At 42.5% G+C, this 72,089-nt stretch overlaps 1 protein-coding gene across 1 annotated transcript; it reads left to right on the forward strand.

The window, feature by feature from the left end:
• The first annotated feature begins 6,351 nt into the window (after positions 1–6,351).
• LOC124799168 (piggyBac transposable element-derived protein 4-like) lies at positions 6,352–33,948 on the forward strand. Its single transcript, XM_047262706.1, has 2 exons — positions 6,352–7,200; positions 33,829–33,948. Exons 1-2 carry the CDS (start codon positions 6,352–6,354, stop codon positions 33,946–33,948), a joined length of 969 nt encoding a protein of 322 aa, XP_047118662.1.
• The last annotated feature ends 38,141 nt before the right edge of the window (positions 33,949–72,089 follow it).

A 72,089-nucleotide genomic window follows, 5' to 3' on the forward strand; every position in this document is an offset into this window, starting at 1 on the left:
ACGCCGTTTTTTTTTTTTAACTTCCACTGACACAGAAGCCACAACGACATTATGGTCGCTAATACCTTCTTGATTAACTTCCTCAAAAAGACGAGGTCTGTTTGTCGGCGAGATATCTTATACGTTCCCATCTGGAGTTGGTTTTCTAACCAATTGCTCAAGGTTGTATGTTGAGAGCGCTCCTAGAATAACTTCATTCGAGTCTTTGCTTCTGCCTCCTGTGATAAATGTGTAATTTTCCCAGTTAATGGATGCCAGATTAAAGTCTCCACCTATAACTAATGGATAATTAGGATATTTATTTGCTATGTACTCAAGACTTCCCCTGTTCACTCAGCTCGTATCGTTCAGAAGACATCTTCCCTGGCCAACATAGTCATCCGATCTCAAGATTATTGTGTCTTTAGGGTCGGAGAGAAGGATGCGTGATATTTACCGGAACTTGCTACTATTTTGCTTTAATTATTTTATACGATTCCGTAGGAAACCACACAGGACCCCTGTAAATTTTAAAATTTTCTTGTCGAATTGAATGTTCAAACAAATTTCGGGCTTGCAGCCTGTCGTCGTTTAATTAATTGCTTACTATTGCCGTAAGTCATCTACTGTCATCTTCAGCTGAGCCTTCAAAGACTGATGATGACTTTCCCCATATAGCGCGCTACGAGTATCCCGAGCTTATGTCAAAATTCAAGTTGACAGACGGATGACACATCACGGCAGCAGCACCCTGGCTGGTGAAACTGCGGAACTTAGCTGTCCTCTGTGTTACCGCTCGCCGCTTCCAGATGTTTCGTCGCCAACAACAGGAGACTTTTTCCGAGGTAACGTGGCTACTGTAGTAGCCGTTTTCGTGCGGGTGCAAGCTGTCGTCAGCACAACAGTGGGCAAAGAGGTTGCAAGAAGATCGATAATAGGCGCTGAATCAAAAGCGCCTATCAGGGGAAAGGCCAAAGACAGACTCGCAAGGAACATGCCGCCAAAGCCCTCTCGACTGGCAGTATTTAGATCGCCGCCACACACCAGAGGGCCCAGTCAGTTGCAGTTACAGTTGCAGTCCCAGTCAATCGCAGTCACAGAGTCAGTCACTATTCTAGTGGGCGTCTGTCAGTTTAGATTACAGGCTGCGAAAGTGTAGTGTTTATAGTGGGACTTGTACTTCACCAGCAGTGAGGCTAACATGGACTATTACGGAAGAGCTTGTACCATAATACATGAATTAGCTTCTTGTTTTGTGAATAAAGAACCCTGTTAATACATTTGTGCGGTTGTGTTGTACAAAGAGAATACCGTCCATCAAACAACATATCTCCCTTGCTTCCCCTGGTAGAAGACACTACAGTGGAAACGACGACACATAACTCTTACCTCGGCAGTTGTCTCCCACAGTTTGGGACGAAACAGCAGGAAGCAGTTTTATACGTCACCCATGGCTTCTCAGCCCGGAACTTTTAACTGAAGCTATAGAGGTGCACTTTTAGATAAGTTATAGTAGACAATGCAACAATTTTTCTGACATGCACAAATCATTTTTAACATCCACATCTTCTGAATTATGGCACCAACTTCTTTCTGTTGTAATGGAAATATATATGATTTACGATGCTGTTTGAAAGAGCCAATGGCTTTGTCACACTGGTAACACTAGTTGCATTCAGATCACTGAAGGGTTGTCAGTCATTGCTAGCAATTGGATGGGTAACCATCCGGGTCTGACCAGCGCTATTAGCAAGCGGAGTGCACTCAGTTCTTGTGAGACCAGTTGAAGAGCCACTTGATCGACAAGTAGTGGCTACGGTAATGAAAGCTGACAACGGCCTGGATAGCGGTATGCTAACCACATACCCCTCCATGTATGCATCCAGTGACGTCTATCAACTGAGGATGATACGGATGTCAGTCAGTATCAGTGGCCCTTACAAAGCCTGTTTGGACGGAGTTTAATTTTAGTTGGAATTCGTCCACCTCTCAAGTGTGGAACAAGGAAACTTTGCCTTGACCTATTGTCCCGCCGTAAGCGGATGACTTCCTACACTAAAGAGCCAAGGAAGTCGATACACTTGCCAAATATCGAGTAGAGCTCCCGCGCACATGCAGAAGTGCCGCAACACAACTTGGCATGGACTCGACAAATGTCTAAAGTAGTGCTGGAGAGATTTTGCACCACGTATCCTGTAGAGCTGTCCTAAAATCCGTAAGACTACGATGGGGTGGAGATCTATTCTGAACAGCACGTTGAAAGGCATCCCAGATATGCTCAATAATGTTCATGCCTGTTGCGTTTGGTGGCCAGAGGAAGTGTTTAAACACAGAAGGGTGTTCCTGGAGCCACTCTGTAGTACTTCTGGACGCGTGGGGTGTCGAATTGTTCTCCTGGAATTGCCCAAGTCCGTAGGAATGCACAATGGACGTGAATGGATGCAGGTGATCAGACAAGATGCGTACGTATGTGTCACCTGTCAGAATCGTATCTAGACGTATCAGGGCTCCCATATCATTCTAACTGGAAACGACCCACACCATTACAGAGCCTCCACGAGCTTGAACAGTCCCCTGCTGACATGCAGATTCTATGCATTCGTGATGTTGTCTCAATAACCGTACACGTCCATCCGCTCGATACAATTTCAAACGAGAATCGTCCAATCAGGCAACATGTTCCAGTCATCAACAGTCTAATGTCGGTGTCGACGGGCCCAGGCGAGGCGTAAAGCTTTGTGTCGTGCAGTCATGAAGGGTACATGAGTGGGCCTTAAACTCCGAAATCCCGTATCGATGATGTTTCGTTATATGGTTCGCACACTGACACTTGCTGATGGCCCAGCATTGAAATCTGCATCAATCTGCGGATGAACTGCCATTCTACCGCGTTGAACGATTCTCTTCAGTCGCCGTTGGTGCCGCTCTTAAAGGACCTTTTTCCAGCCGCAGCGATGTCGGAGATTCGGTGTTTCACCGGATTCCTAATATTCAAGGTACACTCGCGAAACGGTCGTACGGGAAAGTCCCAATTTCATCGCTACCTCGGAGATGCTGCGTTCCATAGCTCGCGCGCTGACTATAACACCATGCTCAAACTCACTTAAATCTTCATAACCTGACATTTTAGTAGCAGCAACCGATCTAACAACTGCGCCCGACTCATGTTGTCTTATACAGGCGTTGCCGACAGCAGCGCCGTGTTCTGCCCTTTTACACATCTCTGTATTTGAATACGCATACCTATACTAGTTTCTTTGGCGCTTCAGCGTGTAAACGCCAGCACTACTGCACCAACGATGTGCAAGCACGCACCTCGAGTACGATTCGTATGTTTATCTTGACACCTATCATTCTGTGCTCTGCTGTTGTAAAGCACAGACAACTTCCTCGTGAAGCTATTGTAAATTTCACGATGCACAAGAGGGTCGAAAAAATGCGTGTGACCTAAGCAGTTATTACAGCGGCGCGTTTTATTGTGAAGGGTATCCTGGTTGTGTCAAGCCCTCAACATCTCTGTTTGCAAACACACATAAAAAAAAATCAAGGGAGTGGAAGTGTGGGGAACAAAATTTGCCGATCAAAGAGCAACTGACGAGAGAAGTGAAAATGACATTTTAGCAGCGTTGACACGCTATTCACTTGTCGCTAGATGCAAAGCGATTGCACGAGTTGAATCAGCAGAAGGAGTGTTCGGCGAATTTCAGGCTTCCCACTTTTCGTTCCATCAACGGCTTCATGGTATTTCTTTTCGAACACGATGATAGTTTTGGATAAAGTAATTTTGCGTTTTGGGCCCCGCCATTGTAACTACCATGAGAGCTAAATTGCTGAAGTTTAGACCACTGCAGTTCTCTTAAGGTCTGTTCACTGCATAGTAGTTACGGTGACACTTCCCAAGACCCAACATTATTTTATTGAACATGTCACCGGCCATGAAAGCCTACGAACTTACAGCGGTGACAGTTCTCCGAAAGGTGTCTACGTGCACTGGAAAGTTACGCGTTGTTCCTGTACAATATTTTGATAACAGATGAAGAATCGTTTTCAAACCATGTGCAAGCCAGTCTTCACAGGAACAGGTCATTTGTAAAGCCATTATGAGTCAGAGTTGTGGACAGACAACGACCTACACAAGTATAGTCTAGCGGTTCTAGGCGCTCAGTCCGGAACCGCGCGACCGCTACGGTCGCAGGTTCGAATCCTACCTCGGGCGTGGATGTGTGTGATGTCCTTAGGTTAGTTAGGTTTAAGTAGTTCTAAGTTCTAGGGGACTTGTGACCACAGGTGTTGAGTCCCATAGTGCTCAGAGCCATTTTTGAACAAGTATAGCCAGTAGTGTCAGTGTCGTCGTAACTGCCGTCTACTTCACGTATGCTGTGCAGAGAGCTCCTTTAATTTAAGTATTAACTGTATTTTTCTTATTTGTCACTTCTTCTTCCGTGTGTTTTTGCTTTTAGAAAGTTTTAATTGCCGAGTGCTAGAATAGTGTTCCATAGATTTCGTGTTTGTTTTGAATACAGTCCAGAGACAGGTAGTGCTATTTTGTTTTCTACAAGAAGTCTCTAGTAACCACAGTTTAGTCAACTATCAGCCGCCTTTAGTGAATTACCAGTCTAGTTAAAAGTTGATTAACTCTCTACAGTAAATTGATTTCTTAGGATGGATAGGAAATGTGACTGCTGTGTACGGACGCAGAAGGAGCTGGACACTGTTCGCGAACAGCTGAGCGTGTTGATGGCCGCGGTCAGCTGTCTTCAGGCTGCTGCCTCGGAGTGTAGCGGCAGTGGGGAGTCTGGTGCATCGCATGGTACACCCCAGGCGTTAAATGCTTCATCCACTGTCCCTGCTGTCGAGACATCTTCGCGGGTACCGGGCGCGGTTGGGCCACCCTCTCCCCAAGGGGAGTGGCGGGTTCAGCGGCGTTCGCGGCGCACGAGGCGGAGGGTCAATGTGGAGATTGGCCGTGTGGCATCGCCCGCTCTGCCTGTGAGTGGAAATGTGGCCGCTCCTTCAGCAAGGTCCGGGCAGGCGCACGGGGGAGGGGTTTATTAGCGATTGGGAGCTCCAACGTAAGGCGGATGACGGAAGCCCTTAGGGAAATAGCGGAAAGGTCGGGGAAGAAGGCCAGTGTTCACTCTGTCTTCTTGCCGGGGGATCTCATCCGAGATGTGGAGGAGGCCCTGCCGGCGGCGATAGAGAGCACTGGGTGCACCCGACTGCAAATTGTTGCTCATGTCGGCACCAATGACTCCTGCCGTCTGGGTTCAGAGGTCATCCTAAGTCCATACAAGCGGTTGGCGGAGTTGGTGAAGGCGGAAAGCCTCGCCCGCGGGATGGAATCTGAGCTAACTATTTGTAGTATCGTTCCTAGAACCGATCGCGGTCCTCTTGTATGCAGCCGAGTGGTAGGCTTAAACCAGAGGCTCCGAGGATTCTGCCCGAGATCTGGGGTGCAAATTTCTCGACCTCCGCCATCGGGTGGAGAAATGTAGGGTCCCCATGAATAAGTCAGGAGTACACTACACGCAGTAAGCGGCTACAAGGGTAGCGGAGAACGTGTAAAGTGCACATGTGGATTTTTTAGGTTAGAGAATTCTCTCCCTAGGCCCGACAAGACGCCTCCTGAGACGCGGTAAGGTAGGAGTAGGCAGAATGCAACAGGGAATACCAATATTAATGTGCTAATAGTAAACTGCAGGAGCGTCTATAGAAAGGTCCCAGAACTGCTCTCATTGATAAACGGTCACAATGCCCACATAGTACTAGGGACAGAAAGTTGGCTGAAACCAGAGACAGGCTGGATATTGAAGGGGGAGGCGTGTTAACTCTTTGGAGCACGGTGGTATACATAGTATACCACCTTTTGAAAATTTTCTTGGCTCTTTGCACAGTGGTTTAACTGCACGACCACCACTCTAATATGCTCACCTAGTTCTCTACTTATCAGACAGATGGCACTCACTGCCTATAAGGAATCAGTTCCCGCCAAGAATTGCATAGATTACAACTGTGAAAGCTGCGTGCTGAGTTGTGCATGGTTTTTGCGTGTGAATAGTGGTTTATAACGAATTTCTTGTTGCGCCTGTGTTTTTTCCATATCTTGGACGTCACAGCTACGGTATGAACCCATGTATACATTCATATGCACAATCTTCCGTTATTTATATACAATTTATTTTGGTGGTATATTATTTGTACCACCGTGCATGTAGCAGTATTCTATTGCATTTCGTTTCCTAGTATAAAATTCGAAATCCTCCGCTACAAAGTTTAGTTTTTAATTGTGTTGTGACTTATTTTAGCTCTTTCTCCATTTTGTTTTGCTTACGTATTCTTTACTTGGATTCAGGCTGTTGTTTGAAAATGAAAATGTCAAGAAGAGGCTTACGAGATGAAGAAATCGAACGATTATTGTGTGAAATTCCATCAGACGAGGATTCCACTGTTGACACCACAGATGACGAATCTGATTATGAAGCAAGCATTGTTGCGGAGGCTATTGTGTCGTCTGAAGGCGAAGTTTCAGAGAGCGAGGAAGAAAGTGAGTCCACTCCGCCAAAACGCGCTGCTGACACAGCGCCAACTTGGGGACAACAATTCAATGCTACCTCAGGAATGCAGTTCGACAGTGAATCAGGACCAAGTGCTTTTATTAGGGACATTGATGATCCAGAACCTATCGATATATTCGAAAAAATATTTCCAAAAGAGCTAGTTCAGCTAATCGTTTTCCAAACAAATTTATATGCGACGCAATCTGGCAAGTCTTTCACTCCAACAACTGACAATGAAATACGAACTTTCCTGGGAATCAACATTTTGATGGGTATAAAGCGTATGCCAGCATACAGAGACTACTGGTCTAGTGCCCCAGAACTTCATGATCGTTATATTGCATCTCTGATGGCAGTAAATCGGTTTGGATGGTTACTGAGGAACATTCATCTGAATGATAACACATTGCATCCAGAAAAAGGACACCCAGGTTATGACAAACTGTACAAGCTGCGACCAGTGATCAAGATACTATCTGAATCTTTTTCCAAGTGTTACCAACCCAGCAAACACCTAGCAATTGATGAGTCAATGATCAAATTCAAAGGCCGCAACAGTATGAAACAATACATGAGAGATAAACCCATAAAGCGTGGTTACAAAGTGTGGATGCTGTGTGACAAGACCTCTTACAACTTGAAATTTGATATTTACACCGGAAAAGTAGGTGACACAGTGCAAACAGGCCTTGGGGAGCATGTAGTGCTGAGTTTGTCCTCTGAACTCGTAAATAAAGGCCATTATCTTTATTTCGACAACTATTTCAATAGCTATAACTTGTTGGCTGGTTTACAGCAGAGAAACATATATGCCTGTGGGACAGTTCAACCAACAAGGAAACATTTACCCAAATTAAAAACAGACAAAGAATTAAGCAGAGGTGAATTTGACTGGAGGGTCAGCAACTGTGGCATCCTCTACTTGAAGTGGAAAGATAAGAGAGCTGTTCATCTCCTTTCAAATTTTCACAGTCCTGAAGTTACTACAGTGACTCGCCGTGAAAGAGATGGTTCACGCATAGAGCTACCTTGTCCTCAAGCAGTGATGGATTACAATGCACACATGAACAATGTCGACAAGTTCGACCAACTGAAAAAATCATATGAAATAAGCCGGAGAAGTAAAAAGTGGTGGCACCGAATATTCTTTCACCTGCTTGATGTCAGTATCGTCAACAGCTATATAATTTGGAAGGAACTAGGCGATAGAGAAAAAATGACTGCCAAAGTCTTCAGGATGAGTATCCTGCAAAGCTTAGTAACCCAGAAAACACCATTGAGGCCATCTAGACTTCATGAGAGTCAAGTCCACGTAAAGAAAAACAAGCCATATGTTTCCTCACGCCAGCGTCTCGACAATTCATCCCACCAGCCAGAGCGTACTACCGCCAGACGTTGTGCGAAATGCAGTACAAAAAAGAAGCAAGTGCGCACTTTCTGGATGTGCGCTGAATGCAAAGTGCCTTTGTGCCTTAGCAAAACAAAAAGGTGCTTTCAAGATTTTCACAAAAAGGAATAAGAAACATATTTTATTTGTAAGGTTTGTAATTTGATTTTGTATTGTAAATGACCAATTGCCAGAAATAAAATTATTTTACATTAATTATACTAATTATTACTGCTTAGAGTAGACTTTAAAGGTGAGTTACAAGCACAAACCAAGATATCTCAAAAACTTTAGGTACGGCCCTAAGTGGCATGGTGGTATATTATATATACCACCATCTAAAACCAAAATCAATACAATAAAAAATTTTAATTCATGTTTTCCTTTATTAGCAACCCCACCAGACATAGAAAATGCATGTTTTATTAAAAAATTAATTAAACATAAAATCTGTGCATCAAAGAGTTAACAGCGATAAGAAGAGCAATAAGGAAATTGACGGAGATCCGAAATGTGAAATAATTTAGGTGAAGGTCATGGTTAAAGCAGGCTCAGAAATGGTAATTGTATGTCTCTATAGGCCCCCTGGCTCAGCAGCTGTTGTGCCTGAGCACCTGAAGGATAATTTGGAAAATATTTCGAGTAGATTTCCCCACCATGTTACAGTTCTGGGTGGAGATTTACATTTGCCGGATATAGACTGGGAGATTCAAACGTTCATAACGGGTGACAGGGACAAAGAATCCAGTGAAATTTTTTTAAGTGCTCTATCTGAAAACTACCTTGAGCAGTTAAACAGAGAATCGACTCGTGGCGATAACATATTAGACCTTCTGGTGACAAACAGACGCGAACTATTTGAAACAGTTAACGCAGAACAGGGAATCAGCGATCTTAAAGCGGTTACTGCATCGATGATTTCAGCCGTAAATACAAATATTAAAAAAGGTAGGAAGATTTCTCTATTTAGCAAAAGTGACAAAAAGTACCTGACGGCTCAACACAAAAGTTTTGTCTCAAGTACAGATAGTGTTGAGGGTCAGTGGACAAAGTTCAAAGCCTTCGTACAATATGCGTTAGATGAGTATGTGCAAAGCAAGATCGTAAGAGATGGAAAAGAGCCACCGTGGCACAACAACAGAGTTAGAAAACTGCTGCGGAAGCAAAGGGAACTTCACAGCAAACATAAACATAGCCACAGCCTTGCATACAAACAAAAATTACACGAAATGTAATGTGAGGAGGGCTATGCGAGAGGCATTCATCGATTCCAAACTAAAGTTCTATGTACTGACTTGGCAGAAAATCCTAAGATATTTTAGTCTTATGTAAAGCGGTTGGTGGATCAAAACAAAATGTCCAGACACTCTGTGACCAAAATTGTACTGAAACAGAGGATGACAGACTAAAGGCCGAAATACAAAATGTCTTTTTCCAAAGCTGTTTCACGGAGGAAGACTGCATTCTAGTTCCTTCTCTAGATTGTCGCACAGATGACAAAATGGTAGATATCGAAACAGACGACAGAGGGATAGAGAAACAATTAAAATCGCTCAAAAGAGGAAAGGCCGCTGGACCTGATGGGATACCAGTTCGATTTTACACAGAGTAGGCAAAGGAACTTGCCCTCCTTCTTGCAGCGTGGTACCGTAGGTCTCTAGAAGAGCGTGGCGTTCCAAAGGATTGGAAAAGGGCACAGGTCATCCCCGTTTTCAAGAAGGGACGTCGAATAGACCGATATCTCTAACGCCGATCATTTGTAGAATTTTGGAACACGTATAATGTTCGAGTATAATGACTTTTCTGGAGACTAGAAATCTGCTCTGTAGGAATCAGCATGGGTTTCGAAAAAGACGATCGTGTGAAACCTAGCTCGCGCTATTCGTCCACGAGACTCAGAGGGCCATAGACACGGGTTCCCAGGTAGATTCCGTGTTTCTTGACATCCGCAAGGCATTCGATACAGTTCCCCACGGTCGTTTAATGAACAAAGTAAGAGCATATGGACTATCAGACCAATTGTGTGATTGGGTTGAAGAGTTCCTAGATAACAGAACGCAGCATGTCATTCTCAATGGAGAGAAGTCTTCGGCAGTAAGAGTGATTTCAGGTGAGTCGCAGGGGAGTGTCGTAGGACCGTTGCTATTCACAATATACATATATGACCTTGAGGATGACACCGGAAGTTCACCGAGGCTTTTTTGCGGATGATGCTGTGGTATATCGAGAGGTTGTAACAATGGAAAATTGTACTGAAATGCAGGAGGATCTGCAGCGAATTGACGCATGGTGCAGGGAATGACAATAGAATCTCAATGTAGGCAAGTGTGATGTGCTACGAATACATAGAAAGAAAGATCCCTTATCATTTAGCTACAATATAGCAGGTCAACAACTGGAAGAAGTTAATTCGATAAATCATCTCGGAGTACGCATTAGGAGTGATTTAAAATGGAATGATCATATAAAGTTGATCGTCGGTAAAGCATATGCCAGACTGAAATTCATTGGAAGAATCCTAAGGAAAGTCAGTCCGAAAACAAAGGAAGTAGGTTACAGTACGCTTGTTCGCCCACTGCTTGAACACTGCTCAGCAGTGTGGAATCCGTACCAGATTGGGTTGATAGAAGAGATAGAGAAGATCCAACGGAGAGCAGCGCGCTTCGTTACAGGATCATTTAGTAATCGCGAAAGTGTTACGGAGATGATAGATAAACTCCAGTGGAAGACTCTGCAGGAGACACCCTCAGTTGCTCGACACGGGCTTTTGTTGAAGTTTCGAGAACATACCTTCACCGAGGAGTCAAGCAGTATATTGCTCCCTCCTACGTATATCTCGCGAAGAGACCATGAGGATAAAATCAGAGAGTTAGAGCCCACACAGAGCCATACCGACAATCCTTCTTTCCACGAACAATACGAGACCGGAATAGAAGGGAGAACCGATAGAGGTACTCAAGGTACCCTCCGCCACACACCGTCAGGTGGCTTGCGGAGTATGGATGTAGATGTAGATGTAAATATAGCATTTTTGGGACCTGCTTTACTCGTGGTATTCTTAATAGCGTCAAGAATCTACGGGTACAGTTGAAAAACCGGCCTCAGTTATTGGAAGACAGTTCACTTAACATAAGGTATCTGTGTAATACCAAACATTACGAATGTTCCGTCCATTCAACACAGATATTTACTGAATTTCTTAACATATAATTTGGTGATCTGCCGTTTGGGTACCACAAAGTGACCTGAATGCTCAGCATGCTCAGCAGGCTCAACATCTCCGGACATTGACGAGAATATTAATCATTACCGCAGAAAAATCAAGCTGTGACCATTATACTTCTATACACAGTCAGCCTTCGGCACGACTCCCATTTCCCAATCATGGATGGATTGGAGGAGAACTTCGCTGTAGGAATATGAGTTTTGCCTCTTCAGAAGACGTTTCACAGCGAAACTCATCTCGATGTCATTCTGGAAACACGTGCTACGCAATGGTGTCTTCAATCGAGAACAGAGGGTAAGAGCACTGGATGCCATGTCATTAGAATACGAAGTGTGAGATAAAATATGATAGCACAGAAAAAGCGTGTATTACTATATCTTGTGCTGGATGAGTTCCCAATGGACAGCTCCCTGCAGTGCTGTTTCTTGACCGGTGCCCGTAACAACCTCTTCAGGAGATTTCGGTTGTATGCTCATCATATGCTGGAGCACTGTTGTCGTACTGTCTCCCCAGTGTAACATGCATTGTAGCTGCACTGTTCTTCAAAGTGAGAAACGAAATATTGAAAGATACTCAAATTTATCAGTTTGGCTCGTCTTGCTTCCTACTACGATGCTGTGGCACAGGCATTTCATATCTGCTAGGACTGGAGGCACATAATATCGTGCTCAAAACTATCTGCTCTGTCTGATCTGCTTGCAGCCCACGTGAATACCTACCTTGCAGGTTCACTAATGTCTTCTCGGTATAGTCGTTTGGCTATGTAAAGTGGTTACCGCAAATGACCACTGGCGAATACTACATATTTGGCATTCAATCCAGATAATAATTAATACCACGATATTTTAGATCCCAGGGAACTCGTTATTAGAGGTGAAAAAGTCCTTAACGTTTGTATACTAAAATTTATTACAATAAATGGCTTCCTAGAAATGATTTTTATGAATATACAATTTGATTGTCTAGTGTATGGCACTCAATTATTTGATTGCGTTTCTGTTTGGGTCTCTCACTGCCAGCTCTACATACTTTCGTGGTAGTCCTGAAATGACACAGATCATATCCGAGGTCAAAAGTGCGTAACACCTTACTAATGCCTGAAGTTTTGGGCAGGCTCGTATTACCAGTACTACTTGTTTCTTTAGTGTAGACTTTCGTCATAAGATTATCACGATAAATTTTAATTCATGTCTACTAGAACAGTCTATTTTGCCTGGCGCTTAGCTCTTTTGTAGCGTTTTATTGAACATAACAGAAAAACGTAAGAGAACCTAATCATAAACAACATATTCTCTCGCATTAACTAAATTAACTAATGTACATGACGATGGCCGTCTATTCTCCCGGAATCCTTAATCGTGGCCCTCAGAACCCTCTTACCAACATTATACTGGTAAGTTTAAAAAAAATTGAAATTCGTAGTGTTTCGAGATGCATTTTAGGATCAAACTCTACGAATACAGTTGTAATTAATGTAGACCAGTCTGCAGATGCCTTGCATTAGACGCAACGCGTCTCGTGAATTAATAAAGGAATTAAATTAATTTTGAACCAAGACTTTCGTCTTCACATTGTGCATGCTGACTGCTGTACCAACACGCCATGAAGTCGAAATCCCTTAACAATTAATGTGACTTGATGCAGTAATTTTTTATTGACATTCGTAAAATTGCATATTATGACTTAATAAAATAACAATACTACTACTACTACTACTACTAATAATAATAATAATAATAAATGGTGATTATAAAACTAATAATAAACACAGTATTTCCTTGTACATATTAACGCTGTCATCTGCTGCTACTACATCTACTACTACTAATACTAGAAACTCCAGTTTAATCCCTCCCCTTGCACCGAACTTTCATTGTTCGCTGTAAACTGCAAAGTATTTCGAAACAAATGAATCTACTTCACCAGATTATTTCTTGGCATGAATAATGATGTACATTTGTGAAAAATTTACAAAGCTCTAAAAAGGTGTTATTTCCGAAAGAATTGCATGGTTATAGTGGGGTATAAGCTTTACATTCATGCATGTCATTTAGGCCAATATTTTACGTTTTGGATCAATGTTTTCGTTTACTTTCCAGAAATTTTCAATGAGTCATCCTCAGGACTCCCAAGAAACATCGAAACGGTAGTCAAATTCGTCCAATACGTTTGCGAACTTGCACAGGATTGCTGTAGTCCCTGATAATGGTATGAGGTAGTACCATGGGATAAGTTGAGCTTTGAGGACCAATGATGCAGTGCGAGATATGTATGCCTCTTACTGTCGATCTATCGATATGATAGGTCATTGTTAAGAAATAGTAGGAGGAGGAGATAAGTGTTTAATGGCCTGTAGACGACGAGTTCATCACAGACGGGGCACAAGCTCGGATTAGGGAATGATGGGGAAGAAAATACGCCGTGTCTTTTGTCAAAGGAACCATCCCGGCAAAATCACGGAAATCTAAATTGGGGTGGCTGGATCCGTGTTTGAAACCACGTCCTTCAGACTGCGAGTCCGTTGTGCTAAACACTGCCCCACTCCTCTCTGTTTAAGAAATTATGTTGGATGCAGAATCTACTGCAGCGATGTTCCGTCCAGTTGAAAAATAAAGTTCTTGGAATGTTTTCACCGTTGCGTAACGAGACAGTAAGAAAGTTAGCTATCTACATCTGGAAGATCCTTACTGACAACCGCATGAACTAGCAACTTACAAATGGTGCCAAAATAAATTTTCAGTTTCGGTGCTTTATTTAAAATTCAGCCCAAGTGTTTATCTTCACTCATGTGGAAATTGCCGGCCGCGTAGGCCGAGCGGTTCTAGGCGCTTCAGTCAGGAACCGCGCGACTGCTACGGTCCCAGGTTCGAATCCTGCCTCGGGCATGGATGTCTGTGATGTCCTTAGGTTAGTTAGGTTTAAGTAGTTCTGAGTTCTAGGGGACTGATGACCTCAGATGTTAAGACCCATTTGAATCGTGTAGAAATTACGGTCTTCGGAAACTGAACTAATCTATTGGAACCATCCAACATGTGAACTGTATTTATCACCTCAGCAACACCTGCAGCTACATTAATAATTATTAGACATTCATAGCACACTGTCGTTGCCCCCGAATTCAAGGTATTGTCAGTGTCGTCAGCGTTATGTCCTTATCACAACAGAGTTGGTGGTGATGACGATGCGTGAGAACAGAGAGGAGGTGCACTCTTTTGGCGACGACAACATGCGATGCACATACCTGCACAAATGGTATTGCTTAATGCTTTTACATTCATCGTATTCCATGGATCCCCTCGAGGACGACTAACTACCTGGATGTGGAACTAGTCAATATGTACTGTAACTAAATACAAGGGTGGTCTCGGAAATTAATCTTTATCTCTGCTAGATTCAGAGTGCATCTCAGAGTCTTGAACTGCCACCATAACCGTTTGGAAGCAGTGCTTGCTTAGAAAACCGGTAGTTTAGCTAGTAGCTCTTACCCGATCGACCCGAGTCAACTTCAAACTTCAGCAGCTCATGCCCGACGTAAGCGCCAGCCGGAGTCTTTGTACAGACTCATGCGCTACGCCGGGACAAGAGCCTCCAGCTGGCCGACGTACAACGCTCGCTGCCCAGCTCTCAGGGAACGTATAGCACGTTCACGAGGTAGGGCTAGCTGCCGGTTTACTGCATTCACAGCGAAGTTGTGGAAGGACGTGCGCCGAGCGGGATTAGCCGAGCAGTCTAATGCGTTGCAGTCATGGACTGTGCGGCTGGTCCCGGCGGAGGTTCGAGTCCTTCCTCGGGCATGGGTGTGTGTGTATGTTTGTCCTTAGGATAATTTAGGTTAAGTACTGTGTAAGCTTAGGGACTGATGACCTTAGCAGTTAAGTTCCATAAGATTTCACACACATTTGAACATTTTTTGGAAGGACGTGCGATACTGAATTACCAAGGAATGATGAGGAGAGTTTAAAGTTCCCTAAAGCGGTAGACACTGCAGTCGGCAATAGGGAGTTCAGATGAGGAAGAATGGATGTCTTTTTAAAAGTGGGCAGGCACAGAAGTTGGACAAACAAATGCGGTTACAAGAGAGGTCTTTTCAAATAAAGATGGGATAGCGGTGGGATAGCAGAAGAAATGCTTCAACTGATTGACGAAGCAAGGAAGTACAATAATGCCCAGGAATAGAAAGAAGTATTTAGGAATGAAGTCAAGTGGAGATATTCAGGGATATTATAATTAACTTTCGCTGCGTGAGAGGGTCCCCCTCCCCTCCCCCCCCACCCCCCCTTCGCACCTCCTGTGTAAAACGAGTGATCGTAGGACAATGAAACTTTATGGAAACATTTGGTGAGTACACGTGGAAGGGAAATAACGACCAAAACCGTTGAAAGAAAAACAAAACATTTTAATTTCCACATGAGACCGCAAATTTGTTAACTGCGTGCCATATTTACGATCCAAGAAGCTTCTCAGTGTACAACCATTTGCATCCACGTGAGCCTGGAACCGCATAAGAGACTGCTGCAATGCTGCCCGAAACATTGCAGTTGGGATGTTGGCTGTTGTGAGGCGGCTCGTACACTGCTTGAAGCTCGCACATTGCGTTATGCATTCTCAAGCCATGTGGATGTGAGATTCTCGTTAATTTCGTTCTGAAGCGATTTGAAATTCTTTGCATTATTGTTGTTAAATTCAGTGAGTTTACTTTCCTGTCTGTCATTAAATTCAGTGAGTTTACTCAGTAGTAATGGTAAAACATCATTACTTGGAGCAGGTAGTACAACTTTACTCTTCTGTGTTAAAGCAGAAGCAGTACCTACATTCCCACTAACAGAAGTAAAGGCAAAATTACTCCGCTCTATTGGAGTGGCAACCAGACCTGAATTTCCACCGAAAGTGGGGAAAACAAAATTACTCTGCACTTTTGAGGCGGAATCAACGCTGGAATTTCTGATAATGAGTTCGGTTTGCGTCACTGTATTGTCATGTCCTAAATTGCGTGTAGCACACAGTTGTTCATCACGCATTGCTGGCCTACATTGATCGCCTACATTCCGATTCTCCGCAGTATTGTTCGAAAATTCCCGGATCTCAATATTCTCAAAAGAATTTTCTACTCTCTGTTCCGAATTTTCAGAAACTGCGTTTGAAACCGCTCCTACACTCATGTTCGCAACCGTATCTACGTTCGTGTTTGCAGTAGCATCTGCATTATTTTCCATTTTCTTTTGTGCTCGCGTCATCACTGTCGCAATACGAAGGAAATCATGTCACTAAAATACACCGCTATCCTAAAAATTCCACTGTTCAATTAACTATTACACAATGCACCAACAAAATCAAAGACAAAACTGCTGAGATAAAATTTTGTGTTAATATAAAGTAGTGCGCAAGCGATCAAAATGCTGTGCCTCCACTAATGATTACTGTCGCGTAAGCCTGCAGTTGGCAGTAAAAAGACGAAGCATATCTAACTACGACTCAGCCAAAAAAAAAAAAAAAAGGTATCCTGGCAGGCATGTCGACAGGTGAAAGTCGTGAGCTCTATCTTCTTATCTCGTGTTTTCTACTGAAAATCTCGTGCTTGTACTCTTGTTAACTTTACCATTACAGAGATCGCCTAAACCTTTTAAATTGATTCTGTGCGCAACAAATAACTTACTTGGTCTTTCTGCTGCCACTGCTTGATCTTCTTCTTTCCATTATTTAACAAAAACATAAAAAACCTATTATTCAAGCTGAGTGCAATGCATGATTTGTATGGCGGCTTCTGCTGTTGCTGCGGCTGCTGATGCTTACTACAACTACATATCATTCAAGAGAAAGGGTTTGCTCAAATCTAAACTCGATTTTTTTTAGAAAACTATATTCTGAAAGCGATTCTTTCTCATTCAACTAACAAAACGCTAGAAGCTCTTTGAACAATCGCTTCGTATGTAAATCTGCCTCCAGTGGCATTAAAGCAATATTACAAATTAATCAAACTCTTGAGACAGACTGAAGTACTTCTCAATTAAATACATAGTGAAACAATTTCCTGACAATTACAAAAGAAATCAATGACAAAATCAATACTTAATCTAACAATGGTTTCCCTTAAGAATTCTATTCCTATCATTATCAAAATTGCCGTCTGCTGCCACTCACATACACAAACCCTTTTCTTTAAATTAATAATCGGGCTGAAAATTATAAAAAATGTCAACTCACTACCAAATCCTGTGTCGCTGCTGCCGGACACGGCAGTACGGCAGCTCGGCGACGACCCCTCGCCCAACACACGTGCGCACCACAGCAGGCGGGCCCCTACACTGGCCTCCTAACTACCACTAGTTAATCCGTGCACTGCGAAGCGCGACAACATCTTAGATTCCTGAGCTTGAGTATGCGCGCTGTAGCCAACCTTTACATCCTAAGAGAGTATTGCCAACTCTCACTATTTCTTGATATTATCCTGTACCTATGTCAGCTTGTTTTGCTCACACATTCTACTTATTTGATTGCGAAGTTACTTCATGTTTTATTGAAGACTAATGTAACTTTTCTCTTATCAAAAATTACAAGTTTCGTACAAATTTTGAACTTCTTCAGACTAGTTAAAACAAATAAAAGACATTCTTAGTTCGAACTTTCGTAAGCAAAAAAAAAAAAGTATATAAAATAAAAAAAGGTTGAATGGCTCTGAGCACTATGGGACTTGACATCTGAAGTCATTAGTTCCCCAGAACTTAGAGCTATTTCAACCTAACTAACCTAAGGACATCACACACATCCATGCCCGAGGCAGGATTCGAACCAGTGACGGTAGTGGTCGAGCAGTTCCAGGCTGTAGCGCCTAGAACCGCTCGGCCACCCCGGCCGGCGTGCAGCTGTCTTACGTCACTAATGCACATACTTTACAAAGTCAGGAACTACAAAGGAGAGTGTGCAAGTGTTTTAGGAAATGTCGCCTTCAGGATATTGTACATAAAGATCATAAAGTCATTATGTTACAACAAAACAGCTGCAAAGATAAAATGAATTTCTAAGGTTTAGTGATACTTGGCGAATTTGAGCACTGAAATGAATCAATGGCAACAGGTGAAAATATGTGTCGGACTGCCGCTCGAACTAGGATTATTCGCATTTTTTATCACCTTCATGCCGGTGCAGAGAGGGTGGGCTATGAACGAAACCCAGTACCTGGCCACGATGCCTCCGCCTTTCCGTTCCTGAACCGCCCCTTCCGTTTTTGTAACAGGAACGTAGATTAAACAATCAAGCTATATTGGCACAGTCGTGCCCTTCTAGGGGTAAAAAAAGTGTGTGAACAGCAATGACAAAACTGAAACACTGCGTAAAGGCCGCTTTCCGGTGGAACCAACATCGAACACTACACTCGCTGCTACAAGCGGAAAGACGTCCAGGGTTCTTTCTAACCCACTGCCGGGCCGGGAACTTCTTCACAAGAAAGTGTCCTCGTGGTTCTGTCTCTCTCAATAAATTGACGCGAACATAAGGTTAACTTCTCATACCCACCACACCCCAAGTGCGTGGAGAGTCCAAGACGACACTAATCACGTAATTAGCAAAGTACTGGCGGTAGCGCGCGCGTCATCGGAGAGGAGGGAATCGATCCTGTAGGAAGGTCCGCAAATCGAGAAAGTGCTTGTCACCATCCCGGTAAAGATACAGTATGGTCAAACGTGTCATCCATGACGCGACATGCACCTTATTATGACGATAAAACGTCATATCCAGAAAAATAAGGTATTCTGGAGTCACTGCAGTTGTGCGCTGAATGACGGCCAGCACCAGTCTCGTCAACCTCCACATCTCCACGGCAGACCCACATATTATATGGAATACGTCCGTATCTGACAGACGGCACTGGATGCATAACGGAGAGAGTGCCACTCGTATGGAATGGAGTCTCTGGCAAGTCATATATTTGTGATTGACCACGAAATACCAGGTCCCTCAGACTTCTGAATCGAGGAGGGTGACGTGCACTAAGCGGCAGACCATCGACCAAGTAACCAAGGATATAAGGCTTTCAATTGGATTTCTGGGATGGCCTTGCATCGTTTGCCAGTAAACGTCACGAGACTTCTACAGATCTGCATGTCGGCAGGTCGGCGTAAATGAAACCCACAAAAAGATTAACTGGTGGTGGTTAGTGAAAGGCGGGTACCAGTTCTTCGATCAGAGTTTTCATGAAGCTGCACTTGCGGTGAGTTCACATCATCATAGTGACTTATGAACCAGCTGCCTTAGCCCTCCGCTTCGGCCACCCAAGAACGCTTCCCATCCGACCCAAATTCCAAGCCCTTTACACACTAATGACCTTGTGTATGTTATGTATGTATTGTATGTTAACCGGGGGGCCTAGAAACGATGGAGAGGCTTCGACCCCGCCACAGCCGCAGTGGTCCACAAGCCCAAAACGGCTACTGCAGTCCACTTCGCCCCTCCGCCGCCCCACACCAAAAAATGGTTCAAATGGCTGTGAGCACTATGGGACTCAACATCTGAGGTCATCAGTCCCCTAGAACTTCGAACTACTTAAACCTAACTAACCTAAGGACATCATAAATATCCATGCCCAAGGCAGGATTCGAACCTGCGACCGTAGCGGTCACGCGGTTCTAAACTGAAGCGCCTAAAACCCGGCCGGCGCCCCACACCAAACTACTCTTTCTGGGTTATTGTGCGGTTCGGACCCCAGTGGACCTACCCCTCCCCCCTCTCCCCCCAGGGTATGTCTCACGCCAGATGAGTGTAACCCCTATGTTTGTATGGTAGAGTAATGGTGGTGTACACTTACGTGGAGAACTTGTTAGCGCAGCAATTGCCGACATAGTGTAGCTGAGGCGGAATAAGGGGAAACGAGGCAGATGGAAAACCGCCTAAAAACCATCCACAGACTGTCCGGCTTACCAGACCTCGACACAAGTCCGTTGGGAGGATTCGTACCGGGGACCAGGCGCTCCTTCCCAATCCGAAAAGCTGTGCATTAGATCGCACGACTAACCGGGCGGGTTCTCAAACCCCTTACTCGTAGCTCCTGATTCCCGCAACAGATTGGTCAGGATGCGCATCCGCTCTGAAAGAACGGATCTGTGGTCGTCGTCACCTTGTTGACAAAGGGTGACAATTACTAAACTATATGAAAAAAACCTAAATTAGCTACAAACTGTGGCCTGCGCTCACTTTATTCAACATGTAAAAGAGTTTGACAGAGCACTGAAAGACCTGAGTCGAAACAAGGCCCCGGGAGTAGACAACATTCCATTAGAACTACTGACAGTCTTGGGAGAGTCAGTCCTGACAAAACTCTACCATCTGGTGAGCAAGATGTATGAAACAGGCGAAGTACCCTCAGACTTCAAGAAGAATATAATAATACCAATCCCAAAGAAAGCAGGTGTTGACAGATGTGAAAATTACCGAACAATCAGTTTAATAAGCCACAGCTGCAAAATACTAACACGAATTCTTTACAGTCGAATGGAAAAACTAGTAGAAGCCGACCTCGGGGAAGATCAGTTTGGATTCCGTAGAAATACTGGAACACATGAGGCAATACTGATCTTACAACTTATCTTAGAAGAAAGATTAAGGAAAGGCAAACCTACGTTTCTAGCATTTGTAGACTTAGAGAAAGCTATTGACAATGTTGATTGGAATACTCTCTTTCAAATTCTATGGGCGGCAGGGGTAAAATACAGGAAGCGAAAGGCTATTTACAATTTGTACAGAAACCAGATGGCAGTTATAAGAGTCGACGGACATGAAAGGGAAGCAGTGGTTGGGAAGGGAGTAAGACAGGGTTGTAGCCTCTCCCCGGTGTTATTCAATCTGTATATTGAGCAAGCAGTAAAGGAAACAAAAGAAAAATTCGGAGTAGGTATTAAAATTCATGGAGAAGAAATAAAAACTTTGAGGTTTGCCGATGACATTGTAATCCTGTCAGAGACAGCAAAGGACTTGGAAGAGCAGTTGAACGGAATGGACAGTGTCTTGAAGGGAGGATATAAGATGAACATCAACAAAACCAAAACGAGTATAATGGAATGTAGTCGAATTAAGTCGGGTGATGTTGAGAATATTAGATTAGGAAATTAGACACTTAAAATAGTAAAGGAGTTTTGCTATTTGGGGAGCAAAATAACTGATGATGGTCGAAGTAGAGAGGATATAAAATGTAGACTGGCAATGGCAAGGAAAGCGTTTCTGAAGAAGAGAAATTTGTTAACTTCGAGTATAGATTTAAGTGTCAGGAAGTCATTTCTGAAAGTATTTGTATGGAGTGTAGCCATGTATGGAAGTGAAACATGGACGGTAAATAGTTTGGACAAGAAGAGAATAGAAGCTTTCGAAATGTGGTGCTAAAGAAGAATGCTGAAGATTAGATGGGTAGATCACATAACTAATGAGGAAGTATTGAATAGGATTGGGGAGAAGAGAAGCTTGTGGCACAACTTGACCAGTAGAAGGGATCGGTTGGTAGGACATGTTCTGAGGCATCAAGGGATCACGAATTTAGTATTGGAGGGCAGTGTGGAGGGTAAAAATCGTAGGGGGAGACCAAGAGATGAATACACTAAGCAGATTCAGAAGGATGTAGGCTGCAGTAGGTACTGGGAGATGAAGAAGCTTGCACAGGATAGAGTAGCATGGAGAGCTGCATCAAACCAGTCTCAGGACTGAAGACCACAACAACAACAACAACAACGCCACTACAGATATTCGGTTTTAGATTCGATATGCCTGCCATTATTGGCGATGATGTGTTGCAGACGCATAGCGAATTTCTGCATGACCCGCTGAAGTGTTGGAACATCGTGCTGTCGATGACCTCCTGTATGTCTGTTTTCAGCTCAGCAATGGTTTTGGGGTTATTGCTGCACCTCGTCTTTACTACAGCCCCACAAAAAGGAGTCGCTTGTGTTCAGATCCGGAGAATATGGCGGCCAATCGACGCCCATGCCAGTGGCCTCTGGGTACCCCACAATCAGAATGTGGTCCCTAAAGTGCTCCTCCAGGACATGAAAAACTCTCCTGCTTCGATGCGGTGGAGCTCCGTCTTGCATGAACCACATCTTGTTGAAATCAGGGTCACTTTGGGTAATGAGGATCAAATCATCTTCCAAACCCTTCACGTACCGTTCAGTAGTCACCAAGCCGTCAAGGAATATCGCACCTATTATTCCGTGACTGGACATCGCTCACCACATAGTCACCCGTTGAGGGTCAAGAGACTTCTCGATAGCCAAATGCGGATTCTCAGTCCCCGAAATGCGCCAATTTTGCTTATCGACGAACCCATCCAAATGAAAGTGTGTTTCATCGCTAAACCACATCATCATGCGCATACTAATTTCCATCATGCCCCGCTGCCAACCATGCATTTTGAACGTTCTAACACGATCCGTACAGAGGTTCAATAAATGTCACCCTGCTTACAAATTTATAGGCATTGGCCTTGCCGCAGTGGATACACCGGTTCCCATCAGATCGCCGAAGTTAAGCGCTGTCGGGGGTGGCCGGCACTTGGATGGGTGACCATCCAGGTCGCCATGCGTTGTTGCCATTTTTCGCGGTGCACTCAGCCTCGTGATGCCAATTGAGGAGCTACTCGACCGAATAGTAGCGGCTCCGGTCAAAGAGAACCATTATAACGACCGGGAGAGCGGTGTGCTGACCACACGCCCCTCCTATCCCCATCCTCTTTGAGGATGACACGGCGGTCGGATGTCCCGATGGGCCACTTGTGGCTTGAAGACGGAGTGCTTTTGTTTTTTTACAAAGTAATGATTAGTATGTTGAACTGAAAGTGTAACGGAAGAGAATCTCGAACACATTTTCTTCAGAAGCATATTACTGGGATTCTTTTGTAGGCATCAGAGGATGCTGTTTATAGTGGCTCGGAAAGAAGTAAATCGTGCTGCTCAACTCTGCTGCTGGGCTGTAGTCGTCGCTCCCATCGGCCAGAGTAAACATTGTTGGTCATAACTGTCACAGTGTATGAAGGTGTGTTTATAATACGCCTTTATAATGTTCAAAAACTCCACGGTACTGAAAATCCTTTTGATCATTGAGCTGTTTGTCTGGCTCCTTAATGTGATGCATCAAAGTTTCTCATTCTTCCAGAATACTAAGGAAACGTCTATTTGGGGCTGTTTGCTTTACTTCCATTTGTTGTTCTACTTTATGTCTTTTGCTTCACACGGTTTACGGGTGTATGGAAACCGATTTTGTTATTTGTGCCTACGGGTTCCTTGAAGCAAGTATGGAAATTGCGTCCCGTCTGTCTCATTTAAAACTTCTCGCATTCTCTACGTTTTCATTTATACATTCCTAATCTGCTGGATTTTCCTGCGTAGTTGTCGATCTTATGTCGTACACTTATTTGATTTAAGCCTTGTGCACCGAATACTATCATGACTGTTTTAGGAAAAGCATCATTCTAAATTTTTCATATATTTGCCCTGTATGTAAGCGTTATATAGTTCATTTTCTTGGTGCGTACGGTTTACTTTCTCGAAAGGTGTTGTATGCTACTTTTAATTCTTTGATGTATTTTACTTACGCCATTCATTTTAAATCCATTGGCCACTTGCTTTCTTCATGGTGTCTAATTTGTGCTCCTTTTCGAATTCAGTCAATAGCAGCTTTCGAACTGTTAACTAAAGCAGTCTCTTTTATGCTCTGTGGTGTATAAAATGTATACCTTGCGACTACTTTCGTGTCGTCGTTTCTCATCCAAAATGATATTACATACGTTGCAAGAGAATTTGCACTATGAGTACAAATAAAAACATAGCGTCCGCAAGAACACTGGTTACTGAATGTGGTCTTCAGTGCTTGCGGTTCCACGATATCTGTGAGCAACTGCGACTTCTTCGGCAGCATACACCTCAAAGTCCGTGCGGCTGCGCTCCCGGGGAGAAGATGTCGCCATTAGGTTAACTGCGGCTAAGATTAACGGCTCAGAGCCAGCAGCCGCTCACACCGTTAATCAGGCAGACAGCTCAGACCTCATCAGGAGCTAGTGGAAGATTTATATGTCTCTCTCAGCACAAGGGCGGAACGCAGGTGAGATACGGTAGAGTAAGAAGTTCCGTATTTTCTTAAAAGCTAAGTGCTTTTCTAAATTTGTATTAATTTTTTGTTTATTTTACAATGAAAACTACGACATCGAGGAAGTATTGCGATTCATTTAGTTTCTATACTGTCTTACAAGGGCATTGTCAACTATCAGTTTACTATCGTCGTGTAAAACTTCGTACAGATTTTAGCGTCAAAGATTTTCCTTATTTTACTACTGTATTGTAAAGGACATTATATGCTTAGTAAGCCAGAGCGTTGCTATATTTAGACGTAATTTTTGGATGCTGTAATATTGTTTTGCTTCCATGGCCATTACCAAGCTAAGTGCTAGTATAAGGAGTTATTAGTGCGCATCTCTCTGTCTCTCTGCAACTAGTAAGAACTCAATCTTCCGCAACACATAACGCTGTCGCTAATATCTTGTACTGTTCCTTATCACAGGTGTAGTGCAGACGAAACTTTAGATGTTATGTAATGTCTAAGCAGTTGAATTTGATGTTGAGCAATATTCGCTGAGATCTAGTTAATGTTTTTCCTAAGTTTGACGGCTACAATTGACAGCTAGGTCAACGATGTTATATGATTATGTAATTGGCTTATTCACTTACGGATTTGTGTGTGGTATAGTAACTTCTTTCTTGATTCTTGTTGGTGTTGTCTTAGCTTGTAAATTTGTCTTATCCGTAATTGTTTTATATAATTTCAGTACCATTGTCAGCATTATTTTTATGTTTTAAGTCTGTCCGTTCGTTAAGAACTTTGTCTGGATATTTGCGTATGTGGGAGTAGATTTCTATTTCTCCTAAAAGCTCAGTATTGGGACCTTTCGTGTTATGTGCAGAACACGCAAAGCATCTTCGACCCAGTTTTCTTTGTATGTGGTTTAAGACTGTGGGTGAGTTCGTGTCCACTGTTTCTGGTATGTTCTAGGTATCTAATTTTAAATTTGTGCCTGTTTTGCCTGTACAAAATTTTTCGCAGTCATTACTATTAATTTTAATAACTAGTGCGAAAAATTCTGTAGAGGCCAAACAGGCGGAAATTTCAAAATCAGATACCGAGAACATACCAGAAATAGTGACAAAAATCCATTCAGTCTTCAAATGCATGCAAGAAACAGGAAGTCACAATGTAAGCCACATCGAAGATGCGATGCAAATTCTTGACGCACGCACGCAAATGTCCAGAAAAAAATTCTTAACGAACAAACTGACTTAAAATGTAAAAATTTTATTGACAGCTTCCTTGACATTATGGTTCAAATGGCTCTGAGCACTATGGGACTTAACATCTGAGGTCATCAGTCCCCTAGAACTTAGAACTACTTAAACCTAACTAACCTAAGGACATCACACACATCCATGCCCGAGACAGGATTCGAACCTGCGACCGTAGCGCCTAGAACCGCTCAGCCACTTGACATTATAAAACACGATTACGGGCAGGACAAATTTACAGGCTGAAACAATACTATCGAACTTTAGCATAAAATTTGCTACTACCACAGCCAACTCCACAGATGAGAAAACCAATTATGCAACCAATTGAATTCGTTTGTTTGGATGTCAATTGAAAATATCAAACGCAAGAAAAATATTAATTAGGTTTCAACGAATATTGCTCCAGAACAAATTCTACTGCTGAGACATTACATAATATCTGCGCTATGGTACGACACGAAGCAATACAAGGTGTCAGACACTGACAGCTTTCACAATATGCTATGGAAGTAAGTACCATAACAGATATATGCAAAACTGTAACTAGCTACAGTCGCAGATGTATGCACTAACAGCCCCATAAGTTTTCAGATAACTTTACAATGGCCATGGAGTGGAAATATAGCACAAAAAAATAACATCATCATAAAATGGCTTAAAAAATAGCAGCATTCTGGCTTACTAAATATATACTGTCCTTACAAAACGTCTATAAAGGTGCACGCCCAGAAGAATTCATAATATTGTAAAGGGGTTAGGACAAAATAATACAAAACTCTAAGGAATAAGAGTACATGAAGCTAACCTATGGAGTTATTCCACCTTATTCTACTAAAGCGGGTCATCTAGTGCTAGACAATATACACGCACCGGTGTACAGGAGAGGCAACCATTCAGTTTCAATTATCACCTCGAAAATGCCAATCTGAGACGATGAAGCGTGATGACAGCTACAGTTTCTCTCTACATATTCCCCCTTCAATTATATAAATTTTTCTTACTTGTCGGAGACATTAGTTGTTGAAGTCTGCATTTTCACTGTTCAGGAAACGTTACACCATGAAAATCACTTCGTGATTATTCTGGAAATGCCTGGCACCGAAAGGTTTCTTCGTCTGAGGAAAGAAAATATGGTGGGTTATGCAAAATTAGGTAGCCGAAAACCTGTTTTTAACCTATCTTGTGCAGAATGAGCTCGGGCATTGTGAGGGGTTAAAATTACCGTTTGGAAGTTTCCCTCTATTGTTACCAGGGGAACATACTTTCGTCAGACGTAACGGTGAATACTTTGACTGTGTTTCAAGAAGACTCTTCACACTACAAAACATGAAATTTTACTTCAACTTATTACGTAATTAAATCAAGATTTATTTAACTTGATACCCTTCTTTGCCATAGGAGCAGTGGTTAATTTGAGCAGTTTTGGACTAGCAAAGCACCACTTGACGCTCTGATTAACAGCACTGTTCTCTTGAGGAACAATGTTCAACATTAACAACACTACAATTTCATTTGAAACTTTAACTACTCGAAGGTCGCAGATGATGATGTTGACTGCTGTAGGCTGACGTCTCGAAATGGGGCAAACTCTTGCATGCTGAACACCATATTGGCCTCAGGAGCGTCTCCCATACGTCGTTGCGGATTTCAGCTAGCCTTCGCTAATGTCTTTGGTATCGATTCTCGCTGTCGACTTTGATGTGGCACCGGGATCTCTGGGCAGTGTCACTACCGTGACGCTTTCGCTTTGTACACTCAAGATGAGTAGGTGGTTAGAGTCATCCCAGCTGAAATGACATGGCTGCAACATTGACGTTACTGTCTCGATTACGGCCACTTTTTGAATAGGTGCAAGCAGTCCTGAAACCAAATATTCATAAAATCGTGAAAGATGTTGAAAACGGACAGATGAATGATTTTCACTTCCTCCATTGCCATCTCGATTGTGATTCTTCAATCATCTCTTGCGACCCCCCGTTCTTCACAGAGAGATGGTCTGCCACCTCATTCTTCGTTATGAAGAGATATTTGATCACACTGGAAACATCTACACCACTTATCCACAGTCGTGTGATGCTGCAGTGTTGGCGTAGACATCCATCTACTCAGTATGTGTTGTTTCAGCATTGTTCCCCTTTAAATGCAGTCAACAATTTTGCCGCATCATACTCCACTCTCTCAGTGGGCTGCACTACGTTATTTGGGCTCTTCTAGCAGTGTGCAGCGGTAGTATGGCGCCGGGTTTTCAAGTACTACCAGGGCTGCAGAAAGTACCTGCAAAACAAATAAAAAATTAATTACGTAATGTTACTTTTTCGAGGTGATAGCTATCACCTTTGGACTATTCCTCGTGGCTAGGAATGATAGAAGCTGAATGCAAAATATATTGCAGAATTTAAAATCTCTACGGCGCATCTCTCGGATTTCGAAAGAAGCATGATTTTTGGAAAACGACTGCTTTCACTGGTGCTAACAGAAGTCGATGTTGAGTATAACGACGTCCTATACCAAACGGGGAAAACACAACGGTGGCTTAAATTCCAAACTACCTGACCAGAAAGCGCAACACATCATTATCCCAGAAAACACCGAGATGGACACTTTTCTACAGAATGTACACTGCCTGACAATTGGTAAGGAACAGAGTCGTTGTTGGACAGGAATAATCACAGGCAGTGAAGGACGACATCAAACACAATATTAAAGTTTAAAAATGGTTCAAATAGCTCTGAGCACTATGGGACTTAACATCTATGCTCATCAGTCCCCTAGAACTTAGATGTACTTAAACCTAACTAACCTAAGGACATCACACAACAGCCAGTCATCACGAGGCAGAGAAAATCCCTAACCCCGCCGGGAATCGAACCCGGGAACTCGGGCGCGGGATATAAAAGTTTAGGTAATAGTGGTTGAGTGGAATATTTACAACAACAAATGGTACGTATTTCACCACATGGGAATGCAGAATAAAAGAAATAAGTAATGTTTATGCCTGACCCAGGTCTGGCTTCCGGGATCGATAACGGACTGTCAGTCAGAAATATGCCCTCCTCGAGTGCTAATGCACAGTTGGACCTGTTATTCGTGCTGGCTACCAAACTATTGAGGAGCCCTAAGGGAATATTGTCTCACTCTTCTCTCAAAGCGGTTTTCGGTTCTTGCACCATTCGGTTTGTTGTTGTTCTTTGAGAAACACGTTTGCAAAGAGCTTCCCAAGCATGTTCTAGAGGATTTAGGGCCGGTAATTACTCAGGTTATTCTATACGGTCAGTATGACTGACACATCAGCCGTTCTGTGTGGGCGGGCATTGTCGTCCATAACAAGAAAATCGAGACCTACCGCCCCACTACACAAAGGAACGTGATCCGAAGTAATCTATCTGCAATACTATTGTGCTTTAATGGTACCTCGAGCAAAGCTATGCAGCTGTGTTCGGCGTTTGTGCACAGTGGCTGCCAACACCACAAAGTCTAGGCCGGTAGTTCCCAAACTTTCTGAGCGCTTTACCTCTATGCATGATCAGATATTGACTTATGCTGTCCCCCCTCCCCCTCCCCTCTCTTGCTCCTTCAATCTCCGCCGTTATCACCATTGGTGTCTAACTACAGTTATTTTAGACATTTGGATTTTGTAGATGTTTCATGAAATCTAATGGGTGAATAAGACAATATGTACTGCTTTCCTCTAATCAACATTTTTTCTTTATTTTTACAGAATGATGCAGTTCTCATCGCATTTCTAGTGCTGCCTAGAGCACCTGAAAAGAGAAATCTAACTGTCTGCATTGAGGGTAGACACTTGTTACAAAACACGCTTCCTCTACAGTACTCCTCTCCCTACTGATTAGTACTTTACACATACCCCGCGCTGCCATGCAAAATTAAGCAAGTTACAATTTGTAATCTACACAAATTGTTTCTAAATCGCTGGGTTGCTGACTTCAGGCTGGCAGTCCTTTGTGTCTGACCACTGCCACCATAATAATAATAATAATAATATTAATAATAATAACAATAATAATTAAGATCCATACCAACGAAGCAAACATTATGCAATCACTGTTTTGTCATGAGCAGGCCGGAGTGGCCGAGCGGTTCTAGGCGCTACAGTCTGGAACCGCACGACCGCTACGGTCGTAGGTTACAATCTTGCCTCAGGCATGGATGTATGTGATGTCCTTAGGTTAGTTAGGTTTAAGTAGTTCTAAGTTCTAGGGGACTGATGACCTCAGAAGTTAAGTCCCATAGTGCTGAGAGCCATTTGGACGATTTGTTTTGTCATGCTGTCGATTACTTCGTTTACCTGTTACCAAATGAATATTGAAACAATTTCTGATCCATTGCGGTCACCGCATACAAGTAATTATTGGTAACTTACGTGACCAGTAAACAGTGATCTGAAAAGTAATAACACTAATTATCTTTATAAATAGTTGCGGTTTTGTGACTGAAACACAATATAACCCTTCTGTTTTACCCCTCAGAAAATGTTATTTTACCCCTCGGAAGGTAATTACCCTCCAGTTGCGAACCACCTCGGCAATATCTATGACGTTCATGAAAGTTCTGTGATGTATAATGTGTTCCTCACTCTCTCTCCACACTAACCGGTGGTTGGAATCGCTTGCCACAGTGAAGCGGGACTGATCCCAAACAGCATGTTCCCTACTCCAGCGAACTCTTCCTCAGCGAGGGCACGGCTGAAGTGTGGTATATTTAACAGACTTTCGAGCGTACAAACCAACGTTATTTAACCCCCTAGAAGTAGTTGATGCAGAGTCATGTGCACCGGCAACAGTTGCAAGGTCTGCAGTGATTTGCGTAGAGGTGATATGTCTGCTCCTTTCCGCCACTCGGGCTACGTATCGACCCTACTGTGGTGTGGCAGTCCGTCTGCGACCAGCGGCATGCTTCCGCTTAGCATTTCCATTTTCAGAGGCCTTTTTTGATCAGGAGGTGACACGTCCTGATACGTCCATTACTGTGGCCACAGTAGTGTTTGTATTGTATTTGTATTTGTATTTTAACCGGGGACCTAGAAACCACGGAGAGGCTCCGTCCCCGCCGCAGCCGCAGTGGTCCACAACCCCACGACGACTACCGCAGTCCACTTCACTCCTCCACCGCTCCACACCGAACCCAGGGTTATTGCACTGTTCGGCCCCCAGTGGGCCCCCCCCCCCCCCCCCCAGGGAACGTCTCACACCAGACGAGTGTAACCCTTATATTTGCGTGGTAAAGTAATGGTAGTGTACGCGTACATGGAGAACACGTTTGTGCAGCAATCGCCGACATAGTGTAACTGAGGCGGAATAAGGGGAACCAGCCCGCATTCGCTGAGGCAGATGGAAAAGCGCCTAAAAACGATCCACAGACTGGCCGGTTCACCGGACCTCGACACAAATCCGCCGGGCGGATTCATGCCGAGGACCAGGCGCTACTTCCCGCCCGGAAAGCCGTGCATTAGACCTCACAGCCAACCGGCGGGGAGGGGTCGCAGTAGTGATACTTGTAACACCACAGCTCTAATGCTGTACTGATTTATTTCGCTTTTGTTTCATTTAAATTGCATTGCTGTGCTTCTGTAAATGTGTGTGATTGAATCAATAACATAAAATTGTATACTGCTTTCTTTATACAAACTTTGATGTCATGGGTTGGTTCTATGCTGTGTAGCATATATTTCATTTAAACTCTTTGTCCCATTTGGAGGGAACAAAACTTACTACATATAATTGTAATTTTGTGTGAATAATTTTTTGTAGACATTTTAATATGTGCAAATGTTCTGTGTTATCCAATGCGTTTGTTTGCTGTTATGTAAACTGCTGATCCTCACTTAGGAATCTTAGTAATTTTGTGTATAAGACGTGTAGTGGTTCCCCTCGGGAACGGAACTGTGTAGCGCGCGCAAATTGTGGTTGGCTTAGGTGGAAAAGCTGGAACTGATAGTCAGTCGGGGACGAGCCAGCAGTCGGAGACGAGCTACGAGTCCGTGCACTGCCATTATAAAGGTGCATATTGTGCTGATTCAGAGAGAGGCTTTTCCTGCTTCTTTCCAAGGCCTCGGATGGATGGATAAATAGCTGGAACTATTCTGGAGTTTGTATCTATCATCGCCACCAAGAAATGACAGAGTCCAGCAATTCTGTCTGCGAATCCACCTACCAACATGCAGTTGCCACCACGTTGCGCAATCACTGTAACGTAATACTATAATGATGTACAGTGAAGGATCAGCGTAATGGAGGTGTTATTGTGCTCAAATATAAGGTAATTTATATCTGAATTTATGTACCAACCTTGATTTTTCTCCTCATCATAACACCTCTCAGGTTCCTTTCCGTTTGAACTAAAGTAATCACCGAGTGTCCCTACTGAAAGAACTTTTATGACCAATGTTATGCTAATAAATGCCTCTTGAACTTAGTAAAAAGAAAGTTAAAGTTAATATGGCAAGAGAGTGAGTTAAAGTAAATGTTGTTTGCAGAAAATAATTTTCCTATTAAAACTGCTTATTAAAGTGCTGTTGCCAACTGCAAAATTAAAAGTGCTTGAGACTGAGGCTTCTAAAATTTTGCTTAGCTAATGATCACCTTGATATCTGTAGTAAATTCTAAAAGGTGAGCCAGTTTCTTGCAATTTTGTTAACATTGTGTTTCGATGTAGTAAAAGTGAGAAAGCTGCTGTTGTGAAACGTTATACACTCTTGTTTGCTAAGTGTTTGTCTCTCTTGTGTATTAGAAGTGCATATTAATAGTAATGTTATAAAGACTATCCACTTTGTGTAAGCCCTGAAAGTAATAGGGTGTTTCGGTATCTCTTATAATTTCGCAAATAGTTTATGCTGCTCCAGTTGTTAGCTTCAATCTTAAAACATATGTGTGTCAGAGTTCATTGCACTCGCGTGTGGATAAGTCTAGCTTGTGTTTGTCCGTCATAGTTATACCTACTTTCTTAAACGAGAACGGTAATCTTTCTCTTGCCTAATTAGGGTGGCGACCGTTTCCCTTATTCTATAAACAGTATAGCTAGGCAAAATTTTGTTTGTTACTATTCAAATATTTACGTAATTCTGACTTTCATTTCCGATAAGCCACCTCCGTTAGGAACAACACGGTCAACATAAAATTCCTCTCAGAGGGTAACACAGCTCTGTTGCTTTGTGCCATAGTTGCTTTTACAAAATAGTTTTATGTCACAACCTGTTTCTAGCATTGAGGTTATGGTACAGTAGTAGCAGGTGGAAGTGTTATATACTGTGACCGGCTGCGAGCCGTCCAACTACTCGTCCACGATCGTAGGTACTTAGATTACGCCTTGCAAACATGTTGCCATACCACACGGAATTTCACACAAATCGGTTTCACAACAACCTTCGTCCAACACCATACTAAATGAACTGTCATATGCGTACAGTGCTTTCGCGCACAGGCTTCGCTGCAGTTAACGCGTCCCGCCCTCTACATTTCCTTTTCCAATCATTGGTCGTATGTTCCGTAACAATTGTCGGTTGTTCCGTAGCATCTGGCTGTTGTTCCTTAACAAGTGTCAGCTGTAACTTAGCAACTGTCAAGCAGAGCATCAAAGAAAAAAATTTTTATCTTTTTTAATCGCATGCAGCAAACATTCTGGGCGGAGCGGCTGTCTGAAAACCATTGATTACATCACCGAATCCTTGGTAACGACGAATTGGTATCAAGCACATAAAAATGGGAACAGCTACAATGGAAGAGCGTTATCTGTTCAGACGAATCTTCTTCCACATTATCCCCAACCATACCAAATATTACGATTAAAGACCGCTAGCAGCAGCCTATCGTTTCTGCCTTTTGGTAGTTGAGTAGCCTAATAGTGGTCCTGAATCACTCTGTTAGAGAGCGGAGCCCGCCGCTGTGACCGAGCGGTTCTAGACGCTTCAGTCCGGAACCGCGCTGCTACTACGGTCGCAGGTTCGAATCCTGCCTCTGGTATGGATGTATGTAATGTCCTTAGGTTAGTTAGGTTTAAGTAGTTCTAAGTCTAGGGCACTAATGATCTCAGATGTTAAGTCCCATAGTGCTTAGAGCCAATTTCGAAAAGAGAGCGGAGATATGTCAGTATTCTTGGAGTCAGTCTTCTACCAATGCTGCAAAAAACTTAAGCTGGTGAGTGGCCCATCCACCAAGGCCATAGAGGTCCCACAGACAAGTACAAAACTGTCTGAGACATCTAACAGTATAATTTCCATTTTGATGATAATTTTGGAGGACCAGCAGTAGAAACTGTTTCCTTCTTTGTGGCAGTGCAAGACATCGCTCAGCCTCAGCACTTGCAAAAAATCAAGAGTTTTTATTCAGCAGTGTGAATCAGTGATGGCGCTGTCAGCAGGAGCGCAACGGCACCAGCACTGACGCCACTCTGCGTGCGACGCCAGCTGGACATATCGTCCAGAACTGGGATTATGACCAAGTGAGCGACATGAGAACCCTGGAAACACCGAGCAGCTGAAGAGGATGGATTTCACAGAACGCCTGAGAAGATATGGTCTAGTCAGTAGCCGATAAGAAGACTGTGCTATCCGAACAGTGGAAATGTAACATGCCCGGTTCTGTTGTCTATAGAACAGCCTATTCCTGGGGATTTCTGAAAAGCACAAATTGAGATAGTCTCTCGAGTTGTGTAAATCTGTTGTAATACGGTGCTTTCCACAGTTCTGGAGCAAATTGTGTTCACTCTCTTCCTCAGACAACTGGTATCATGCTTGAAGGAAAGAGCAGACGTTGCCACTGATGTGTGCATAGATACTTCGTCTGTGCACTGGTGACTATTATTGTGTCCTTTTTAAGCATTTTTGTAATTGACTACTGTGGGGAGTCGTTTGTGATAGGAACGTACACCTGGGATGCACAAAACCAAGTTCTGGTACCCAACGGCATGAGGAACTACCGCAAATGATCATGTGGATTAACTGAAAACAAGGACATCGTCACGCAATGGAAAAGTCTGACTGAAAAGAATATTATTCGGAATGGCCTACTTAGGCGTTAAAAAATGGGTAGCACACCACTAACATAGGTATAGTAACTGAAGGAGGGAATCGAAACAAATGGTCTCCACAGCAAATAGATTTATTGACTCTGAACGTGGAAGTTATCCACTGACATCTTAAAAAGAACCATTAAGAAGATGGGGTTTTAACTCAAAGTATAGCAATGGTACAAATGGATACAGAGATTAAAACATCATTATGTTAATAATTTGCAGCCACGGTCGCTGAAGACGTAAGTTGTTAATTGGATACAGAAAGTAAACAGAAAGATAGGAGTGAACCCAATAAGATTTCTAAGAACGCGCATTGAGAGCAACAAGCTGGATGTATGACTTTAACAGCTCGTGGTCGCGCCCCAAAAGGGCGAATTAGCTTCTCACCTGAAAGAGATGGTGGGCGCGACAATACCTCACCTGTCCGAAGTGTGTGGAGCGACAGTAAGGTAGCTGGTGGCAATAGTGGCTGGAGAGTGTGACTTCTGTCCCCTCTCTATACTCTCATGTTCATAAAAAACACAACACCTCGAACGACTAGATAGGACGTTCACATTGAAAGGACATGTACATTTGTATTTTCTGCAGAAATGATTATCATTGTAGTTATCTCGGTTCAGCATGTGTCCTGTTAGCTAGTATGCTCATTGTCCTCCACGGACCCTGATAGCGTCTTCCATGCGTGATGGCATTGACGCGGATAAGGCGCAAATAGCGTCCTGTGGTATAGCCATCAATTCGGCATTCACCTGTTTCCAAAGTTCACCTGTAGTGGTTGGCATTGGATCACTGTACTGCACCAGTTGCTCCATCATTTCCCACACATTTTTGATTGACGGCTAGTCTGATGATCTTACAGGCCAAGGCAGAAGGCTGACATCCCGTGACAGTAAGAAAGCATGTGTTCGTGCTTTGTCTTGCTGGAAAAAGGCGTCTGGGGTGTTGTGCAGAAGGGGTATGGTTATGGGTCGCAGGATATCATTCAATAGGTCACACTGGTCATAATACCCTGGACACACACCAACTGTGGTTTGTGGTTGTCCCCAGCAGCACCCCACATGATAAGGCCATCAGTTCGTGCTGCATGTCTTACATAAATGCAGACACTGTCATGCCACTCCCCCTGTCAGCGGCTAACCAAATTGCGGCCATTATTTTCAAACAAACAGAAAATACTATCTGGTGCTATTCCTATCTCCAGTGATCCCGAGTAGTTGGGCAACGTTCGTGTCGCCCCACTCTCCATTGTTGTCAAATTTATTCAAGATGGTGGCGATGATGTCATCCAAGGTGGCAGCATGTAGACTTGGCAACAGTGCACGACATCATCCAAGATGGTGGCTCTTGGCGGGAAAGCAGATCAATTGGGCTACATCCACTAACCTAAACCTCCAGAAAAAATGGCGGGAAGTTGAATTTTGGCGGGAAAATAGGCCAATTGGGCTACGTCCACTACCTAACCCTCCAGAAAAAATTGGCGCCAAATTCAAATTCCAACAGGATAATGCATGCAAAACCGTACTTGTCTTTATTATTATTCATTATCATTCATAATTTATTATTATCTATTATCATTTATTATTATTTATTATCATTATAACAATAATGGGGCGTTGGGTAGACCGCTCGCCTGGTGCAAGTCTTTCGACTTGACGCCACTTCGGCGACTTGCGCGTCGATGGGGATGAAATGATGATGGTTAAGACAACACAATACCCAGTCCCTGAATGGAGAAAATCTCCGACCCAGCCAGGAATCGCACCCAGCCTCTTAGGATTGACAGTCTGTCGCGCTGACCACTCAGCTACTGGGGGCGGACATTTATAATCATTTATTACTATTGGCCCACCTTCACTAACTTAGAAAATCGCGCAATGTTCAAATTCACACTCCATAATCTCCAGAAAACCGTACTTCTATCTATTATTATTATCATTTACTATTATTGATTAGCATTTATAACCATTTATTATTGTTAATTCAAGATGATCGATACTTGCGGCAAGAAAGCCAATTCCCTTACATCCCTAACAAAAATCCTCTCACAAATTCAAATTCAAACATGATAATTTGTCACACCTACGAAAAAAAGAGACCAATTGGGCCATGTGCACTAACCTAAGACCACCTCATCCTACGTAGTTTGAATTTTTCGCCCTCACTTATTCTTTCACTCCTAAGCTATGAAAATCGCGCCAAATAGTAACAAAGTGCAGTTTTACTAACGGAAGTCACCTCCTGTGAATTCATGGGAAAAGGATTGAAGTCTTTATTTCAAACAGTACCGTCATCACTTGTTCTCCAACAGAGTTAGTCTACATCTTAGAGATCGCAGTCCAGTCCCTACCGACCACCACGTGCCCTTACCAACCCATGTTCGTTGGCTAACATGTACTAATGTGTACTTCTGTTTACTAACTTGTACTAACCTACATTAACTTATATCACATTTTGTTTATACAAATAAGCCAAGTTTGAATTCTGATGGTGGCAAACGTAGCCACTAACCTACGTCACCTGTGATGACTCAAAATCGTCTGCTTTGCCTCTCTCACATACCACCAGCGCGAGACTATTCACGTCACAGCCTGGACCATTATACTCGCGTCGGACATACCCATCTGTAAATATTATAGCTAAACTATGACCCGAATGCTGTTGTTTAATCCACACATTCTAGGACATGGCCAGAGCACACCCCCAGTACTTGAGCTGAGAACACCGTTCGCCCCACCTGTAGTTAACCGCTGACAGACGGAGATATGCTGCAATCACATCCCTCGCGCTCTCGTAGCTACTTGCCTCAGCAATTCGATCTAACAAAACATCCAAGTAGAAAAAATAAGAACCAACTCGAACTCTCTCATATTCTATATCGTCCCACAAATATTTAACGTACATTTTATTTAGGCATCGAGTATATCTATCACTCTCATACAAAAAACACTCGCCCTGGTGTAACGGGTGTCATGTTGCACAGTCGGCAGACACGCAAACTGCTCTTACTTTCAGTGCACAATATCAAACTGCATCTAAATAATGCAGTACACGTAACTCTGAACACCATCAGTCCTCGTAATCTGTCCAAATAAAGCATAACAAAATAACAGATACTGGCAATCAACCTGCCGCACACTACGTCACACGTCCGACAGCGCTCAATTCGCTCAAAGGTCTCTGTTCGACCCCTCAAACATGACTTGACGACAGCCGCATTCACACCTAACACTTGAGAAATTCATATCACCTACACGCTGAACATGACTGTCCAAGCCAGGCCACGCACGTCGTCTGTCATCCTCCTAACCCAGTGCGGTCCAACACACATGTTAGGGCCGCATTCCATTGCTTGCCAGCATATTTTTGACACATCTCCACCTTCATGTCTGTTGTCAGAATATCCGAGACCGAGTTCACACACACACTGTCCGCGCACATCCCAGCGCTTCGCTCCCCTCACAATCTAAAACGACCATCTGACAACGTAAAAAAAAAAAAAAAAAAAAATAAGAAACCAGCCAACCTCTCTGAAATTGTATAGTGCCCCCAAAAATAGTTAACGCTCGCTTTCGTGTTTTCTCAGCTGATTTGTAAATTCAAATTCTTACCCTAACAGAACTTGTTCACGAAAATAATACTGAATGCGCTCCTAACCTCCTACCTCTCCAGCTCTCAACATACATAAATGTTATCAACCCTCCTATATCCCAGCACAATCGATTAATCATTCTCATGCCTTCTTATCGATTTTACTGGCGTAATTTCCTAAGGACCCGTTATCGAAGTACCATCCTGCTTTTCTTTCTGAGGCTTCCTGTGCTCACTTTTACAGTGATCGAAAAGTTAACTCCACAGCCCCCTCAATCTACACACACACACACACACACACACACACACACACGCACACACACACACACGGTCATCCTCTCTACTCATCCCATAACATAAGCAATAGTAACTTGACAATCCATTATATAAAAACCCTACACAATGTAAGCCACAGTAACTTTACAATACCGACTACATACCCCAATTCTCTCCATTCCTAAAGAGGCACTGTGAGCCTGCTCTTTCTTTGTACACACACGACACTCAGCGGTAATCAGTCCTTGTTCATCAACGGACTGAAGTCCCTCTCAGAACTGTTCCACAAATTCGGCGATCGCTTCCCCTCAACACAAATGCGTTACTGTCTCTACCTTGTCAGCTCGCTTTTTTTCTACAAACATCTCCAGACTCAAAGACTACAAGAACACACAAAAATTTTGCTAAGTATATGAAACGTCCCCTTTTGAACAATTTATGCAAGACTGTGCTTAATCTGACACACAATATTTTTAGCGCAACGCAATCTGACTTTCAAAAATCCCTACAAAAGAATGGCCCTGACTAACATTAAACTATACCTTTCAGAAATCACTTACCTCACAAAAATCTTCATTACTCGAACTATTGCAATACAGCGAGCGCCACTACTGCCAGCTAAATAAAAGATTCAAACTACGGAAGCCACTAACTACTGATAGGGATAGTTAGCAAATGAAAGATATTAATAGAGAACAAACAATGTATTTACCTTATTAGTCATAATATATATAGCAGTTCATGACAAATTACAAAACTCCGCCATCTCTCTCCCCACATCCACCACTGCTGGCGGCTCACCTCCAACTGTGCAACGCTACGCGCTGTTCACATCCAGCTGCCCAACACTACAATGGCAGACAACAATGCAAACTAGACACAGACTGCACACAGCACAGCCAGTGATTTGTATACAGAGGTGGCGTTACCAATAAAAAAACCTAAACAGCCTACTTACAAGTATAGTATTCTGTAAACCACTGAGTAACTGGAAACAAACAGACCAAAAAATGATATTCGCACTCTCGAATACCGAAGTTGTTGATGTCATTATACTTACAGTTAAATCTTACTATCGCGGTCTCAATTGATTGGCATTCCACAATGAGCTAAGTATCTGAAATACACTTTCTTGACCGCTGTTACTCTGGAAATGTCTCTACCGCCCTTACGACTTCCTCTCTACTCATGACATAACATAAACAATATTAACTTTACAATGCAATATGTACAAACGCTACACAATGGAAACCACAGTAACTTTACAAGACAGTATATATACATTTGACACAAAACAGTGCTCTTATCCAGTATATCTCTACAGCATGCGAAAAAAAAATTCTATTCCTACAGCGTCTATATATCGCAATGCTCTCCAATCCTTGGAAAGCACCGTCAACCTGCTCTTTCTCTGTACAGACCCGACACCCAGAGCTAATCTTATCTCTTACATCAGCGGACCTAAGTCACGCTCGGAACTCTTTTTGCAAATTCAGTATCGTCCCCCCTCAGGACTAACACCTTACTGTCTCTCCTTTCTTATCTGTTCGCTTTTCTACAAACTTCCTCAGACTCATAGACTGCAAGAACACATCTACTTTCTCCATAATATTACACCATTTCAGCTGTACTTCTCAATATCATGCACTAGGCTACACCCTACCGATCACTAGTTCATCATAATTCTCAAGATATAGACTTCAAATTAATTCTCTACAAACGCCAAACTTTATCTATGTGCAGCATGCTTAAACCACTGACTAACAAGAAACAAGCATACGGAAAATGATATTTTCACTCTGGAATACCGGTCTCAGTCATGTAACATATTGAAGATCTTGGCTATAATTTACACATCAACTAAGGTCTGTCCCAGGTCTAGAGAACAGACAAGCGTGTATCGAACACACCACAATCGATCTTCACTCAATTAAATAAAGGATGCAAATGTGCTGAAGTAGTCAACTGGACAATCTACATCCCATCGAATAACACTCCAACCCAAATCAATCATCTTCTCAAATTCTCACTTGATCACCAAAGCTGCCCAACACATACTATTACTTCGCTATTTGGTCATCAAGAGGACATTAAAGTTAACTCTTACAGATCGATACACTCCAACAGGTCTCTGCATTTGGACAGCTACTCCAGTTATTTACTATTTATTATCATTTACGATCATTTATTATTATTTATTATAATTTATTATTTATTATTATTTATATCATGCACGTGTGTTCGCCACGAGGTCGGGAGTCCAACTGGGTTAGCACACATCGCCACCAGCAGATGGTCTCATTCATGATGTCTGATTTTGGTAGGCAGTTTGAATTTTGGCAGAAGATCATACAATTCGTTTACCTAACAAAAATGGCTCTAAGCTCAACTGTGTTAAGCTCCTATCACAACCACCAGAGCGCTCTGTCATCACGTCAGTTGACTATGCAATTACCATTATTCAAGATGGCTGCACCTACTGCGAAACGTGTCACCTTTCCCGAACCTGCATTCTACAGTAAAGTTCCAACTTGGCTTTAGTCACACCCTACACATCGTTCAGCTGATCCCATTTCCAGATCTTTGCGCATCTGATATCTGCAATTTCAGTCAGAGAAAGACATATCCATTACCCACTGCAGCCTGTCTAGAAACAGAACGACCTCAGTTACTGCAACAGGACCTTCTTCACCATTGGCCGGAAATACGAGCCCCTCTGGCGGCATGTCAAAGCCACATATCTGTGCTTCTAAACAGCTGTCGGCTCAACCCCAGCACTAGCATCTTGATGTAGGCTCTCTCTATACCTGCTTCCACTATTATCTAACGACATACAATGCACAAAAGGATTCCTGAATAGCACAGATCTCTATCCTCCCCTCAATCTCCAACTCGACATGTAAACAGTGTCTCCCCCAGCCAGCAAACCCGACGTCATTCACACTGCGCTGACAATTTCCACTCACAAATCTTAAAGACTCGCATATATAAAAGCCTACTCACTCCTGCCAAAACTGACTTAATAACAAAAAAAAAGCATTCCCCCTTTCTAAGCATCGATGAGTATACATTTAGAATAAATAGACAAACATAATTCCAAGCAGAAGCCACACATATGATTAAAAATAAAAAAAGACCTCAATTTAGGTTATCCAACATTTATTTACGTGTCCTAATGATACAGTCGTAGATGACTCGTGTCATCCACTCGCTCATGCCTTCAACACACGCTTTCACAGAACTTGTTTTACTTATATGCCACCCACACCTGTTATAATAATTTTGAACAAGCATTTGCGCCCCCACATACAACCCAGCTCAATAGAACATAATAATTCCTTTTTCCACAGGTAGTCATATTTGGTGAACAATTAAACGTACTAAATTACACATACATGTAGTTAAATAAGCAAATACTTTTACCAACGTACACACCCCTCTCACTGAGGATAGGGCTTTTAATATTATACACTTAAACACATACCAATGATCACAATATTTCGACGTGCACCTTGTCCTTGTAATAAAGATACAGTTCATTTTCCTGTATGGCACAAGTCACTCTCAGAACAGTTCAGTTAATTCGAGAGCCTTTTCCCGTTGGCAGAAACGCGTCAGTCTTGCTGATCAGAGCCTGCTCCCTTTTCTACAGACATCTCAAGACTCACGTATTAGAAGACCAAAAATATTTTTAATATAATATTATAAAATTCACCTTGTACTCGTCCATAATAAGCACAGTCCTAGTACTTTGGCGTGCCATAGACCTCTGACTAACTAGAATTCCTGCCCTGCACAGACATTAACACTGACTGATGCACGGCCTCTCACAGGAAACTATACCTTGCACCTTGTAAATCATATTCTTACAGTCAATAGCATAACATTGAATGATTTTAAATAAAGCATAGCCACAACACAAGGAAACTAGAAGAGCCTGGTGGCGTTGTGGCAACTTTCCAAACTACTCCCTGAAAGTGATTGATGACCTTTACATTTAAACTCATATGTCGCAATGACCCAATAGTTGATAGCTCTGCGTTCCATTTCAAGTGATTGTTCATTTTGCACACAAGTATGGGATCACCGTTTTCGGTGCTAACAACCCCAGAAGTAGCGGTCCATCAACCAAAATTTCTTCCCCAACTCAAACAAGCATTGTCACTCAATCATTATGTGGTACCCAATGCATGGATAGGATGGATAAGACACCACCAATCTACTTTAATATTATCCATCACAGTTGATATCGCGAAAAATTTTACAGTAAGTCCAACACTGGCCAATCATGTGACAGCATGTTTTCCTAATTTCAGTATCATAGCTAAACCACCTCTTCTATTTTGCAAGTATCATTGCCAGCAGTGCGTCCATTCACAATTAATTCTCGAACACATAAAAAGTATCAAACTACAACAGACAACACTATACGTATTTCTAAGACATCGCGCATAGTACTCGATCAATCTCTCTGCGTATGGCGATCACAGAGCAATCTCGCCCTCTTACGTTAAAAGACCATCCTCACCTCGGCACTGACCAGCCTACCCAGCAACATCTCTACCCAATTAATCCTCAACCAAGCAGACGAATACAGCCACACTTCACCTCTCTTGACTGAATAGAGCTTTCCTAGTCCTAACGCGTCCAAGTGCACCACATTTCTCGAGATGTAACCAAGTCTTGGAGCTTAGCACAACATATCGATCTATATTAATAGATCTCAAAGTGCCTTAATTTAATAGCATACAGTTAAGAAGAAGAACAACAGAGTGATATTTATATGTAAAGTAGTTAGACACATTCTTACGTAAATCGTCCAATCTATCATGTGTAAAGTATTGTAGCTGCATACAAACAGAACGCAGGCTGTATTACGTGACTAAAACATCGAAAGAGTTACTCAGTGGTTCACACGATGCTGTACTTCGAAAATTTTTTGTGTGTTCTTGTAGTCTATGAGTCTGGAGATGTTTGTAGAACAAAAGCGAGCAGGCAAGGAAAAGACAGTAACGCATTTGTGTTGAGGGGAAGCGATCGCCGAATTTGTGGAACAGTTCTGAGAGGGACTTCCGTCCGTTGATGTACAAGGACTGATTACCGCTGAGTGTCGTGTGTGTACAAAGAAAGAGCAGGTTCACAGTGCCTCCTTAGGAATGGAGAGAATTGGGGCATGTAGTCGGTATTGTAAAGTTACTGTGGCTTACATTGTGTAGGGTTTTTATATAATGGATTGTCAAGTTACTATTGCTTATGTTATGGGATGAGTAGAGAGGATGACCGTGTGTGTGTGTGTGTGTGTGTGTGTGTGTGTGTGTGTGTGTAGATTGAGGGGGCTGTGGAGGTAACTTATCGATCTCTGTAAAAGTAAGCACAGAAAGCCTCAGAAAGAAAAGCGGGATGGTACTTCGATAACGGGTCCTTAGGAAATTACACCAGTAAATTCGGTAAGAAGGAATGAGAATGACTAATCGATTGTGCTGGGATATAAGAGGGTTGAGAACATTTACGTATGTTGAGAGCTGGAGAGGTTGGACGTTAGGAGCGCATTCAGTATTATTTTCGTGAACAAGTTCTGTTAGGGTAAGAATTTGAATTTACAAATCAGCTGAGAAAACACGAAAGCGAGCGTTAACTATTTTTGGGGGCACTATACAATTTCAGAGATGTTGACTGGGCTCTTATTTTCTTTTTCTTTTTTTTACGTTGTCGGATGATCGTTTTAGATTGTGAGGGGAGGGAAGCGCTGGGATGTGTGCGGACAGTGTGTGTGTGAACTCGGTCTCGGATATTCTGACAACAGACATGAAGGTGGAGTTGTTGTTGTTGTGGTCTTCAGTCCTGAGACTGGTTTGATGCAGCTCTCCATGGTACTCTATCCTGTGGAAGCCTCTTCATCTCCCAGTACCTACTGCAACCTACATCCTTCTGAATCTGCTTAGTGTATTCATCACTTGGTCTCCCTCTACGATTTTTACCCTCCACGCTGAAGGTGGAGATGTGTCGCAAATAGGCTGGCAAGCAATGGAATGCGGCCCTAACATGTGTGTTGGACCGCACTGGGTTAGGACGGTGACAGACGACGTGCGTGGCCTGGCTTGGACAGTCATGTTCAGCGTGTAGGTGATATGAATTTCTCAGGTGTTAGGTGTGAATGCGGCTGTCGTCAAGTCATGTTTGAGGGGTCGAACAGAGACCTTTGAGCGGATTGAGCGCAGTCGCACGTGTGACTTAGTGTGGGACAGGTTGATTGCCCGCATCTGTTGAGTTATTTTGTTATGCTTTATTTGGACAGATTACGAGGACTGATGGTGTTTGGAGTTATGTGTACTGCATTATTTAGGAGCAGTTTGATATTGTGCACTGAAATTAGGAGCTGTTTGCGTGTCTGCCGACTGTGCATCATGACACCCGTTACACCAGGGCGAGTGTTTTTTGTATGGGAGTGATAGATATACTCGATGCCTAAATAAAATGTACGTTAAGTATTTGTGGGGCGATATAGATTTAGAAAAGGCATTTGACAATGTGGTTTGGGACAAGCTGGCGACTATTATGAGGGAAAAGAGAGTGGACTGGAAAACCAGAAGACTTATAAACTCATTGTACCTTAATCAAAAAGTTTCAGTTAAAGTGAGAGGAGAAAGTACAAACTGGATCAGACCAGGGAAAGGAGTAAGACAAGCAAGCTGTTTATCACCTACTCTTTTCAACCTGTACTTGGAAAATATGATTGACCAGTGCTCATTATATGACAAAGGAGTAGAAATTGGAGGAAGAAGAGTAGGGTGCATGAGATTTGCTGATGACATGGTCCTTCTAGCCACAGGGGAAAAAGAATTACAGGATTTGGTGGACACCATTGCAACTATCGGAAAAATATATGGAATGAAAATTAACACAAGTAAAACAAAAGTATTGGCAATAGGAGGAAATAAGGAAATAAAAATTGTGCTGAATGGAGAAACACTAGAACAGGTGCAAAATTTTAAGTATCTGGAAGTGCACCACAGAAATTAAAACAAGTATAGCAATGGCAAAAGAGGCGTTTTATAAGAAATGGAGAATCTTCTGCAGTGGTCTGGACAGAGAACTCAGAAAGAGACTCATAAAATGTCTTGTATGGAGTGTTCTTCTATATGGCGCTGAAACATGGACTATGAGGAAAAAAGACAGGTAAAGGCTGGAGGCTTTTGAGATCTGGACATGGCGTAAGATGGAAAGAATAAGTTGGATGGACAGAGTAAAAAATGAAGAAGAACTGAGAAGAGTGGGAGAGAAAAGGCAGTTACTAGATGTAATAAAGAGAAGAAAAAGAAATTGGATTGGGCATATACTAAGAAAGAATGACGGACTGATACAAACAGTTTTAGAAGGTTATGTAGAAGGGAAAAGGAAGCGAGGAAGGAAGAGATTCCAGATACTGGATGACATGATGGACGGTACAACATACAGGAAGCAATGGATCGAAGAAAATGGAGAGGCAAAGGACCTGCTAATATAGCAAATAACTGATGATGATGATGATAGAATATGAGAGAGTTCGAGTTGGTTGTTATTTTTTCTACTTGGATGTTTTGTTTGGATCGAAATGCTGAGGCAAGTAGGTACGAGAGCGCGAGGGATGTGATTGCAGCATATCTCCGTCTCTCAGCGGTTAACTACAGGTGGGGCGAACGATGTTCTCGGCTTAGGTACTGGGTGTGTGCTCTGGCCATGTCCTACACCGTATGGACTAAACAACAGCATTCGGGTCATAATTTAGCTATAATATTTACAGAGGAGTATGTCTGACGCAAGTGTAAAAGTCTAGGTTGTGACGTGGGCGGTCTCGCGCTGGTGGTGTGTGAGAGAGGCAAAGCAGACGATTTTGAGTCATCACAGGTGACTCAGGTTAGTGGCTTCGTTTGCCACACTTTTCTTGTGTTGGTGGCGAAACACGAACTGACCATCAGAATTCAAGCTTGGCTTATTTTTATAAACAAAATGTGATATAAGTTAATGTAGGTTAGTACGCTTTAGTGCACGTCAGTAAACGGAAGTACACATTAGTACATGTTAGCCAACGAACATGGGTCGGTAAGGGGACGTGGTGGTCGGTAGGGACTTTAACTATTTCATTCAAGTCCAAGTGGTTGTGTCAGTGGCGAAAATTGATTCCAAGTCTAGGTGGACGTGGCACTTTTCCACATCAGAGAGGTTAATTAATCGCTCAATTTAATTAAGTGGTAATGCGAACTTTGTTATATTCACATGCGGAGGTACTAAGCTAGGTGCGCGCGATGGTTCATGTGTACGGACGTGTATTTTGGCGACGATTTTGGATTAGGTAAGCGCGGAATATGGATTGAGTAATGAGAGTCGGGTGATCAATTATCTTAGCGACGGACGTCGTGGCGAGCACATGTGTTGGGCAATCTGTTGTGACGTCATGGTTGATTCCACTCTCGAGCAAACTTTGGCGCCAAACGTGCGACAGAGCGTTCTTTGCCATCAGGTGCTGTATCAACCGACCTACCGTTATGAAGTCGGCAGGTTCAAACCTGTCCAGCGAACAGCTTTGGCGCCAACTGGTCGGTGGGGGCGGAGTCCACTGTCCACAAAAACATGTTTACGTCGCTGGACCAGGGCGGGCCTGCGAAGCGAGTCGGCGCCAGTAGGCTGTGACGTGAGCGGCGGCTGGACGGCTCGCGTGCGCGGATCGCATCCGACGGCCGTCACGTGAGGCGACCGCTCGCTTGCCGGTGGCGCGCTGTCCGGCGCGGGTCGGCGGCGACCATATGAACTAATTCAGCTGGACTGGGGACCTAGTGGCGGCTGGACTGCGACCTCTAGAACGTGTACTAACTCTGTTGGAGGACAAGTGTGACAGTACTGTTCGAAATAAAGAATTCAGTCCTTTTCCCACGAATTCACAGGAGGTGACTTATGTTAGTAAAAGTGTACTTTATTACTATTTGACGCGATTTTTATAGTTTAGGAGTGAAAGAATAAGTGAGAGCGAAGAATTCAAACTTCGTAGGATTAGGTGGACTTACGTTAGTGCACATGGCCCAACTGGTCTCTTTTTTTCTTTTTTTCGTAGGTGTGACAGATTATCCTGTTTGAATTTGAATTTGAGAGCGATTTTTTGTTATGGATGTAAGGGAGCTGGCTTTCTTGCCGCAAAAATCGACCATCCTCAATAAATAATAATAAATGCTAATAAATAATAGTAAATGATAATAATAATAAATAGAAGTACGATTTTGTGGAGATTATGGAGTGTGAATTTGAACATGGCACGATTTTCTGTGTTAGTGGAGGTAGGCCAATAATAATAAATAATAATAAATGATAATATATAATAATAAATAATAAATGATAATAAATAATGATAATAAATAATAATTAATGATGAATGATAATGCATAATAGTAAAGACAAGCATGGTTTTGCAGCCATTATCGTTTTGGAATTTCAATTTGGCGTGAATTTTCTCATGCAGGTAGGCCAATAATAATAAAAAGTAGTAAATGATAATAAATGATAATGAATGATAAGAAATGATAATCAATGCTAATAAATGATAATCAATAATAATGAATAATAATAAAGACAAATAGGGTTTTACATGCATTATCCTGTTGGAATTTGAATTTGGCGCCAATTTTTTCTGGAGGGTTAGGTTAGTGGACGTAGCCCAATTGCCCTATTTTGCTGCCAAAATTCAAAGTTCCACCCATTTTTTTCTGGAAGCTTACGTTAGTGGGTGTAGCCCAAATGACCTATTTTCCCGCCAAAAGCCACCACCTGGGACGACGTCATGCGCTGTTGCCAAATCTACATGCTGCCATCTTAGAGTACGTCATCGCCGCCATCTTGCATAAATTTGGCAACAATGGAGAGTGGGGCGACACGAACCTTGCCCTACTATTATCTCGTTCCACACGGCATTGCCCTCTAGCATGCTCCTGAACATTCATCAAAGGTAGGCGGTGAAGTAGACGACGCGCACGTAACCCATGCCGTTATAAACTGCGACGGACGGTCACCATCGATAGTACACGATGTTTTACACTGTTCCACTGTCGCGCCAGAGCCAGGGTGGACGCAGATCTGTCCTGCAGTATCATCTGGATGAGGTGTCGGTTTTCTCGGGGGTGGTCTGGGTGGTGTGACCTGACCCATCTCATCGTGTTATACGGCCCTCGGTGTACCACTCTGCCACGTCGTTGCACTGTCGAACCATTTCGTCCCACACGAGCAGCTTTTTCCCGGATGGATGCATCACACTCTCTTGCCAATAATGCGCCTTCTTTCAAACTCATTGGTTTGATGGTTCGGTTCGCATATACGTCGACGAGGCTCCTGCGCATAATGGATCAACTCCCATTGATCCATTACCTTCGGTTAAGGGCAACAACGAGAACCGCAGGCACATTTTACCGGTAGGTAAAATCGATGTTGACACAGAACACGCGGATCGACGTTATTAAAATTATGCTAATCATTTCTGCAGAGCATACTAACGTACATTTCCTGTGAAAATTGATGTCCTGTATCTCGTCGTTCAAGGTGTTCTGTTTTTTTTTCTGAACATGAGTGCACTTACAGCGTAAGCTAAGGTGACCTTCCAGCGGCAGCAGCGCTTTTCCCATCAGTCATCTCTCCTGTCGTAACCTCAAGTGTGTACTTTACTAGTCATTAAAACGAGGTGTTTACATTAGCCTGAAGAGAAGTGTTTGCTCTTCGCAACATTTAAACGATGTCATTACTGTACGAAAGCCTAATACAAAGTGAGTTCGCTAAGAGCCATCTGAAATTCGGCAGTCTTGCTGCCAGAAATGGCACTCGAGTTCCATTGCGTGTGGGGATTCCGACTTCCGACAAATGAAAATACGCTAAAGCACTAAGCAATCTCGTACTCTTTTCTGTCTCATTATACTTCAGCCAGTCGCTCAGAGGTGGGCAGCTGGAGTCGTGTGACTGCCACTCCGTGAGGCGATTCTAAAGCTGATGAATGAAAAACTCTGCACACAGGAACAGCACGGAAGTACGAGCTCTCTCTCTCTAAAATGGTAGCAGGACTCCATCAGAAGGTTATAGTCTAAAAGTTTAAACTCAACATCACTCTGAAGCATTGCAACAAACAGTCACACACAATCTTGAGGGAAGCCACAGATGCCTAGAGATCTCTTATCTGGCTAAACGGATTTTGCCGAGAATTCCATGTTTCCTTCGACACAGGAACGCGAGTTCCGTCGCTTTCCTTGATAGCAAATTAAAGGAAAGAGAAGGCCATCCCCGCTACCTGCGGCCAGGCAATTGCCCAGAGCACAACAGTTTTGTAGTGGAAAATTTCACGTGTCCCAAGCATCCAACTTGTAGGCTTTCAGGTCTTGAAACCTCCACCAACTACGTAATAAAGGCAGAAAAAAACAGTGAAACGAAAAGAGTCACTCTCTATGCTAACCGGATCTGCAGTTACAGAGCAGCGTAACTGAAAAACTGTTTGATCTCGGTAATTTGCATATCAGCTTCTGAAATATGTTAGCCTGCAGTTCCAGAGAAAAATGGCCACGTTAAATTACCCCTAACGCTGAATACATGTATTGTAATCATTTCGGTGTGTTGTGCGGCAGTACTCAGTGATTCACTGGATTATGTTATTGACGTCAGGTGACGTCACTTACTTGGCATATTTTGGTGCCTTTCATCTAGTGCTATTAAATTTCAACTCTGGTTCCTTTTGCTCTGAATGAATTAAGAACCTTGCACGTTATTGTTAAACAGCCGGCAGGCAGTAGCAGCAGCCGGCTGAGACAGAACTAGCAACAGGAAAGTAACCGATTTTGTAACTTTTACGAGTTCCTAATCAGGAGCGCATTGCATAATTTCATCTGTATGCTTCGATAGTTTAGTTTCTTGAGTATCTGCGTGTTAATTTAATGTGTCACAGACACAGTTCTCGCGTTTTCGTTTGCATCGGAAAGTAAACCGATTTTGTGACGTATTTGGTCTCGCGGTTCTAGGCGCGCAGTCCGGAACCGTGCGACTGCTACGGTCGCAGGTTCGAATCCTGCCTCGGGCATGGATGTGTGTGATGTCCTTAGGTTAGTTAGGTTTAAGTAGTTCTAAATTCTAGGGGACTGATGACCACAGCTGTTAAGTCCCATAGTGCTCAGAGCCATTTGAACCATTTTTTTTTTTTTTGACATATTACAAGTTCACAATCAGGGGCGAATTCTTTAGTCTCAAATGAGTGCTTCGGTAGTTCGGTTTTTGAATCTCTGCTTATTAATCTAATTTATTAGACACAGCTCTTGCGTTTTCGTCAGGATGTACAGTAGAGCTCCGCAGCACTTGTCGATAGTCCGTTTGTCTGGGTTTTCCAAGGTCTTTAGTATGGATAGGAACTGTGATTGTTGTGTGCGGATGCGAGCCGAGTTGGTGACACTTCACTCTCACCTCCAGGCTGTAATGGCTCCGGTTACACAGGTTGAAGCTGCAGTGGATGGGCACCACTGTTGTGAGCCGGCCGTTAGGATCCAATGGACGTCCAGCACGTCCTAGTCCTCCGATCGGTCCTCGTCGGTGGCCAGCCCAGTTACTGCTCGCACTGAGGTTCACCCCTCCCCTGTGGTCTAGTGGAAGTTCGCTTCTGGGCGTGGCAGGCGGTGAGATACTTCCCAGGGGGCCGCACGTAAGTCTGACACTGTCGCTCAGCCAGATGCTTTTGATCTCCCTCTTACTAATTGGCCTATCCTTCTTGCGATATAAAATATGACCGTGGGTCGCGTGTATGCCTAATGGGTTTTTCTAATTGGATAAGGCTATCTTTCCCGTAGAAGTAATGCTGATAAATAGGAGGAAAGTGTACAACCGACTCTTCTGATGGAAAGTCTACTAAAAATAAAAAGTAATTAAACCAAACAGGGGTACAATTTGGAAAATCAAAGTTATTTTGTGCATTCACTCACGGACATAATTGGGCAGAAAAGGGATACCACTGATCATGAATCCAAAATCTACACTAATGAACGAAAAGGAAATAATTAACGGTCGCCAGCCCTCTACGGCAATTTACATCCAAAATCCTGTACAGGATGATGGAAAAGAAAAACATGCATTATTAAACACTGACGTGACAACTGAAGGTTGTCACGTTTTTTGACACTAATTTTAAGCGAGTATGTAATGATAAAGAAAACTGAGAAGTCACTCTTACCTTATGTTTGGCATTAAATCTTGAAAAAGGCAGTCGAGTAATGATTTGAAAATATGCAATTAAACTGTATTTTAGCACTGAACTTCGTTACGTGAACAATGACTTTCAGTGACCTCAGCGTAACGTCATCAAAGAAATTTAGAAAAAAAGCAAGCACTTTTTACTTTGCCGTACTTATTGTGCAAATTGGGTTTCATATTATTGTCTGAACAACTGAGCCTTTTTTTACTGACTTGAACAGAATTAAACACTAGAATACGTCCCAAACCAAACAGCCACGTGCTCCATGCTATATGTAGAATAAATAAAATTTGCGCGCTCTTAATTTGTGCATTTCTTTAGATTTGGATTTTTTCCAATGATTGATTCTCAAACTTGAAAACTGAAATGGCTTTATTTTAGTCGTATACTGAAGTCTCTATTGTACAACAGGTAATTGAAAGTAGTCTGAGGCTAAAATTCTTAAAAGAGAATTTATTCATTAATAAACTGACTGTAACTATTCAATTTGATTCTTATGACGATCAGTTAGCAAAAAAAGGAACAGGGATCCTGCTTGTTAAAAATGCTGGGGGCAGTGACGACACAATCGCCCTGTTTGCAACTGATTATAATTTAAATAAATCTTGTCAATCAGATCACATTCAGTTGTGCTGCTGGGTTAGCCGTTAATACTTTCTACCAACGAACAGTCTTACTTCAGTGCTGTGCATACGACAAAATTCGGAGCCGACGACGAAACTGTGTTGCTGGAACTACTGCTGTTGTTGAAGACAGTAGCATATTGCGGAGCCATGGATAATTATAGGAACGGGCAATCGTAATTAATACAGTCTCTTCCGCCCGTCCACTGTCCGTACTCCTGCTCTAGGCATCTGGCCGGCGTGCGTACATAACGCCGCCGAAAATGGTACTCTCTACTTCGAGAGCGTTAACAGCACACTTCCGCACACTACATGCGCTGGATCCCGTCTCTCGCTCTCTCTGCGCGCTCTGCGCAACAACCCCCTACCCAAAGATTTTACTACGCACAAGCACTGCTATTATTGTTGCTAGTCGATACAAATAACAATTCCTTTGGCTTTTTCCCAGAGCTTGTAAGTTTCACAGTAAAACAGATAAATACAATGAAATGTCAACAGACTTCTACCTAAATGTACACATACAGTGAAGCAATGTCCTTACTTATTAAAAGAAAGCATTTAAATTACAAATATTTACATACAGTTTAAAAAAAGTTATATATCGGTAGCAGGTGCCATGCATCCTGCATTTTCCGTGTTACAACCTCTCAGCCTGCAAGATTTGGGCAATCACATAGGGTGGTATTGTTGATAGTTGAGGGCTCCAATGTTGCGCGCGTTATGGGGTTCCTTAGGGACATGGCTGCCAAGAAGGGGAACAAAGCAAATGTGCACTCTGTGTGCATAATGGGTGGAGTCATTTCAGACGTGGAACAGGTCCTTACGGATGCCATGAAGAGCACAGGGTGCAGCCAACTGCAGGTGGTGGCTAAATTCGCTCCCAGTTATGTGTGTCTCTTTGGATTGGAAGAGATTCTATCTGGTTTCAAGAAATTGTAACGCCTGTTAGTCTTACTTGCGAGGTGAAAGCAGAGCTCATCATTTGCAAGCATAGTCGACTGGACTGATTGTGGACCTCTAGTACAGAGCCGAGTGGAGGGTCTGAATCAGAGGCTCAGACGGTTCTGCGACCGTGTAGGCTGCAGACTCCTCGGCTTGCGCCATAGGGTGGCTGGGTTTCGGGTTCCCCTGATTAGGTCAGGTGTCCATTATACGCAGGAGGCGGTTACACGGGTAGCATGGGCTGTGTGTCGTGGACTGCGAGGATTTTTAGGTTAGAGGGACTCAGGGAAACTCGAAAAGGGCCTCAGTCACAAAGGGTGCATGCCGAAGATAGGAAGAACGTACATACAGGAACTATCGGTATAACAGTTGTAAATTGTCGTAACTGTGTTTGGGAAGTACCAGAGCTCCAAGCGCTAATAGAAAACACTGATGCTCAAATCGTTATAGGCACCGAAAGCTGGCTAAAGCCTGACATAAGTTCAGCTGAAATTTTTGCGAAGAACCTAATTGTGTTCCGAAAGTATAGGCTAGACACAGTTGGAGGTAGTGTGTTTGTTGCTGTTTGAAGTAGTTTAGCTCGTCGCGAAATTGATGTACATAGTTCCTGTGAGATAGTATGGGCAGAGGTCATTCTTGGCAACCGGAATAAAATAAAAATTGCATCCCTTTATCGACCAACCAATTCAGATGCTACAATTACCGAAAGGCTAAAAAAAAACTTGAGTTTGATTTCAACTACGTACCCGACTCATACAATTATAGTTGATGGTAACTTTAATTTACCCTCGATATGTTCGTGAAAGTACATGTTTAATTCCGGAGGTACGCATAAAACATCATCCGAAATTGTGCTAAACGCATTCTTTGAAAATTATTTAGACCAGTTAGCACATGAGCCCACTCGAATAATAAGCGGTACTGAAAACACACTTGACCTCTTAGCAAAAAATAATCCTGAGCTAATATCGAGCATCAAAACGGATACTGAGATTAGTAAACATAGGGTTGCCGTTGCGAGATTGAACATTGTAACCCCCAAATTCTCCAAAAATGAACGAAAAATCTATCTATTTAAAAAAAATCGGATAAAAATTGGCTTGACGCTTTCCTGAGAAACGATCTCCACTCCTTCCAAATTAACAATGTAAGTGTAGACCGATGTACTTGAATTCAAGAAAATAGTATGGGCAGCAGTTGAGATATTTGTACCAAATAAATTAATAAACGACGTAGCTGATCCTTCTTGTTTCCCAAAACGGGTCGGAACACTGTCGCAGAAACAACAACAAAATTTCAAATGTAAAGGGACACAAAATCTCCAACATTGGCGATCTTTTACAGACGCTCGAAATTTAGCGCGGTCTTCAATACGAGATTTTTATAACAGTTTCCACAACGAAACTTTGTCTGGAAACCTGGCAGAAAATCCAAAGAGATTCTGATCGTAAATGGAGTATGTTAGCGACAAGACACAAGCAATGCCTTCTCTGCGCTATAGCAATGGAAATACTATCGACAACAGTGCTGCCAAAGCAGAGTTATTAAACACAGCCTTCCTAAATTCCTTCACCAAAGGAGACGAAGTAAATACTCCAGACTTCGAATCAGGAACAGCTGCCAACATGAGTAACGTAGAAGTAGATGTCTTCGTAGTAGTCAAGCAACTTAAATCACTTAACAAACACAAGTGTACTGGTCCGGACTGTACACCACATACGTTCCTTTTTTGAGTATGCTGATACAATAGCTCCATACTGAACAATAATCCACTAAATTACAGCCCCGTATCATAAACGTCGATAAGCAGCAGGATTTTGGAACACATATTGTGACATTAATTACCTCGAAGAAAACTGTCTATTGATACTCAGTCAAAACGGATTTTGAAAACTTCGTTTTTGTGGAACACAACTAGCTCTTTACTCACACGAAGTGTTGAGTGGTCTTGACCAGGGATTTCAAATTGATTCCGTATTTCTAGATTTCCAGAAGGCTTTTGAAGCTGTACCACACAAGCGGCTGTAAGTGAAACTACGTGCATGTGGATTATCGTCTCAGTTATCTGACTGGATTCGAGATTTCCTGTTCGAGAGGTCACAGTTCGTAGTAACTAACGGAAAATCATCGAGTAAAACAGAAGGGATATCTGGGGTTCCCCAAGGTAGTGCTGCTTCTCATCTGTATCAACGATTTGCAAGACGATCTGAACAGCCGTCTTCGGTTGTTTGCAGATGAAGTTGTCGTTCCTCGGCTAGTAAAGTCTTCAGAAGATCAAAACAAGTTGCAAAACGATTTAGAAAAGATATCTGTATGGCGCGAACGTTAAAATTTGACCCTAAATAACGAAAAGTGTGAGGTCATGCATATGAGTGCTAAAAGGCATACTTTAAGCTTCGATTACACTATAAATCAGTCAAATCTCAAGGTCGTAAATTCAACTAAATGCCTAGGAATTACAATTACAAACAACTTAAACTGGAAGGAACACATAGAAAATATTGCGGTGAAGGCTAACCAAAGACTGCGTTTTATTGGCAGGACACTTAGAAAATGTAACACATCTCCTAAAGAGACTGCCTTCACTATGCTTGTCCGTCCTCTTTTAGAATCATGCTGCGCGGTGTGAGATCTTTAGCAGGTAAGGCTGACAGAGCACATCGAGAGAATTCAAAGAAGTCCAGCATGTTTTATATTATCTCGAAATACGGGAGAGTGTATCACTGAAATGATACAGGACTTGGAGTATATATCATTAATACCAAGGCTTTTTCGTGGCGGCGGAATCTTCTCACGAAATTTCAGCTTTCTCCTCCAAATATGAAAATATTTTTTTGACGCCGACATACGTAGGGAGAAACGATCACCATAATAAAATAGGGCAAAAACCGAAGATATAGGTGTTCGTTTTCTTTTTTTCGCACGCTGTACGAGATTGGAATAAAAGAGGATTATTGTGAAGGTGGTTCGATGAACCCTCTGCCAGGCACTTAAATGTGACTTGCTGAGTATCCACGTAGATGTAGATTAATGTTGTTGCCCATAATGCCGATTTTTAGTACAAGTCCTAACACTATTTTTGGAAGCTTTTTGGAAACGTTGTCTTTTTCTGCTGTTATTTTGAATTGTAACGCAATTCCTTATGCTCTGTTATACTTCTGATTTCTTACTGTTACAGTACGATAATATTTGGGGCACTGGCCCTTGAGCATACCATTTATTCTTGAATCTAGTATGTGTTTTTAAGTTGTTCTCTTCCTGTTGGTTGTGACAGTGTTACTATAAAACGTTAATGTGTTTTTAGATTATGGTTAGTATATTTCGAGCTTGTTACCTGGTTTTGGATTTTTATTAATTGTAATGGTTCTTGCGTTTCTCTTGATTGAGTGGACATTAGTCTACTACCGAATATTTGTTGTTATTCAGCCTCTTTTTGGTGTATTTTAATGCATTGCTCTTATAAAGTTTTTAAGAGTGGTTGTAATAAAAAAATCTCTGTCGTGTTGTGAAACATACGTTTTAAAAGTTTGGCCACTCACGATGCAACCCAGGCCTGTCATTTTCTGTTGCGTCATTTTATATAAGGCCAATTTTTGAATCAATGACCCCACTGTCCATCGTGTATGACGTATTTGTCCACCCCGTGCCAAATACTTGATGTAATTCAAGCAAAACGAGGGCCAGAAGTCTACTAACAAGGATTATCTCTCTTTTTGAAAGTCTTCGTGTTTTATGAGACATATAGAAAGCGATGTATCTGTATCATCGTACGCGGTCCTCTAGTTTGGAGCAGAGCGGAGGGTCTAAACCAAATGTTCAGACGACTCTACAACAGTATCGGATACGAATTTCTCGACCTTCGCTAGTGGGTGGAGAATTATATGATTGCCCTTAATAGGTCTGGAGTGAATACACGCAGGAAGTGGCTACTGGTATAGAAGAATACGTGTTGCACACGCATGGCTTTTTTATTATTATTGTTATTATCATTGGTATCACTGGTAATGAAGAAAGGCAGCGCGGTTTTGTTATCAAGTAACGTCTTCAACAATTACTTTAGTTTTAATGTAATTGCTGATTAACATGAAAAGGATTCCGCAGACAGGGAAAGAACCTGATCTTGGGAAACTACTTCTATAATGACCAAAAGGCATAAATGATCTTCAAGCACATGTGTTCCAGCAGCGGTATGAAGAAAATGATAGTAATAATGACGGTAATAATCGAATTATCCGGTAACTTCACACTTCACAGTAGATTTTCTCAAACTAAGAAATTTGCTGAATTTGTGAAAATTTCAAAATGGACAGCCTATGATGCCTAGAAGTGTCTTTACATCCTGCTGACATGAGAATAGCAAATCTCCGCGTCAGAAGCTTGCTTCTACTTAACCATTGAATAGACTCGCATTTTTTCCACCGTGACTAATTTTATAAGCTAAGCACATCATCCGTTACAGCACACTCCTGGGGCTGGGAAATGTGGCCACAATGGTCTGGTGGAACGAACTATCACAGGTGCAAAACGTGGGTTCAGGCATTTACTTTTAAGAGGCACAAACAGATCTGCTTTACCTCTGGTAACCTCAAGAGAAAGACGTTATAATCCAGAATCCGCATTAAACATCACGTTCCTTCATTACCAACTGGGCTTAGCCGGTTTACGTTGGGAAATGACATAGCGTAAGTCATGGTAAACAGAAATACAGTCGCCAGTAAACTTACTTACATTAAAAAATTGCATTTTATTTGATGAACCGATAGTCATTTAAAGGAACGGGACTCTTATTTTAATGATATTTGATTGAACTAGAGATGTTGAAAATTTGGTGGTGGGCTGTGATTCGAATTAGTATCTCCTCTTTCGAGGATCTGAATCTCTCGGAACAGTATAGTTCAATCATTTCGTTCCTTTTCCCAACACTGCAATCCTCTCTAGGTCTTCTTCAAAGGTAAGTATGTGGGTCCGAATACTGATCCAATAAAAAAATATTCAGAATATCATTTCAAGCCCTATCACGCGCTTACCGGCCTGCTAGTGAAAATTAACGTGCATTTTTAATGTCTGTTCATGTGTTGACAAGAATGGCATTAAGTGTCGTTATTTCTGGTCAAAGATGCACACATCTTACTGTTGGTGAGTAAGCAGCTGATACTTAAGCTATATTCGTGGAAGCAAGGTAGGTGTGCAGTTCGATTGTCGCTTAGGCACGAAAGTTGGTATCCTTATTTTAGATTCAAACAACTAGCAGCTGGTAAGAAAAACCGATACGTAACATTTGATTTTACTTAGTTAACAATCCGATTATGTGTTGGGTTCGTATATCCGTCACAGAACTCCACATCATGCACTTCATCTTTAAATGCATGCACACTTTGTCACTTCAGAATGGAGGTATATCAGACATCTTTCGTGGTTAGTTAACAGGGACGAAGGGTCTTGACAGGAGTCACGGTTTATTAAAAAAATTGTCGTATTTTATTGTCAAGTTTATATTTAGTTATTGGAATTGGCAAAAGTTTAGGTAATTCATGACTCTTCATTGCTATTACTCAATATGATATGATTAGATTAGGTTACATTAGATTAATTCTTGTTCCATAGGTCATGAATACGACATTTCGTAATGATGTGGAACGTGTTATTTTAATGAAAGATTTCTTTACATACCATGATTCAATTTCCTTACTACAATTTTTTACTCTCTCTCACCCTTTTTGATTTTTATCTCTCTCCCTCTCTCTGTCATACACACACACACACACACACATTCTTTTTTTTTTATTTGTTTGTTGTGCTCGACTATCAGCGAGGCACGAAAATATCTGTGAATGAGTTCTTAGTTTTGAGTACACTTATGAAAGAAATATAAAAACAACTATAGGAGTTACTGATTTATGATGCTTAGTTTGCGGTCAGTTCTGAGTATTATTAGTAACTACGCTCCAGTCCCTAAACCCAGTTACAGAAATGCGAATCAGACGCATTACGTATTCCAGACCGTAGGAGCCGCGACTTGGAGACCCCAGCTATGGTCACTTCCCAGCCCGCTGTAGGATCACATCGGTTCGTCTTCTTCCTGCTGTTACTGTAACTGAGATTTGGCAACAAGGCAGGGTATGTTTGGCAACTCTGTGATCAACGAGTTACTTCCTGGTGTGCACGGAATTAAGCCTCAAAGTTCACTTGATTTTACCTGTCATTTCCATTGAATAAAGGAAAGTCGTTGCACGTGGAAATCGCAACTAATCTCGTCCTTTAAATAGCGGTTTACGAGTTCTAGCAACCATTGGTTTCGTAAGACGAAGCTAAGACACATACCTCTTCGCCAGCTCTTCGGTAACGTGCTGACCTGAGAAAAAGCGCCTGTTCTGGTTCGCAGTTCCAGTCTCACTAACTGTAACGTTTTTATCCCTTCTGTGGAAGAGCTACAAGCAGTCAGGTCAAACATCGATAAGGAAATCGCAAGAAAATACTTTCGGCTCATAGTGCAATGGTGAAAAACCTACAATGCTGCACAACAGGCAACGCCTCTTTCCGCTACTGGCAAGCAAATTTTGGGTTCTGGGAATATGTAACTTTATTTATGAAATGCCACATTTGTATACCACTTGAGTATGTCACAGCATACCAATTAAACACAGACCCAATCAAAATATAAATGAGTAGTATTTTACTAATTCGTGTCCATAGAGGCACGCTTGTGTACAGATACTCAGTTTTATTACAACAGACTTTCATCGTAAGGTTATCGTGGGTAGTTTTACTTCATTTCTTATAATACAGTGCACAATTTTCGTAAGTTTTCCTTTAGTGTTGTTAAAACATTAGTAAACATGAGAGAGATATTAATCATCAAGGATATATGCGAATTCTCTGATGTTATCTATAACAGTCTGACAATGCACATGCAGTTTATTGATTACATGCATGTAGAAAACTTGTTCTGAGTTAAAGCTGTCAAACAAGGTTTGAAGAAGAATAAAGTGCCACTACCACGTGACAGCTAATGTAGAAAATACTTTTCTGACGTATTTTTGCACGATGCGCTCTCTCCATACATAATACAAAAGTTTCGAGATGTATCTGCTGCCTGGCTGTCTATTAAACCTGAAAATAATAAAATGTTGCAGAAGTTAGCCCTTGTTTGACATGCCACTATTTTGGGTTGAGAAGTGAAGGGAATTATGTTCAAAGTTCCATTAGATTGATAACTTTAGCAGACAGCAGAATTGCGTTTAAAAAAACGTAACAGTGAATGTGTTCGGACTCGCGATATCTTATCTACAGAGCGCAACACTTACCAGGAACTCAACAACTCCTCCAGAACTGCTGCGTTCCACTGCGCTGTGAGATAATGCATATGGCCTAATCTAGACTCCTGGGAGACAGACAGTTACACCTTTTCTTTTGCACTGCACGACGTTTTCAACAAACAGAAAGCGCAATAGACTAGCTCAAGTGGAAAGGAACACTTCCTATTTAAATTTCTGCAATCTACACTGTTGGTTGTTCTGTTTAGGTGGCAGTTACGCGATTTTATTTCGGTGATTACAAAATAGAGTCGAATGTATGCACTGGGTAGCCGAGGCAGCTAGTTCATGGTGATTCTGTCAATCAAGTAAATGAATTTACTGAACATGCTGCAAATTACTACAGGGAGCCTGTGTGTCAGAATTCTCATCCAGTGTCACGCAACGGTGTTACGATAGAAAAATGAGTCTAAGAGAAGAGGATTTGGTGGTCTGTTGGACTGGTGATAGGTCCATATACCTACGGTCTGGGTTCGATTCTAACTTCTGTAAATGATTTTATATAGGGAGAGACAGATTCCATTCTCTTCTGGCTACACCAAGTGAAGAAGATATAATGGCACTGTGGTCTGAAATTCACATTAAAAATTACATTCCTTCTCTACCAAGTAGACGTTAGTTTGAACCACAACAAAGTCTGGAGTGGCGACATGTAGAAACTCTATCAGCAGTAACCTTTCTTATACTAGATATTTATTTCTAGTGGCGAAACAAAAGTTATGTAGGGTCACGGGACACTTATTCCATCTTTAATGGAGCTTCTGTTTGTCGATAAAATTGGTTCTGAACTGGGAATGCAATTCAGACCGCCCTTAACGCGGAATTTGATCCCTTCGTGACAATACAGCACGGCTACAATTTGTTGTTTGTTCAAAACTGCAGATTCCTCAACATTTCCACATGTTGCGCGTGAATGGGTTCGAATCCTGACCCGGCACTAAAGATTTCATTGTGTATTATCAAGCTCTAGCATGAGAACACCTATCTGATGGTGGATAATAATTTTGATGTTTAATGTATTTTCATTCGTTGTCAACACTAACGATATTTGACGCTTTTGACTCCCAGTGGGACACAGAACTATTTGCGAGATCACTGTAAGTTCAAGATGTTATTCCGAGCTGCTGGTGGAGAAACATTCGGTAGCTGACGTCTCTTTGTGCGCAGTCAACAATGATATGTGTGGGGCTCTATTCCCAGTCAGCACTGATCTCTTTATTTCTAGTTCAAACATGCTCACATGTCGCTGCTGTTGCAACAAACCCATATTTAACGTTCTTTTTCTCTAGAATATAACAGCGATAGGTGCCGGGTTGGAGTCCTGGGAAGGAAAAAATTAATGTTTCGTCTCTTTATTTCAGTTAAAATCATCTAGCTACTGCCGAGAAAATCCGATATGTCACAGTTGATTGTGCTTCGATATCAATCCGATTAGGTTCTGGGTTCGAATCCCTGTCCAACATAAAGCTTTACCTCATGGCATTTCAAGTATGTTACATGTGAAGAAGCAATATTTAACATCTCTCGTAGTTCGTTAACAGGGACAGTAGATGCTGGGTAGGAATTCGCGTCCGTTAAAAATGTCTGCATTATGTTATTTAAAGTTGATATTTGTTAACTGATACTGTCTAAAATCGAGGTATATCATTCTCTGTATGTCTAATCAGGAATGACTGTTTCCGTCAGTCACGAAATCTTTGCTTAGTCTGCATGACCTGGGTTTGAATCCATATGCAGAACGAGACGGTTCGTCGTGTCATTTGAAGTTCATACATATTCTCAACCAGCTGCTCGTGAGTAACTTAAATTTTTAATGTCATTTTGTGTTAAATAATAAGAACGGTATGATACTTCCAAGAGTAAATCATGAATGCGACGAACTTACTACGTGCATTACCTATCTGACGTAATAATGAGAGTGGCAACATTTCAGGTATGTCATTTATTGTAATAAATATGAGCTTACAAGCCTTAAGGACAGTCTTATCTGTGATAAGGTGTTCCCTGATATTTGTAGTATCGTGGTATTACTTTACAGCTTGAGTTATTGCGATACAGAGCAGTGTTTTCTAGTGGTGACTTGTTGGAACCATTTTCAATAGCCAAACGACTGTAGCAAGGAGCGATTAGAGGACCTGCTAGAGAGCTGCGTTATGCCTTTTGCATGCGAATCAGGCGATATGCAATTCAGGTCGTTCGGATACTTTTGAGCACGACTGTGCATCTCGCGTAATGATCACGACGAGAAGATTTGAGAAATTAGAGCTAATACAGAACCTTACCGACAATCATTCTTCCCATGCGCCATTCGCGAGTGCAGCAGGCTATAGGAGATCAGTTAGACTTCCATTGCACATTTCATCGTGAAAGGAGCATATTTTTTCCCTCTCATCATCTTTCATGTCCTCTTATAATACACACAAATGTTGCGTTTTCTTTTTTTTTTTTATCATCTTGTGCATGTAAAGCACTTTTGTACTAAGACCTGCGAAGGAACAGAGCCACACTGTGTCAAGGTTATCTTTGGCACACTTTTTCAGAGTGTTCTAAGCGAAGCACACGGACAGCGGGGAATTTTGTTCTCTCTCCTACTCCAGATAAAATCATTTTATTTGCAGGGTCACAGAATTTCCTGAGTTGAAAATTATTGCGTAGAACACGAATGTACGCTGGTCGATTATTTGTTTTGAATGGTTTACGTAGGCGAGGGTCTAAGGCGCTGCAGTCATGGACTGTACGGCTGATCCCGGCGGGAGTTCGAGTCCTCCCTCGGGCATGGTTGTGTGTGTCTTTGTCCTTAGGATAATTTAGGTTAAGTAGTGTGTAAGCTTAGGGGCTGTTGACCTTAGCAGTTAAGTCCCATAAGATTTCACACACACACACACACACACACACACACACACAATGGTTTACGTAATTTCACTAAAATTATTCAACAGAGCTACCAGGCTTTTGAGTGGATAACTCGCTTACTCCGTTTTCTCTGCCTTTTGCTATGTAATGTTTTTAGCTTAACTATGTTGCTCTCTCCGCATATTCATTTCTGCTACCTTCCTTTAATGCTCTGATACGGATCACTGTTATGTGACATCGTTAGTGGGATCGGTTGCCGGCCGCGGTGGCCGAGCGGTTCTAGCTCTTCAGTCCGGAACCGCGCGACTGATACGGTCGCAGGTTCCAATCCTGCCTCGGGCATGGATGTGTGTGATGTTCTAGGTTCTAGGGTACTGATGACCTCAGATGTTAAGTCCCATAGTGCTCAGAGCCTTTTGAACCATATGAACCATTTGAAACATTTGGATCAGTTCCTCGGATGAGGACGTTAACCACGATTGCGTCGTTGGTGCTGTTCGAGAGGACTATTTTGTGTGCTTAAAGCAACAATTCCCACAAACCGCAATGATAGGGACTATTGGATGTGAAGAAAACAGTTTTCCGAATAGCGGTCCGAACCCACTCCTCGAGGTCTCCTTGCCAACAGCGTCACGCAACTCTGTTTTTACCAGAAGGCGTTTTAGCAGTTTACTACGCCCCAACTGTCGCCGTCCACCTATGATATTTCTTTCTGTATTTCATCGTTTGGCACATCTAATGCAAATAAGCACAAGCAACTTAGTAGCTTAGGAGAAATGGGCATAAACTCAAGTATAATAAAGTAATTGGTAATCCTCTGCAGTTTTTGCACTATATGGATGTGGAGGTAGTTTAAGTTTTTTACTTATATCGCTTCCAGTAAATGCCTAGGTAATGCCTTCAACTAAGCCGCACGCCATTCCCTGTTCTATCTGTGTCGAACTTAGGACTTCGATCTCGATGTGACGTTAAATCCTAGTACCTTCCAGCATTTTTGACCATATAGATGGTTCATACATTTCGCTTTTCACTTTGCTGCTTACCTAAATTATCTTGTAATTCCGGTACTTATTAAATCCTAGCACACAAAGCAACTACAAATGTTAAGATGCCATTGTAGTTCCCTGTTAGCTGCGAATGTTTAGCCTCACACAGTATAGATTTACGATGCAAGAATTTAACGTAAGTAGATGGTGCCTGAGTTTCACCTATGCCCTTATGAGATATGCAGCATCATCCCCACTAGGAGCTGTGGTGGGGGAGGGGTTTGCCTTCTGTAGAGTAGCCCGGATTCTGCTCAGAGGGACAAGTGAATATTTGAAGCGTAATCAGAGCGTGTGTTTCCTCGTGATTGGCCGAGTTAGCAGCGCGCCAGAGGCGGATTGTCTCCCGACAGCAGCTGATGTTTTATGGATGGTTTACGAATGAACAGCTACGCTACACGCAATTCCTTCTGGATCATCATATCAGGACTGCAAGAGCGTCTCGCGCTAAAGTATCATCCAGCGCTTAAGTCGATAATGATGACTTCACCGTTCTGACATGATGTCCAAATGAAACAGGCACGCTGTATCCAACGATGTCATCGGTTGTATTTTTTTTTTTTTTTTTTTCGTCAGCACGTTCCAGCATTGCGATAGTCACGGCTGTGTGAGATCAGCCGGAACGTGGGAAATAGGACAGCTTTGTGCGACGATGACAGACGCCGAATGATTCATCGCGCTGTTGTTCACTGTCAGGTCTCTGTAGACATTCCGAAAGCGCCTATGAATATCTGCGATACTCTGGTTTTCCGCCAAAAGAAACTCAATGAAGCTCTCTGCTTCCAGCGCACCTTTGTCACAGACGCCTATCGGAACTTCGTGAAACCATAGGGACTGAAGCTGGAATATTCCACATGTCCCACAACAAATTCCGCAATTGTTGAATCTAAGCTGACCGAGGAAAAATGTGCGTTGCATTACTTATTGAAAGCCTCTCGTGTCTGGGAATGGGAGACAGATCTCACTTTCTACCACCAACGTGAAACTAATCTATGCATGGATCACATTCAAGAAACTGTGGAATCTATGAAGCTCTTCTTTACTTTTTGGCCATATAACAAATGTGTCTTGCACATAGCGGAGCCAATAAGAAGGTTTTACTGCTGCATTACCTAGTGATGTCAGCTGCCACTTGCAACAAAGGTGAACCCATAGCAACAGCATCAAACTGTCAATGAAACCCCTTTATATTTAAAACACCTCGACCGTAGATGTAATTCTACCAAGTAATAAATACCTGAAGCAAGTTTCTCCCCATCTCCATAGCATCTGCCACTGGGATTTTAGTAAACAGGGATATCATGGAGAAATTTATACGCGTGTCACTCGCAGAAATTTTCACCGCGCGTAAAATTACAAAAAGAAATCTCAGTGTTTCACAGAAGTATTCCTTTTTCCAACTAGATGTCCCAGTTTTCCCGATGAATGACTTACTGTAAAGTACACTGGAGAAGTAATTCCGTTCACTATCGTGATTTCCGTAAATCCCTTATAGGAAATCGTAGGATGCTTTCCATTGAAAGGGCACTGCCGACTTTCTTCCCCAAACCTTTCCTAATCTGAGCTTGTGACGTATCTCTAATGGCTTTGTTTTCAAACAGTAACCTTCATTCCTTCCTTTAATTAACTATACGTCTCAGTGTAGCTTCGTAGAACCATGTGTTTTACGTAAGTCAGCTCTTCGAGGCGTTAGATTCTTGCTAATAGAGTTTTAGGATTTGGAACTTATCTGTATTTTTCATTTTTAGAACAATTCTCTTTGTCGGATAATTGCTCCATTACAGTTCAATTTGGTCATGTGATAAGTCACCTGCTGGAAGAGACATAGCTGCAGTGTCGCTGCACCATTATTGGCCTGCTGAAAGAGAACAGCTGTTCCTGCTAGCATCCCAGTTATGTTCTCGTCCCCTGATACCGTGGAAGTATCCTGATTCTGTGCTCAGCAGAACCTCAGAGACACTCCAGTAAGTCTTCCCCGTCGCAGTAGGAGCTCGGGACAGAACTTCTCGGCCGTAAAACACCCCTGGAAAAGGGCATCAGCAGCTGCTGTAACGACTTTTTGACTACTTCTCTAACGACGTTGTAAATACACTGAAGAAACTCGCAAACCGGTCACGTAACGTTATTACTCGCGTTTTAACAGTTTCGCAGACTGCCAAGTTCTCAGTTCATAGTGATCTGCTTCTTTCGTCTGTTTCTGGACCTGAAACAGCTCAAAGAGAAACTACGGTGCTACTGCTTATCTCCATGCCTCCAGACAAGGTATCCAACTAATTACTGCATTTTATGTGATCTACAACTCTATGTCTCCTGTGCCGATTTTGTTGGTACAACAGCATAACCTCTGGTACGCGTTAATTTCACTGACGCTCACAGTGTGTGTGGGCTGCGATTGTAAGAAAAAGTACGTAAGAGAGCACTTGCCAACAGTTTACGGTTTTCCTTGTGACTTCTACAGTGACTCATTTATGCAGAGAAAGGAACACGTTAGATTAAGTTTATTTTATGACAAGTACGTTATCCGTTGTAGTGCAGAAGCTATTTTTTTTCTTTTGACTTCTAAGGTGAGCCCGCATCTCGTGGTCGTGCGGTAGCGTTCTCGCTTCCCACGCCCGGGTTCCCGGGTTCGATTCCCGGCGGGGTCAGGGATTTTCTCTGCCTCGTAATGGCTGGGTGTTGTGTGCTGTCCTTAGGTTAGTTAGGTTTAAGTAGTTCTAAGTTCTAGGGGACTTATGACCACAGCAGTTGAGTCCCACAGTGCTCAGAGCCATTTTTAACTTCTAAGGTGACGTGGAATCAAAGACGAATTCTCGTATGTATATAAATGTCGTTAATATTTATTTTATGTGGGAGTGAGTATTGCATCTTAGTTTTTCTCGTACCAAAATATGAAGGGCTTATTTCAATAGTGATACAAGTCCATTTTTGTTCATTCTGAGATACAGAGTCCTAAATTTAAATGAGTGCTGAAAAATCTGCAGTTGATATACCAGAAATATTTAAGCAGATGGCTTCTTACTAGAGATGAACCTTTCTTCCTGATTATTTTGACCATTAATTGCAGTAGTATTATACACAGAAAAGTGAGGGTAATTGACTTGTACCACTATTGAAATAAGCCCTTCATATATCCTGCAAACTTGACGATCTTCTTGTAACTTTGTGGGTACTCTCTGACTGACAAAAAAGTATATCTCCATGGGGACGGCTGGTCGAATCGTGCAGTATTCGTATTGCTTGGTTATGCAGATGTCACAGTTTCCCGATGTTGGACAGAATGGAAAGTGGGGTTCGGCATACAAATCTACATGGTTCTGAGCACCACTAGGGATGATCACCATGCTGTGCACGAAGCGCATCGTAACCCCTGCACATTTGGCGTCTACCATCCGGGAACATGTAATGGACTCATTACAATATTCTCGGTCCTTCCACACTGTTGGCCGTACGGGTCTATGCGCTACAGTCTGGAACCGAGTGACCGCTACGGCCGCAGGTTCGAATCCTGCCTCGGGCATGGATGCGTGTGCTGTCCTTAGGTTAGTTAGGTTTTATTAGTTCTAAGTTCTAGGTGACTGATGACCTCACAAGTTAAGCCGCATAGTGCTCAGAGACATTTGAACCATTTTTGAACCACACTGTTGATCGGAGACTAGCAGCACATGGACTAGGAAATTACGGTATCATACAAAGACTGCCGTTTGTACCACAACATAAACGGCTGCGTCTGGAGAGGTGCCGTTACAGGGAAGGGTGGATTGCTGACGAATGGCGTCGCATTGTGTTCAGTGAAGAATCGCAGTTCTACACTACCTTAGATGATATTCATCGGCCAGTATGGCGGCGTACTGGGGAGAGGTCCTATTTTCCAGTGTTTTGGTGAGGCACAGTGGTGTTACTCCTGACGTCACGACGTGGCAAGCCATCGAGTATGACGTTAGCTCACACTTAGTAGTGATTGAGGGAACTCTGACGGCACAACGGTACCTCATGGCCATCTTGCGTTCTCATATGTCATAGCTGACTATATCATAGTGATATCACTGTTCTACACGACAATGCTCACCAACAAGTGGCAAGTGACTCTGGAAACTGTCTGTGTGATACTGAAGTACTCCCCTGGCTGTAGGCTGTCCCAGCGCCAGCACCCAGGATAATAAGTTAAACATTTGTGGGCCAGATTGCCGCAGGACAGTAGGCTATACAACGGATTTATGATGCTGTCCCCAACCGAATCAGGGCTTGCATCCAGACCAGAAGGACTGTAACATCTTCTACATCCACATCTACGTGATTACTCTGCTGTTCACAATAAAGTGCCTGGCAGAGGGTTCAATGAACTACCTTCAAGCTGTCTCTCTACCGTTCCACTCTCGAACGGCACGCGGGAAAAACGAGCACTTAAATTTTTCTGTGCGAGCCCTGATTTCTCTTATTTTATCGTGATGATCATTTCTCCCTATGTAGGTGGGTGGCAACAGAATGTTTTCGCAATCGGAGGAGGAAACTGGTGATTGAAATTTCATGAGAAGATCCCGTCGCAACGAAAAACGTCTTTGTTTTAATGATTGCCACTCCAATTCACGTATCATGTCTGAGACACTATCTCCCCTATTTCGCGATAGTACAAAACGAGCTGCCCTTCTATGTACTTTTTCGATGTCATCTGTCAGTCCCATCTGCAGCGGATCCCACACCGTACAGCAATACTCCAGAACAGGGCGGACAAGCGTGGTGTAAGCAGTCTCTTTAGTAGACCTGTTGTACCCTCTAAGTGTTCTGCCAACGAATCGCAGTTTTTGGTTTGCTCTACCCACAATATTATCTATGTGATCGTTCCAATTTAGTTTATTTGTAATTGTAATCCCTAAGTACTTAGTTGAATTTACAGCCTTCAGATTTGTGTGACTTATCGCGTAATCGAAAGTTAGCTGATTTCTTTTAGTATTCATGTGAATAACTTCACACTTTTCCTTATTCAGGGTCAATTGCCACTTTTCGCACCATACACATACCTTATCTAAATCATTTTGCAAGCCGTTTTGATCATCTGATGACTTTATAAGACTGTAAATGACAGTATCATCTGCAAACAATCTAAGACGGCTACTCAGATGGTCTACTACGTCGTTAATATAGATCAGGAACAATGGAGGGCCTACAACACTTCCTTGGGGAACACCGTATATTACTTCTGTTTTACTCGATGACTTACCGTCTATTCCTACGATCTGTTACCTTTGTGGCAGGAAATCACGAATCCAGTAGCACAGCTGAGGCGATACTCCGTAGGCACGCAGTTTGGTTAGAAGACGCTTGTGAAGAACAGTGTCGGAAGCCTTCTGTAAATCTAAAAATATGGAATCAATTTGACATCCTCTGTCGATAGCACTTATTACTTTATGAGTATAAAGAGCTAGTTGTGTTTCACAAGAACGATATTTTCTGAAACCGTGCTGACTATGTGACTTCACCTAAGTCACACTCCGCAAGCTACCTAATGGTGTGTGGCGCAGTGTACTTTTCGTACCACTAACCGAGCCCTCCAACCCTGTTCCACTCGCGAATAGCGCGTGGGAAGAATGATTGTCGGTGAGCCCCTGTATTGGCTTCACTTCCTCGAGTTTTCTCCTCGTCGTAGTTACGCGAGACGTATGTGGGGGGAAGTAATATGTTGTCCGGCTCTTCCCGAAGAGTACTCTCACGAAATTACAATAGTAATTCTGTCTGTGATGCACAATGCCCCTCTTGTGGCGTCTGCCAATGGAGTTTGTTGAGCATCTTCGTAATCCTCTAAATGATCCCGTGACGAAACACGCCGCTCTTGGTTGGATCTTCTTTATCTCGTCTATTGTTCCTACCTGGTAGAGATGGCATATAGATGAAAAATACTCAAGATTCGGTCGGACAAACTGCGGCGAGTCGGGGTCTTTCGTCTTTTCGTCTACGCTCTCTCTCTCTCTGTAACTTTCTTCGAAAGGTTCACCTAGCTCTATATTTCTTCCTTCCGACGACCCTTCACTCTACGGTAGTAGATACACGCTAGGCAGTGTAAAGCAGCGTTGATGACCACTGCCTAATACTTACCACACGGAGGCCGCAACTCAAGCTGCAAATCAGTTCCTGTAAGTTCATTTTCACAAATTTCGGGCGGCAGGAGAATGCAGTTTAATTGCAATAAGCATTTGAAAATTCTATTAACGTATTTTTATTCGTAAGGTAGCACATGAAGTGGCTATCAAGTCCGTATTTAATAATGCAAATGCTCTATCATTACAAGTTGACCGTTTATCTAAGATATTTCACACGTAAAAGCAGCCAGAATTCCTACAAGTCCGACCCGATTATTTTTGCGATCTAACAGTCACTGACCCACCACTGTTAGCGATTTGAACATTCGGTCGTTTCAGTGGTCTTCTATGTTAGAAGTGCTCGCCAAAGTATTCCATAAGGAACACGGAATATGCCACGCGGAATTGTCACTATGACCGAAAATTTCACACGCTCATAAAACTTCAATTAATTAGTTCTGAAATATTACACTTTCATGAAAATGTTTCGTAGCTTAAGCCGTTTTAGACACGACACGTTCTGTCTGAAATGACCTCACTACCTCTTCATTTTACATACTATTTTCGCGGAGACATCTAGCGTAGTGTTACTCGGAAACATTTTAGCGAGCGACTGTCTCGATGCTCCTCTCCTCTCTATCTAACTATCTGCTATTGATCTGAATGACCAATCAGAATGACCCTTCCAGATCATTTTCGCAGCAAAACTTGCCTTAGCCAACCACCAATCAGATAGTCATTTACGTCTTTACAATTTCAATTTCTAATATATTGTTTAATAAAATAGAACGAAATGCAAAATATTTTTTAAATTAATATAGAAACTTTTTCCGCTTCAGACTTATGTTCTGGCTGCTCACTTACAAAACCAAGCACGCATCGACATACGTCATCAGCATCGTGATTACAATAGAACTTTCCCACGGTTCAGTTTTATAAGGTTCTACATAAAATGACTTTATGTTTTAACGTATGTCCCACATTGACTCTCTCATTCATTCCCATGTATTTACACAACAAATTAATAAGCAAATAATAATGTTGAGTAATTTTTTATACTATGTAACGTAAAGTAATTATAGTTTTGAAAAGAAAATTCCATTTAAGTGACTTTATATACTGTGAGCTTCGTTACGAATTCAGATGATAATAGAAGATATTTGGTTATTCTTCCTAACTGAGTTTTGAAACATAAGTGTCAGTTTTAGGACCTTTAAGTAATTTTCTCAATCTCCGTAACCATAATAGAAAAAATCTAAAATTTTGACAGGATCCCTTCCTTAATAACAAAAGATTGCGTACCAAGTTTGAACAAAATCGGATGACAATTACTATGGTTTATTTAGATTCGTAGGTGTATGAATTTGCGCACCCACTGAATGTTACTTGAGACCGTTCCCATGGCCGGTAGTGTCAGCGGCGCTGTGAGAGCGAAGAAAAAACGGTAGCCATCCTGAAGCCATCGTGCTACATGGCTGCTTGCCTTACTGCATCGAATGTTATCTCGTAGTAACTTTCTACGTTACAAAGCGCCTTATAAGCCACTTCTATCGTGGACGAGTTGCGTTTCCTTAAGATTCTTCCCATGAATATAAGTCTGCCATCTGCTTACTCAACTATTTGTTTTGTGTGGTCATACCACTTAAGGTCGCTCTGAATAGGTACTC

Source organism: Schistocerca piceifrons, chromosome 5 (genome assembly GCF_021461385.2).
Source record: "Schistocerca piceifrons isolate TAMUIC-IGC-003096 chromosome 5, iqSchPice1.1, whole genome shotgun sequence".
Lineage (NCBI taxonomy): Eukaryota > Metazoa > Arthropoda > Insecta > Orthoptera > Acrididae > Schistocerca > Schistocerca piceifrons.

Bases quoted from the DNA above. Each gene is read 5' to 3' on its own strand.
- LOC124799168 (XM_047262706.1), top strand. From the start codon at position 6,352: ATGTCAAGAAGAGGCTTACGAGATGAAGAAATCGAACGATTATTGTGT. The intron at 7,201-33,828 runs GTAGGTGACACA...CGCTGTCAGCAG, and splicing joins TTGATATTTACACCGGAAAA to GAGCGCAACGGCACCAGCAC.